The sequence below is a fragment of the Ornithodoros turicata genome, chromosome 9, assembly GCF_037126465.1.
Source record: "Ornithodoros turicata isolate Travis chromosome 9, ASM3712646v1, whole genome shotgun sequence".
Classification (NCBI taxonomy): domain Eukaryota; kingdom Metazoa; phylum Arthropoda; class Arachnida; order Ixodida; family Argasidae; genus Ornithodoros; species Ornithodoros turicata.
In genome coordinates, this window is record NC_088209.1 from 14,746,696 (window position 1) to 14,818,784 (window position 72,089).

The window sequence follows — 72,089 nt, forward strand, 5'->3', positions numbered from 1 at the left end:
CTTGTCTAACACGCGTCCACATCGCCGGGGCCTGCGAGGGCAGGGAGAACTGTGCAGGGACGCACTCTATTAAGCGAACGATAGCACGACCGAAATCAGAGGCCGGGTTGTCTTTGTTAACTTGGCGAAGGTAGTGAAGGGCTTGCTGAGAAAGGTACCGTGCGAGAACGCCGAGGGTTTCACCATCCCGCACGACGTCGAACCGAACGTTTCACCATCCCGCACGCGGTTCGCGTGTCTCGGTGGTCGAAGGGACTACCAAGCAGATGCGGAGGCTCGTGGCATGGCTGAAGACGACATCTGAACTTATGCTTCGGCTGAGGCCATGCTAGATGGGAAGGGCAATATTTTTTGGAACTCTATATAGCGTTCCACTGCAAGTTCTGGCAATTATATGTTTAATGGCCTGGAAGAAGGCAGTGCTTTGCATACAAATGACGTTCTTACGCGCGTCTCCATTCAATTTCGCTGGTATCCAGCGTAGCAGTAGCCACTCGAGCATCCGCCCTTGACTGCTGTCGCCGGGTCCTGAAACAGAACATGAAGAAGTGTTAAATAACGCAACTTATATCATGTAACTTCGTAGAGAGGTGTGCCAGTCGACACTGGTCTGCTGTGAAACAACTGGGATAAACACAGGAACAAAGGGAATAACTAGACAGTGCAGGACGCTATTCTCAATTCAGTGCTGTATGAGCTACACAACCAGAAAAAAATCTTCCCCTGACTTCCAGCACGAGCAAATCAGTCTGACGTCCTTTTCTACGTTTTGTATATATTGTCGACGACGGATTAGTGATGTATCCGTGTTCCTGATGTTCAAGGCAATGCTGCATCAATCTGCAGTGCATCTCGTGCACATTATTTGGCCTTGTTATTCAGCTGCTTCCTTCGAAACACATTAGAAGAACTTGCGGTTCCGTCCGCTGTTTTACAGCTACACTGTGGAGGCTAATCGAATAGCCTAGCATGTTGTTGTTAGTTGCTCCAGGAGGTCCTACGCCTAGAATGGAAGCTTATGTCATGATCGACAAACGTCGCCAGGTCTGCTCTCCGACTGATTCGGAACATCCCATCGTCCCAAGCTTTGTTCCCTTGCACTCATCAGTAAGGGCGCGGAAATCAGTAAAGGGCGGGAGTAGTGGTGGTGGTGGTGGTGGTGGTACTGCTTCCCGTGGTCGTCCATGCACAGCCGGGCAACGTGGCGACTATCTCAAGAAAGAATCATGCGTCCTGCCCCATCTTCACAGGGAACTGTGCTGGCATTTGTCTTAAAGGAAAACCCTGGGAAAACGCCAAGACAGCACAGCCGGTACCCGGATTCGTACCAACTGTAAGAAAAGCGAAGATGAAGATCCATCCCTCGACACTCGTGACATGTGCGCTTCAGCCGCAGTTGTTCTAGCCATCGTCATCCGCCATTAAAGGTTTCCTAATGTTAACTATGCAGCCTGGTTCGTGCTCCTTTCCAACACCAACTTCACGTCCCAGTCTCATGTTGGGAGGAGTAAGGACGGCCAGTCTCATTGCTAGCAGACGATTCTCGGCAGCCAATAAAACATGCTCGACTGAATGACGTCGCAAGCGAGGAGATCCCCGTGAGTATCGCCTTCGGTACGGGCACTCTTGTGAACTAATTTTCTCCAGAAATTCGTATGAGGGTATGCATGATAGCTAACTTCGTAGAGAGATGCACTGGCTCGCACTTGTCTATTGTAAAATGGCGATTGCAAACACGGGTTGAAATAGAAGGACTTGACTTGCAGGACGCTACTGTGATATTATTAAATGGAGTAGTCGATAAATGGGACCATAACCGAAGGTTGAGACGAGGCACTAGCATGACACCACTAAGAATTACGACACAGAAACAACTTCAAAGTGGGTGTGGCGCAAGTGAGTTGTGAAAGATGTTAATGGCGATAAACCTGGGCTAAGCGGACTCTGAGCCATGCGGGGATATACAGAAACCAAGATGGAAACGGCAAGCCTCGCAACAGTGATCCCAGGTATTTAAAGCGATGCCGAAACGTCTGCAGAAGGCGATGTTTGAAGCTGTACGTGGTGGTCACAGCCGGCGCGGTCCAAGATTCGTTATGCCTGCCGGAGAATGTCGTCAGGAGGATCTCGCACGTTCTCTGCCGCCTTGATGCAGATATCTATGCCGCTGACTCACGTACCCGCACTGTCTTTTGGTCCCAAACCCTGACAACTACGCTAAACCTCATTAAACAACCAAAATCTTTCCATAGCTTCCCCCCTGACCGAGTCACTTTTGTGTCGTCCTGTTCGTTTTGTATCTATCGTCGACCATATGAGAGCTGGCAGCCACATGTTTGTTACGTACCCGTGCTCCTAAGACACAAGGATACGTTGCATCACCCTGCCATTCAGGGCTAGGCTCGCCTCTGCCCTTTTAATTGGCTGTTCCCTTAAGATGATGCTCTGGGACAATTTCCTTCTGTATATTCGCAGGACTCAGCACCACGCGTCATATGTTGACAGCGACTTGGTCTCCAACTTCCACACCTATAGTGCGAAGGTTTGTTGAGGTTTTATGCCGTGGACAATCTGTGCGTGTGGCTTCAACACTACCGAGAGAGCATCAGTCAGACATCCAGTTCGGTCCAGTCAGCGAGAGAATGTGGTACACCACTTTGTCGTCACACACCTCGCGCTGCTCGGGCCTTATATTATTAAAAGGTAACTAATCCGAAACTAATCCGAAACGAAAAGGATTTGCGCTAGACGCAAAAGATACAGCCCAACAAATGCCCCCCTGCGTCCAGCAAATCCTACACATCAAGGAAAGTTTGTGAAGCCGAATCCTTTGCCGCACACGGTGTTATTTGCGTTCGACACTTGTTTCGTCAAAGCGTCGGCGATCATGTCCTCAGTACGTAAGAATGTGATCCTGAACCGTTTGTTTTCCACTTCATTTCTGGCGAATAGGTATTTGAGATCGATGTGCTTTGTTCGTTGATGATACATCGGGTTTTCAGTTATTCTGATGGCAGACTGGTTGTCACAACGGACTTCTAAGGTCTGAGTTCCATAGTTATTGAATCCAAGCTCTGCCATGAACGTTTTAATCCACTTTCCTTCTTTTAAGCCTTCCGTAAGCGCAATGTATTCCGCTTCGCATGTTGACAAAGCTATTAGTTGTTGTCTCGTCGATCTCCAACTGATCGCACCCTGAGACATTGTGAATACGTAACCACTCCTCGATCTGCCAGTGCCGCACTCGTTCCAGCTTGCATCGGTGTAACCTGTTATGGGCTCCTTGCATGCGCTGTACGTTATTCCAACGTTGCGGGTTCCTTTGAGGTAACGGAGCACTCTTTTCGCCATCCTCCAGTGACTTAGCGTGTGATTTAAGTTGAACTGGCTCAGGTAGTGAGTGACAAATGCAAGATCTGGACGTGTCCCTTGCACCAAATACATTAAATTTCCTATCAGGGACTGATATGGTACATTCGGATTCTTCTCTGCAGCAGTCGCAGTCGTCGTGTCATTCCTCTGTCCAACTTCCATTGGTGTTTTTATCGGTTTGCAATCCTCCATCTTGAAGCGACTTAAGATCTCGTCAATGTATTTTCTTTGACTGATCGTTAGGGTCCTGTTCTGTTTGTCGTGTCTGTCGTAACTGCTCAGAAAGGGATTCTACGCGGTGCATGTATTGTGCTGCATTTTCTTCTTTGGTCCACTTAATCCCGTTAAGCTCCCGTTTTAGAGCAATTTTCTTTTCGAGTACACGACCTCGGTTAACCTCTTCGAGTTTGTTCCAAATGTCCTTTGCAGACGTCTGGTTTACGACGTAACTCGTCTGTGCGCTTGACGGCGACTGGACCATGACGTTAGTAGCCTCGATCTCCTTCTTGTCCCATTCACGCCTGGCATCTTGGTCAATTGGGCGTTCGCCTTCCACGGCTGACCAAAGTCCCTTCGCCTTGAGGTATATGGTCATTTTAAAACGCCATGTGGGATAATTGCTGAAGTCAAGCTTCTCTAAGTGGACCGAGTGGGTAGTCGACGTTCCCTCCGCCATTTTGTTTTCTCAAAAGAATATGAACTTGCTCACCGCTTGAGGTTACTCGGTGTCTTGAAACCGATCTGGGCCCATAACCTTTGTTGAGGTTTTATGCCGTGGCCAATCTGTGCGTGTGGCTTCAACACTACCGAGAGAGCATCAGTCAGACATCCAGTTCGGTCCAGTCAGCGAGAGAATGTGGTACACCACTTTGTCGTCACACACCTCGCGCTGCTCGGGCCTTTTATTATTAAAAGATAACTAATCCGAAACTAATCCGAAACGAAAAGGATTTGCGCTAGACGCAAAAGATACAGCCCAACAAGGTTCACCTAGCCTTCTAGCGTACGAGTTACTTGCAAGATGAGGTCCTACATCTAGAGTGAAAGCTTCCATTGGGCTCCTCTGCAATGCGGATGCAATGCGGATGTGCAGTGTACATCCATAGATGATGCCCGAAAGAAGCCCACAAACATGGTGGACAAGAGAGTCCCGCATGTCAGAAGTACTGCTTCCCTTGTCTGACACTCAGTGATATGGCAGATATGGCAGATCGTCTGCCCAATAGCGAGATAGCCTGCCTTCTTTTCATTTCGTTCGTTTCGCAGCCGTCTTTGGGACTCCCCGTCACGCGTCTGAAGCAGTGAGGTTGACCGGTTGGATTGCTAGCAGACGATTTTCGGCAGCCTATAAAAAGTGCTCACTCAGCTGCCCTGACGTCACAGCACGCGGGCAGCCTACGAGGATCGCAGCCGTTCAACCGAGATATTCACATTCGTCTCCGTTCTTTCCCCGTAGCAGGAATTAGACGTACGCCGAAACGCCAAATGAAATGAAGCGAAATGAAAGTCAGGAACTCCAGCAGGAGAGCCAACGTGCGTCACTTCCGTGGTCTGCTGCGGCGGCGCGGCGACGCTCACCAGGGGCTCAGAGTGCTCCACGGCCGAATTTTATATCGCGATTGTGGCGGCATTTCAACTAATATACGCAAATCTAAGTCGAATTCCGGATTGTTTTGGTACACATCGCAATATGAGGCAAATAGCTTTGCAGCCTATTTTCGCTTCCGTGGTCCTTTAAGACTGAGGAGCTCTACGCTAACAACAGCAGTTTTATTTGATAATGATTTGGAGTTTCCTCGCCAGGGGAAATAAGCTATCTCATTGCTGGCTGTGATGTGGTGAAATGAAATAATGTGTCGCTTGACAGTTGACACAGAAGTTCAACTGTGCTCAAAAAAGATTAGAAGTTTTTTTTTTTTTTTGGGGGGGGGGGGGGGCACAGCGTTGGCGGGCTGGATTGGGTCACTGACCAGGCAACTGTGACATAGTGAGAGGTTGAGAGTCCAGCTGATTTAGCCAGATTGAAAGTGTGATTTAGAAAGGCCGATAGAGCGAGCAATGGAGAAAGATGGAGAATGATGTCACAGTATCTTGGGGGGTCAACTTCCCGCTAACGGTAACACCACTGAGCTGTGGTGGCGGTGGTGACGAAACCGGCCTCACTTATCTGGCCAGGGTCATGACTGTAGCCAGAATGAGATGAGATATGATAGCATATGTTGGAATGTTGACGGCCAAAAGTGGGCTGCCACTGCTAGGAATGGAGAAAATGCGACGAAGGCTACGAGCAAACAGACCCCGAAGGCTATTTAATGATGTTGTGGAAATCCTCCGCAGATCTGGAAGGCTGTAAGGAACACAGGTCTGTGCAAAGGCAGTTGAACTGCAAGAAGGGAGCACCCATCACTTCCCCACTCCGAGCCAGATCATGAAAGATCATGAACAGCAGGGGGCCATTTCTGCGATTAGGCTTCAAGCCAAGGTGCCGGATTCAACGTGAGTAATGTATCGAGACCAAGGTAGATTCGAATTCGTGACCACATCAAGCGAACAGTGAGACAGACCTACGAACAGAACTTTTGGGCCTTGGGCGTGAACTGGTGCTCGGCGTACTGTTCGTGCGTACTGTTCGTGCGTATGTCCATACCAAGTTGCGACGCGCTTGCGGATCTAATTGACAGCCGGCTGCAAGCGGTACTTAATGGCATATCGTGATTTTCCTATTGTCCTACCTGCAACATCACCTGCACATAGGGAGAACGCCACTTTCAGATGAATTATTCGTTTTTTTTTTTTTTACCTGCTATGGCCACATCAAGGAGTATCAGTCTCGATACTTGCTTGCGGACCTTCTTGACGAACATTATGTTTGGAGTTTGGCCTTCGGATGTATACGGACAACGCCAGTTCGGTGCGTTGGGAATTATTGGAGCCAGTTGTAGGGCCGACTCGATACATAAAAAAACGAGCAAGGCATGCAGCATACAAATGTGCAAAACGGTATCATAAGCACTCTTGATGTCCACGAAGGCTGATGTCCACGAAGGCTGATGTCCACGAAGGCTGATGTCACGTCGGTGAGCACGGTCCGCGCACCATCTACAGGCACGTCGATTCATCGATGAACACCAGCATGCTCCAGTGCGGAGACCAGGTCGAGAGTCAGATTCATGGAGCTTCGGTGGCAATGTAAATCCAGCGATTGCCTCGCAAGCACAACCTGTTTTTCGGGCCATCAGTCGAGACGACGCTGAAACCATTATTTCTGTCAGATCTCGCATACAGCTTGCCAGGCTTATAGGCCGAAAGGACGATACGGCATTCGGGAGTTTACTGGGTTCCAGGATAAGAACAGTTGGCCCCTTCCAGCCAGATGACAGATTTTTAATACCAAGATGCGTTAGATACATGAATTAGATCTTGTAGTGATCGTCCGTCAAGGTTTCACAGCGTGACACAGGTAATCTTATCGTATCCCGGGGACGGGCGCACGTCCACAAGTTTCAACGCTGTCTTTAGCTCGGTTGCGGTGAAGCCCTTGTGTTTGCTCCACCAGACCTGGTGAACCTCAGCTCTCAAACTCTGAACAAAAAAAAAACTAATGTACAATTCTATTCTCTGCTGTCGATCCTCAGTAAAGGCGACCTACGATCACTATGGGGACACTGCTTCTCTGGACGTGCAGTGCTTCGATGGCATAACCAAAACTGACCGTTCCCCGAAAGTTTCTACCTAGACATCTAATGTAACAATAGAGAATGTTCAACTTGTAGTTTGGAAGCCTTGCATGAAAAATGAAATGAATGAAATGAAAATGAGAAAAGAAAACGAAGAAAGTGAGAGAGAGACAGAGCTCAGTTTGTCGTCAGCTAGCATTCGCACAAACTCAACGAGATGGGCTGATTTTCTATTTTTGCTCGATTTTTGCTTCGTCAGATTCCTTGCCGAAGGCTTCAGGGATCTCGTAATTTTTGTGCAAATGTCGAAGCAGTGTGCGTCCAGAGAGTGTTGCGTTCCGTAGGCTCTTAAAGGATCCACCATGAAACCCCATTGGGTTCCTTTCCTTTCTTTTTCTTAATAAACGTACCCCCCCCCCCCCCCATTAGGTCTCAAAGACATAGGGCACAGTGAAGAGATCTGACGAACGTGCAAATGTTTGAAAAGGTTCGCTGCTATTTTCCTTACCAGACAGGCATTGCCGTCAGGACGCTTCTCAATTCTGTGGGGACGTTCGCGGCAGTAAAAGTGGCAGCCGAATGGTCCCCGGTAACTCTGCAAGCAAGTACATGGCGGTTACATGTGACGTGCTGTACTACGGCGATCTGTAGAAAGAAATGCTGCTATGTGACACATGAACGTGGGATAGCGGTTAGGAGAGAGCGGCGAACTATCCAGTGTACCATTTCGACCAGTCCTAGCTGCTCTTGGTGCCCCTATAGTTTCGGTGCGTCCTATTCCTGAGTGGCGAATGCCTCAGAAGGAATAAAGACTGAATGCAAAACCCATTACATGATCTCATTTTCTATAATTCCGTGGTATTCGAAGCAAACTTTCTTTTTTTTTTCGAAAGGCTTCCTACATACGGACGGTTAATGTGCAGTATCTCTCAATAGGTGTTCCAAGACACGAATAGCGGAACAAAATTGACAGTAACACATGCTTTGCTGCAAGTGGGAAAGATCGAATTCTGTGCTCTTTTTTTCAAATTCTTGCGTTCTTCGCATAAGAGATCGAAGTGCCCCCTGGTTCACTGTATGTGAGAGGTTGTGATGAATGACGACATATGGAATGACGAATGACGGCATATCCTTGCTCGGTGCGTTCTACGCATGCGCACAAGCGCCGTTCTTGGCTCTTTCGTTTGTTTTTTGGCTAGCTCGCAATATAATGTATTTGCTGCTGCAAAATTTCTTAAATTTATTGTGCTCACGTGTCTAAAGTTCTCTTTGGTGTTGTGCGTACAGGTTTTCTGTTTAGTAAGTAAACATTGTTTAACATCTTAATACTTACATATAAGTAGTCGTTTCCATGCCTGCACGGCATCTGAGTGTTGGGACCTGCAAAACAAGTTTGCTTTCGTTGAAATGACGCTACGACACCCCGGCTAGTGATGTTTTATGACACACAACGCGTAGACAAAGGTGGACAAAGACGATTTATGAGCAAACAAAGTGGGATGACACCAACGGATAAGCAAGCGAAGAGGAGAAACCACTTTGGGGGCGTGTCCAAGTTAACATTCGCCGGATGCAGTTCGTGAAGTTCGTTTTCATTTATATAATCAGAGGCCCCGTAGCGAAAGTTTGCGTTGCAAACTGTTGCCAGCAAGCACAATGCCTGCGAAAGTGTCCTACTTACTTATACCCCTGCACATATGACTACTTTCCTCCAGGAAAGCAGAGGGGAGACCAACATGCGGGATCTCGTCTCCGTGCAGGGGAAAAAATTAACCGCGAAGCGAAATTTGTTCCCTTTACCTCAACTTTTCGCACAGTCCGAATGGCTTGTGTGATGAATCTGATCTGCCTCTTGCTCTTAGAAATGGCAATAAGTTACTTCGTCTCAGATCTCATTCAAAATCAGTCCCTTCGTCAAAAGATGAGCTTTACTGTAGTCCTATACCTATAGCTTGTGGTTTTGTCTACATGCGTCAGGCTTGGCAGTACTTAAACCGGAGGCTTGACCGATGCCGTTTCTGTGACAGCTGCAGGAATGCTACAAGACGATGTACGGGATGCTGTAAGCCAGTATTTGTTTTATCACGGCTCGGTGAACAGTACGGACTGCTTCCCCGTTACCTCATTTCGCATTGGCCCCATTTCATATTGGCATCAGCCTTGTTTGTCTGCTTAAGCTTCTGGATCTGTTGCGCCCAGGACAAGTTCTGATTGGGAATTATTCCTAGGAATTTGCGGGTCTGTGTTCGTTTCGATATCATCCCCTTGCATTTTGAGGTTGAAATTGTTTAGCTTCTTTCTGGTGAATGGAATAGATACCGTTTTCCATGGGAAGAGGTTCATAGCGCGCTCTTCAAAGAAGCTGGCGGTTACTAAGGCATGTTCTAACGCCACACGGTGGCACGTAACGTAGCGAACGACACGATGGGCCACCGCAAGGGAGCTCGTGACGAATCAGAGCGAAGTAATACATTTATGCACAAATTCGGGCGCCGGCTGCGCTGTCTGGTGTTTTTCTTTGGTTTTCGTCAGACGCTGTCAGATATATGTCGGCACAGTTCCCTTTGAAGCCGGCACAGGACGCAAATCCCACTTAGAGCGTTGGTCGTGATGCTGCCCCCCATCTGTGAGGCCAAGAACGCTGAGCTCTTTCACCCTCACTACCACCCCCACCGCGGCACGGAATAACGAATAGTTCAGCAGCATCGAGCCTCCGGTCTGTTCTTCCCCTTTCGATGTCATCTGCCAATCGTTTGGTATGTCTCGAGAATATTTTTTTCTGGTATGTATTGTGGAACTTTGCACTCCGTCGTCTATTGATGCAAGGCACACGCTTCGTCCCCTTACACAGTCGGGTAATCGTCTTGATATTACACCAATTCGGGCCAGGAGTGTACACTTACGTCTTATCGCGGCCAATCTATTATACTCTGTGTGATTATAACATACACCTCCGTAGCACCTCCCAAGAGTGGCTGTGTGAAAAACCTGAAATAAAATTAGAAAGTTAACAATGTTACATGGATGAAGGCGATTATAGAAATACGTTGTACTTTGAAGACCAGTTAAGGCGAAACACACAGGCCAAGCATAGGCACCATACGGAGTGTTCCACCAAATGATGTACTCCAATTCCTACAAATAGGTTGTTACTTGATAAAAATATGAAACTACTTGGCATGCACACACACGCTTTTGCGACAGATTCAGTCCGTTTACATTCGTGTCATGATGAGGTAATCAAGCTCTAATTATTATATGTAGTTGGTAGGAAAGATAGAGTATCTCGGGGCAGGGGTGTTGCGTTGTTGTTAAAGAAAAACTCGGACTTTTCTGTCGTTCCTCATCCCAATTTGGAAAGTGCTTGGTGTAAACTAAATACAGTAGTTGGAAAAGTGATTGTTCGAGTTGTTTACAGGCCCCCAAATGCTGCTGTATCCGTGTTGGAATCATTAGATGACTATATGAGTACCATTTTCAAGGACAACCACAAAATCATTGTATGCGGTGACTTTAACCTAGCTGCTGTCGACTGGAATTCTCTTACTAAAGGCACTTGTAAGGATAACCGTAGTGCTGATGCGTTGTTTGACTTGGCTTACAAATTCAATTTACAACAAGTAGTGTCTCATCCAACTGGAGTTACATCAATGACATCTTCCATTCTTGACCTGTTTGTTGTCAATCGACCGTTGACTGATTTTTGTTTTGATATTGTGGACGGCATTTCTGACCGCAAAACTGTCTTGTTTAATTGCTGTCTGTCACCATCTAGAAAGGATTCAAACAAATATGTATCTTTTTATGATTTTGAAAGAGCCGATGACACTGCGATCATTGATCACCTCGCCTCAGAATTTGATAGGTTTTCTAGATGGTACCCGAGGTTGACAGCGATGGGGTTTGGTCGATGTTCATTGACATTGTAATGTCCTGTTTGCGATCCCATGTTCCTTTGCGGAAGAAACGAGCAGGAAGAAGGAGGCCATGGATTACGCGCGAAGTTAGCCACTTTAAGCGTCGCATAAATAGGTTAACTAAAAGGGGTCGCTCTGATACCGAAGGTATACGAGAACTGAGGAGAAAGCTTCGTGACACTATACGCAATAATAAACACGCATTCTATAGTAACACCCTGCGTGACTTCATGGTTAGTTCTCCACAAAAATTCTGGCGGCATATTCATCCTAATAGGCGAGGTACTGATTTAATGCCCTCGAGTGCGAGTCACACTGCAGATTAGTTTAATGATCATTTCGTCTCAGTTTACTCTGTTGATGAGCATACGAGCCTACCTTATAGTGTTGGCAAGGTAATTCCTCCAATCCCCGATGTGGTATTCAGCTCTCCTGGCATTTTATCTCTTTTACTTAGCTTAAACTTAAAAAAGAGTGAAAGACCTGATGGTTATTCCAAACGGTTTCTTGAGGCGCTACGCAGGGTGGATTTCACTCTACTTACAGTTGATATATCAGAAAGTATATGAATCAGGGCGGATTCCTCGTGCTTGGAAAATTGCAAAAGTTATTCCAATGCCGAAAAAAAAAAAAAACAGGCGTCATCCGTCAAAGATTATCGACCTATTTCATTGCTGTCAAGTTGTTCTTTGCTGTGCTTTGTACATTGCTGTCAAGATTTTCGAGAACATGGTTTACTGTCACCTGTCTAGTTTCCTTGAAGAACATTCTGTGATAAGTGGGCTCCAGTATGGCTTTCGAAAGCGTTCCTCTACCACATACCAACTTATTCAGTTTGTACATGATCTTGCGATATCCATTAATGCTGGCAAAGAGGTAGACGTGATTTTTCTTGATCTTGAAAAAGCTTTTGACAGGGTGTCTCACTCAAAGCTACTCTTAAAACTTCGTTCAATTTTTAATAATGACAAGCTTATATCTTATCTCGAATCCTACCTTACTGAAAGGCAACAGTTTGTGCACCTTGATGGCATAAACTCACGTATTTCGAATGTAAGCTCTGGAGTTCCACAAGGATCAGTCCTTGGCCCTTTGTTTTTCCTACTTTATATAAATGATATGCCAAATGTAGTTATCTCTAGTATCAAATTGTTTGCAGATGACTGCGTGTTGTACAGGGAAGTAGGGTCACGCCAAGACCAGGAATGTTTGCAAACATGCCTTGACTCCGTCAAAAGTTGGTGCGACTCTTGGCAGATGTCCATTAATACGCAAAAAAGTGTGCGCATGAAAATAACAACTAAACAGAAAAATGTTCTTCCTTTTGAGTACTCCGTCAATGGGCGACCACTTAAGCAAGTCAGTAAACATAAATAGCTAGGTCTTACATTGAGCGAGGATTTGAAGTGGGATCAACATATAAACGATGTTATCAGCAGGGCCAGTAGAAAGCTTTGTATGTTGAGGAGAAGTCTCTGCGATGCCGATAAACACGTGAATCTAATTGCTTATGAAGCCTTAGTACGTTCGCTAATTGATTATTGGGTCTCTCATTTGGTTTCCGGAAGCTACAACGAGAATAAAAGAGCTTGAAATGATTCAAAGACGAGCCATCCGTTTCGTGTACAACAAATTTTCCCGTTTTGACTCACCAACTCAAATGCTTCAGTCGGCCGGGCTTCTGAATCTTCATGTCAGAAACAAAATTATGTGCCTAAAAACTCTTTGGTCTATACTTGACGACGAAACTTGCATTCCCAAGCCCAAGGACTTGAAACTTTCCGACAGTGCTAGTCGTCGCAGAAAGCACACCAAACATTTAGTGCAATATCGCTTCAAAAGAAACTGCTTACGGTACTCCTTTCTCCCTAAAACCATTGAAGAATGGAATAAGTTACACCAGACGGCCATTGATTGCGACAGCCTACCTTCTTTTGTCTCCTGTATTACTGAACTTTATCGTGACTCATAACTGTGTTTCCTGTATATATGTGTATGTGTGTATATATGCATATGTATAGCTAATTGAGTACAGCTTCATGTTTGTTTGCATAGCGTTTTCCTTTTTTCATATTTTATTATGATTATCATTGTTGTTGCCGTTATATTGGTAGTGGAATATGCGCACTATGTGTGTCCCTCCTTCCATGACGAGTCAAACGCCAGAAGTATTTCGAATAAATAAATAATATATTAAGAAAAACGCTCTTCAGAGCTGAACGTCCAAAACCTCACTTGGGATAGCAATGTCCATTTCATTTGATGCATTCGATGCAGACAGCACATATACTATGCTTATAGCTTGTCTTCCATGATTTCGTGAGTCCAACAGCCCTGCTGATGCTAAACAGAAAGGGTGAGGTGTCTAAATTCATTTAATTTACACGCACACGCAACATTGAAGTGAGGAATGTGTTGGGGCTCAACACTACCACAGCGCCTGTGTTTCTTACTCATTTTGGTTTAGACATTCTGTAGATCCATCGAGAATCAATGTTCTGCTGTGCAATCGCGCGTTTTTTTTTTTTTTTCCACTCTCGCAGCAGTCCATTCCATCAGAGAATTCCCTCAAGACTAGGAAAATGTTTCAACCGATATACAGAGAGCGACGTCCACCTATGAAGTTCCCAGGCGTTTTATGAATGCTTATGGTACTCGCGCATTGCACTGGTATATTGCACTGGCATATGGTACTCGCGCATTGGTCTTTTATAGAAAAATGGTTAAAAAGCAAGCGAGCTGGTGGCTAAGATCCATGACGAAAACCCGAGACTGGGAAAAAGACGAAAAACAGACCACACAACACAAAGTCTCAATTCAATTTGAGACTTTGTGTTGTGTCGTCTGTTTTTCGTCTTTTTCCCAGTCTCGGGTTTTCGTCATGGATCTTTTATAGAAAATTGTTAAAAATTGGGTTGTTCGGTATTTCGTACTTGAAAAGAGATAAAAAAGCCCGTGCCGGTAAACAAACAAAAGGACGACACAACGCACAGCACAGACTGGAGAACAAGAATTTTATTGACCAGACCTGCCTCTTAAATAACCTGAGCCAGCAACGCTCTCTTCTAGAAGATTACCCTCTCACACCCTCAAGTCTGCGTAGTGCCTTTTATCTTTTCGAAAGTACAGGTCTTAGGAGTTGTGTCGCCCTTTTGTTTGTTTCCCGTCACGGGGTTTTTATCGTTTTTAATACCTTTTATAGGCTGCAAGCGTCGCGCGATGCTCAATTGTTTTTATACGCTGGGGCGTTCGCAGCTTGAGCCTGTGAGAGCTGACCAGTTTTAGGGAAGCTTTATGGGGGTCACATATCACGAACGACTGCATCTTGAATAAATATTAGAATATTCCGAGTCGTAATGAGCAAGACGGCATAAAATTAGTAACCTGTCGGTCGGAGGTCTATTGAACTGTCAGGACAATGCGAGCTGCCATATTGAATACTGCAAAAACGTCGGCTACAACGTTGCTCATTTTTTATAACAGCTAGAACTTTCTATACAATGAAACGCTAAAGGACAAGACTAGGGCAGGACAGGACGCAGGTCCATTCTTAGTTTTTGCAGTTGGGTCTTTTACGGCGTCCTACATGGAGTGTTTTGGCGATTATATGCTATTCCTTATCTCTGATGTCCCGTTAGGGACCCCTGATCTACATTGAGGCGTACCCGTTCGACCGCAAAGCCTCGTTGACGTACCATTAAGTTCTCGTGTGGGACCACTAAGCTCACCTGATGGGAAGTTAGATAGCCTTTGTTGGGCCATAAGGGGCCCTGTGGCACCACCAGGCCTTTTTCTGGAGCCATTTGGCCCACCTGACGGGCTCTGGGAAAGCATTTGTCGGACCACTAACAACACTACAAGCACCTAACACTGCAAGCTGTTTTGATGGAACATCAAAATATTCTAATGGATCATTAGAATTTCTGATGGAGTCTTGATGAATTTTCGATCGGGCGGCCATCTTGTCCAGCACGTGTCTTCTGTTGCACAAACTTTGGACCACCACGAAGAACGCGGAGATAGCGAGTGAAAATGACGGAAAAAAAAGTAGCGCGAGCCGTTTGTACACTCCGGAGACAGAAAGGCCCGGTTTGACTTGAACCCCCCCTCGTATACACCGACAGAACGGAACGTTTATGCACTGCAAGAATGCTTCAAAATACATACGAGGCATGGCTCCCGTGTCCACTCATTACGGTAGCACGAAAAGTCCAAGTCTGGTACGCACATGTGGCTGCAGGCAAGCAAGGATCCATTGTACTGTAAAAGAGAAAGACTGTGGCACAAGTCTTGCCCAATCCGGCTTTGTAATAAAGGGACTGCGGAGTCTGGAATACATCTGTGAAACAGATACCACTACTTTCAGCTTCGGTCGACAATCTACCTGGCTATATTTTTATTTATAATTTGCTATAATTAACCGTAGCGACTGAGAAAGCGCTTGAAATTTTTCACAAGCAGCAAATATCGCAGGCACGAGAGAAGTTCGACTTAATAAAGCTTGCGCAGCGTTCCTGTAGAATAAGCTAAAACACTAATTGCACTTTAAGGTAGCGACAGATAGTTGATGTAGGCGGCGTAGTTTGACAATGTCTTGTCAACCCAGCACAAAAGGTCATACATGTACCACAGTACTCTTATATTTTTGCTCTCAAAATTGCATTTAACGGGCCAGGGGCGACCTCTAGTGAAACTAGCGAAATTCGTGGAATGTCGTAAACTGTCTTGCGGGAACACCGTTGCCCTTCTACCTCAGTTTTGTCGCAAAGGCCTTATTGCTGATCGTCTGGCAGGAAGCTAATGACAGTACGGATTTACCGCCGTGACCGTTAAGGCCGTATATGTGCCCGTCTGACAGGGGTATAAGCTCGGAGAAGCGCACAAATACGCATGGGACAACTATAGTAAGTCGGCAGGTCGACCTTCCTTCCTTGTCACCAGTTATTATTACTCCAGTACACTGACACGGCACCGAATGGCTGTTTGTTGGCCGAAACACCCGTCTCCTCCTAGAGCGCGGAATTGGGATAGCAAGAGGAATTGTGCCTGTAAAAGACGGGAAAATAAGTAGGGACGCAGCTTCGTGATGCCGTCTTACGTCTGCCGTCTTAAGGCTGGTTCACACTGCCACGTTCGCGCTTACGGGCTACGGGTTGCGCTTACGTAGTACCCATCTCGTTGCCAGCTACGTTCCTCCATCGTTCACATTACTACGTTTCGGCGCTCCGTTCCTCCAATGAGGAACGGCCTCCTAGAGCGCCATCCTTCCGAAGAATAGGGAAATAGAGCCACAGAGTAGCATGGCGTCCAGCGTCGCGCACCCCGGTGCCAGCTGCTTTGGAAGACAATCAGATATTCCTTGACGATGTTCTTAACTGTTAATGTTCTTAACTTAACGCCATCGTCGGCAGTGCAACGTACAACTCGCTACTTCGGACAGATTCATTGAATAAAGATATCACCTGACAGACCCACTGCTATGCTAATTGTCATCCATGAGTTTTCTTTTTTCGTGGCATCCCTGTAGTCGCTTCTTTTGCTACTGCATAGCCGGGAAACTTCTCAACTAGGAGAATATGAGCTTCTAAGACATCGAAGGTTTTCGCCATCTTTGCAAGGAGACGCGCGAGACCAAACGCTTGCGCGGCATCCGAACTTTTACGGAACTTTTACTGTTACGGAGCTTGCGGGAGAAAAGTTGAAGTTGCTTCAACTCCTTGCGGAAACGATCTTGCGGGCGCCGTCTCTTCGTCGTCATGGCAACCCCCACCGTAAGCGCACGTAACCCGTAGACGCAAGCGTAAACGTGACAGTGTGAACCAGCCTTTACGCAGCATTTCTGGACACCATCGGACTTCGATCGTTATTGTGAAGGGGCTCGTTATTTTATTCCCCCCATTCCAACCAGCAATGGGGTAGAGTATTGCCTGTGGCGATGAAACTCCCCACTCTCCAAGGTCAAAACTAAAGTTGTTGTTGATGCCGTCTTGTAGTTGTACCAGCACTGCGCAGAGACCTTCATTGCTTGCGCCGGTGTGTATTTCGGTTTCGGCGTTGAGATCGAAGTGTGCCAACACAGGTGCAGTCTGGAGGCGTGTCATTAATTCCTCGAAGGCCCGTTGTTCTAATTCGTGCGACTAAAAAGAAGCTCCATCCTTCGTCAGGGCGCTGAGCGGTGACGCGGTTTTCAAGAAATTTAGGATGAAGCGGCAGCAGTAGACGCAGAGACAAAGGAAGCTTCGAATGTCTTTAACGTTAGAAGAAACAGTGTAGTTGGCGATAGTTGCTGTTCTCTCGGGATCTGTGCGTATGCCGTCACCGCTCACGAGATGGCCGAGAAACATCCGTTCTTGGTAAGCGAACCGACATTTTTCAGGTTTCAGCTACAGTCCCGTAGCTCTGATGGCCTCGAAAGCTTGTTTCAGCCATTCTACGTGTTCGAAGGGTCTTCCGAAGACGACAACGTCGTCGAGGTTCACAGTCAGGTTTGCCATTTTAACCCAGCCAGCACAGTGTCCATGACTCGCTGAAACGTATCTGGAGGTGTGCACATGACAAAGGGCATAACCCTGAATTCGTAAAGCCCATCCGGAGTAACGAAGGCCGTTCTCTCACGATCCCGTTCGTCGACTTCCACTTGCCAGTACCCCGTCTTGAGGTCCATGGGAAGAGAAACTTTGCATTTTGGAGACGATCGAGTGTGTCGTCGATGCCTGGTAACGGGTAGCCGTCCTTCTTTGTGATTTCGTGGAGTTTTTGGTAGTTGACGCAGAACCTGGGTATTCCGTCCTTTTTCTTCACGAGTACTACCGGCGACGCCCACGGACTGGTCGACGGCTGAATAATGTCGTTGTCCAGCATTTCTTGTACTTGTGCTCGGATTGCTTGTCGCTCATTAGGTGACACCCGAAACGGCATACGATGAATCGGCTGGACGTTTTCATCGACGATATGATACTTTCCGACCGACGTCTGTTTCACTTTGGACGAAGGGGCGAAACAGTCACTGAAAGCATGTAGTACTTGCAGAAGAGTCTGCTTCTGTAACGCAGTTAGTTGATGGTATAGGTCGAACGCGCGGTCGTGATGTTCTGTGGCGCAGTCGATGTGTGACCTGTGGTGACATAATCGTCTGCAAGGACAGCTATTTTGGTGCCCTTCGTGATATGGTGCTGTTTCTGGCCAAAGTTCGTAATTAGTAGCTGAATTTTCCCGTCTCTGACATTCCTCGTGCTATCCCGATTACCGCGTCCTAAGAGGAGATGAGTGTTTCCTTCGGCCAACAGACAGCCATTCGACGCCGTGTCACTCACACTAGTAATGATAATTGATGACAAGGGAGGAAGGTCGACCCGTTGACTTGCTATAGTTGCCACATGTGTATTTGTGCGCTTCTCCGGGCTTACAGGTGTCAGCCACGCATTATCGTCGTCTTCTCCTTCTGGCGTCTTTACGGGAATCACTCCGTTGGTGAAGTCGATGATGACCGCTTTGCTTTCCAGCAGAAAGTCCATCCCGAGGATGGCGTCATGTGGGCAATTAGAGAGGACGACGAAGCTGACGACGTACTGGATGTCACGTACTTGTACGGTTCCCGAGCATCGACCAGTCGGGGTTACGACGTGTCCACCAGAAGTCCTGATGTTCGGCTCATCCCACTTCGTTTGCACTTTGCGAAGCTTCGCACCCAACGTAGCACTTATAACAGAGTCTTCGGCGCTGGTATCGATTAACTCAGCTGTCTCGTGGCAGTCGATGAGTATTTGCAGGTCACTAGTAAGGTTTCGAGCGTCGTGGCAGTGCTGTGTTGCTGTTCGTCGAGTTGGAGGAATTGTAACTTTTCGTTGGTACGCAGCTTCACCTAGGTCGTCTTGCCGAGGATGGTGAACGTGCTCTTCGTGGCGGCCTGCTGCGATGGGGGTCGCTCGGGGACTGGTCGCGTCGTGTGCCAGCAGAAGCATTCTGCTGCCGTAGGTAGTCTTCAGTTGCGCCGGGGCGACTAGCGCGTTGAGGGCGGGGAGCGTAGGGTGAAAATCCGGATAGACCCGGACGTCCGTACGGGCAACGGCGGTAGACATGATTGGCTTCTCCACAGTGGTGGCAAAGCGGCCTCAAGTCTGATGTTCGCCATACGTCTGTCATGTGAGTTCCTTGTGCGCGTGGCGGGTAGCTAAGTGGTGCGGGCTGGGCGGCTCGCGAAAGCGCCCAGCTGTTGCCGTACAGCGCTGCCGGTGATGGCTGTCACAGTGCGGCTGTGTTGGTTGGCTTCGGTACCTCGACTACAGGTGGCGGCGCTTGGAGTGCCTGCTGTACCTCCTCCTTGATAATCGGCCCGACGGAGGCCAAAGAAGCTCTATTTTTTTCTGGGCGGAGGAGAGCTCGTACTTGCCTGAGGGAGTGTATCAATTGTCTGAGGGAGTGTACGTCGAAGTCTGCAGGCGCGGCGAAGGCTTGGTAGTCCTGACGTCGCTGGCCGATGGTGGACCGAGAGAGCAAAGCCCTCTCAATCCTGGCGGCTTCGTCCAGGAAAGCTTGTGTCGTCGTGGGGGTGGGTTACGAGATAGGGCGTGCAAAACGTTCACACTTCTCCTGAGCCGGTGAACCTTCTTTTCTTCGGAGGCTTTGGGGCCAGCTCGTTTGAGGAGCCGCAGGACGTCTTCAACGAAGCCGGTGACACTTTCATTTGGTAGCTGTACCCCACTCAGGAGTAGTTGTTCGGTGAGTACCGTTGCTCGAAAGTGAACCCCTCGCGGAGCTTGTCTTAAATACATTCCAGGATGTAAGGGACGTCTCTCTGTTCTCGAACCAGGTCCGCGCCGTCCCGTCAAGAAAGAAGTACGTGTTGACGAGCTTCTGGTCGTCGTTCCACTCGTTGAACCTAGCGATCCGCTCGAAATGGTCAAGCCAGTCGTCAACGTGGTCGTACAGTTCCCCGGTAAATGTTTTCGGCGATCGTGCAGAGGAGACAGGCGCGATGACCGCTGCGCCGTTTGGGTGGTGCTATCCGCAGTCATCTTCTTGCGGGATGGGGGTCCCAATGCAGATAACCCACGCTTTTTTCGACTCAGTCGTTGCTGTTCTTCCAGGCTGTTGAGCGGGGATTGCCCCGCACCTCCACCAGAAATGTCACGGATTAAAACAGATGAGCGAGGCGGCGAATAATCGGCGAGCGCTTTATTCAGCTGCTTAGCTTGCTAACGCAAGAGCGATAGCTCTCAAACAAAACTAAGGTAAAGAATGCTCCAGCTGGGAGCTCACGAGATTTTATACACAGCGGCGAACATTGTAGAAAACACGCGTCCGTGAAGAAGAGGAAATACAGAAGCTTCTCCAAAGTCGTCGGCACGTCCCTGAGATCGGTGCGGAGTGAAGGCACAGATGCTTCTCGAAGGATCGCTCGCTAATCAGCGCGGCGTGTCGTGGATTTCAGCCTGTCGTTTGACGTCTCGTTGCCTGTTGTTGCTGTTCCGTGTTGTCGCTTCAAAGATGATACGTGGCATTATGTTGCGTCCCTGTAGCCAATCAATTTCTACAACCATCATGCCTGGCAGAGGACCGGCAATGGTCAGTGGTTTCTCCAAACTCGTTTCGTCAAGATGATACCAAGCAGCACAATGTACTTAAAAAAGTCGAGTGCAATAGCGGTGGACGGGTAGGTGGAAGGCCTTGAACAGGCTGGTGAAGCTAAAGAACATTGGTAAGACACATACCGTCCACCCCTATCGCACTCGACTTTCAGTACATTGTGCTGTTTGGGATATCCCTGATTTTCCAATAAAATGATTATCCTTGCCCACTCTCCTTCCGTTTACTTGCTTTCCTATGACTCCCAGTTATGTCGAAGCAGACGTACACCGGTTCGGCACTGACTCAGATAGTGCGATGCTTTAAATGGAGGAATTTCAATTGAACATGCGCTGAACCATGCTCATTTGCTTGTGATGTACTGGGTGCAAGCACTTACTACATACAACACCTGGGGCGTCGTTGACGGGGGAACAGGAACTTCTTCCTAATTTGCCACCATTAATTACTCTAATGGCAGAGAGTAGGTGTGGAAGCTATACTTACTCTAATGTGTTCGTAGTCCGTGCATCCTCCAGCTCCAGGCAAGTCCACAAGGATACACATCGGGTTACCGTCAACTGGAGGAACCGGTGCTGCAGAGAATGACGTCTCACTCTGTCAAAACCGATAGGCTTCCTTCGCTGTTTAGCGTACGAATGCTCAAAGGAAAAATATGCAACTGGTAATGGCGTGACAACGCTCCTTTTTCGTTGCCGGCGTGACAGTTGCGTTAAGAAGTTTTAGTACATCGGAAGGTGTTCACGATAACAGTTCCGAAAACGTGATAAACCAATCAGTTTCAGTGTTCAGTAGAGGCAAGGGTAACAGTAATGGTAACGGAAACATAAACGGTTTATTTCCGAAATTTGAGATGGCAACGATAACAGAAACGGAAAGCCTACCACGGTCTCCATTACCGGAAACAGAGATGGAAACGGAAATTACCGTCCGGTGTCGAATTCGGGTAATGGCAATAGCTGTTCTTGTTGTGCGACGACATTTCAGCAGGGTTGGTTACCGAAAATATTATTGTTTCCGGTTCCCTTTCCCGTAACTGAACAACTCGGATTTTCGTTTCTGCTTCTGGACGATTTTCGGTAGCGGTGCCTGTTTCCGTTTCCTTTTAAGAATTTCATTTCAGTTTCGGTTTCCGAGGTATTTCCCCGGTACTGGTTTCAGTTTCTCATCCGGAACTGGTACTGTTTGATTTTGGCTTTTTCATGTCAGATATTCTAGCTACGTAATGGATGCAAAAGGACAAACCACACCAAGCATAAACACTAAAGACTTTAATGCGAAGTTCGTGACGAATCCCATACACCCAAGTAGATGCTTCCCCAGTTCGCGGAAATACATGCCTTTTGGTTTCCGCCCGTGTCCATAGTTCTGGCGCTCTTTGGCCTTTGCCGCCTTTGTGCCATTAAACGCACAGTCTCTCTCGATCTGGCTCTTGCGCAAAAATAACGTATAATCCAAAACTCTTGCTGCGCAGTGGGCTCAACACGAAAGAAAGTCTCGAAAAGAAACGCTCCACTGACACCTGCGTGATTGTCAGAGAGAGCACAGAGAAGGCAGCTTCTGTCAGGCGCTTTGCAAAAGGTTCATCGCGGGAAAGCCACCATTTCAATATATCCGTCTCTTTAGGCACCCTTGATATTCGTCTCGTATTCTTGTAATGAGGTTTTGATGTCCTGCTTATGGAAGGTCGGAGGCGCTCTGTAGGAGCTATGACTTGTTTCGCGAGACCTCGTAAGACTTTCAGTGTGATCATCGAGACAAGCTTCGTTGTCATCAGCGTTACAGGGCACCTCAACAAAATGTGCTTCAGTGTCGTGCTCTCTTTCGGTCATTTCAGCTCTTTGTTATATCAATTAAGCACAGTTTAGATGCGTCCGTAGCGTATTCGCTGAGCAATGGACGGTACTTGGGGTCAGAGTACACAGCTGGCTAGAAATATGTTGTTGTTGAGCAGCAAGCTTTCTGGCCTTTTTGTGCTGGACAAAAGCTACCGAGCCTGAATTCACTTTCGTTGGCGTGAAGGTTAAGTTTCATTCGCTCCCATTCAGCCAAGAAGTCACCGGCAAGTAGTGACTCTGCTTGCAGCCGGACCGTTTCCACTTTAGCTGGTTCTAAGGCGCCCATATCTAATATAATATCTCTCATAATATAATAATCTATAACTTGTCCCAAGGAGCAACCTCCAAGCTCAAATCCGGAATTGCGAAGGAAAGTTCTTCCACAACAGTGCGCATGCCCATGAGAGATTTCGGCATGTGCTAGGTAGACATCGACCTTGTAGGGAGATCTAAGACTGGCCTCTTCTCGCAGCGTTTTCAGACCAACTCTCGCAGTGAAAGACCCGCAATTCTTTTACACTTCTCGTGCTTTTCAGAAAGATTGTGAAAGATCCTGCAACTGTGACTGAAATGGGGTGTTGTGGTCATGGGCTTTCAAATTAGCGCAGAAAAAAAAAAAAAAAACGTTGCCTTTCCTTGGGTATTTTTTGAGTTCAATTAAGCTAATTAGACAAATTAATGAGGTACACTGACGGAAACCACCTGTTTGGGCGGCAAAAGCCTTCGCAAGTATGACGCAGAAGGTTCCTAGTTTTAATCTCAAGTAATTTTCTTCAATAATTAGGTACAGTCGACCCGCGTTTATCCGGACTTCATTTATCCGGATCCTGCGCTATCCGGACAAAAAAACATGGGTACGGATTTCGCCCCATGTATTTCGCCCTCGTTTATCCGGACTTCAGCTTCCGGACTCGGACGAGAATTCCAGGGAACAGAAGTGACTAATACCCAACAATCGGCTTCAGTTATCCGGTCATTGTCCAGGAATGACACTTGGCCCACACCTAGTCAAGTGAGGTCGAGAACCCTGGTCGTGACTTTTACTGACACAAATACAGTGTTGCTAGGAAGAATTTTCTCCCTTTCCGACTTTGCACGTTACACAAAAGTAATCCACTGAGCAGTCTGGTCATTTCAGACTGAGAAGGTCCGCAACGAGGACCCCTGCGCTGCAATCATAGATGACGACATCGTCAGTGTCGTCGCTTCCGATAGTGTTCAAAAATAATCTGATGATGAAAGCCTGGATGAGGCACCAGCTGTGACGGTAGAAAATGCGCGGGCGGCACTGAGAACAGCGCTGTTATTTTTCGAGCAACCGAACAATATTTCGCAAGTCAATGCCATTTGCAAAGGTTTAGAAGAACTGGATGCGTGTATTAGAATGAAACAGATGACAATGGATAGTTTTCTGTGTAATGATCAATAAAGATGTCCTTTTGGGGTCACTCTGAATTTTCGTGTTTCACTTATCCGCTTCCTTCGCTATCCGGACATTTTCACAGGAAACGAAGCCGTCCGGATAAACGCGGGTCGACTGTATCACTCTTAAGTGAAACACTTTGTACAATTTTCATGTTAACGCGAAAAGACTGAGGAAACGTCCTGCGAATTTGGCTTCCGTTAACGTTACCACTCTTGAATTTCGTTTCCCTTTCGGTTTCTGGTAATGAAACCTAAAAAACAATTTTCTTTTTCGTTTTCATTTTCGTTTCCTGCTAAATTTCGGTAATTACCGTTACTCGTTTCCGTTTCCGGTAGCCAACCCTACATTTGAGTGACTTTTCATTTCATTTTTGTACTTTGATGACTCCATTCCGCGCAATGTTCTAGATACTACACGAGAGCATGGGAAGAAAGCGCGATGTTGGACCTCGAGGGTACATCTCTCCCTTACCTCGTCCCAGTCCTCATAACTCCATGACATCTACAGATCACTGTACTGCACCACAGCACAAGGATTACACCCCACGATTTTTCTTGTATGGAAACAACCCCCTGAGTCTGAGGAGCAATGAAGGGAGGACTAGATAGGACGGACACAGGACAAGAACCGACAACGACGACTCATTATCGATTCCTCCACTCGCTCTACGTTGAATAAACGTTCATTTACTGGCTTTGAGTAGTCGTTGTCGGTTCTTGTCCTGTGTCCGTCCTGTCTAGTCCTCCCCTTCGTTGCTCCTCAGACTCAAGGAAGTTTTTCCGTTCAATCGTTTACACCAACTCGCTTGCCTCATCTACTTGTGTTCTACGATTTTTAGTTATTCCTTTTTTTTTTTCATTTCACCGTGGCCATGGCAGTTTATTACTTAGAGCATCCACTTGTGAATGCGACATTAGATGAAGGCCACGCCCATCTTGAATTGCAGTGGGCTCCGAGTGACTGAAGGCATGTTTGAACGTCTTTCTAAAAGTCTACCGCTGCATCTCTTCTTCCTCTGACCAAAAATTGCTCAAGCGTGAACTCCAGTTCACACAATACCCGTGACGCTTTACCTCGGTTGTGCTCACTCAGCATGTTTAAGTATCCATCCGTATCGTTCTCGCGTTCTAGGCAACCTTACCTATACGCTTCTACAAGATAGGGACTACTCTTGTTTTGAAATCGAATTTCTACGAGCATCTGGGCCTGTATCTTACTCACAACCTTAGTTGCACGAACCACATCAGCACCATAGTTAATGATAACAAAAAACAACAACAAAAAAAAACTCGAGTTTCTTTCTTCGTATTGTATAAAGAACCCTTCAGAAACAAGCCTACCCTACAGCCGTCCACCGTACCTCCACTCTGGCAGGAAATTAAACCGAAGGACTAGGAGCATTACCGGGAACCAATAGTATACTACTGGTTACCTTGTAGTGGGTTACCTAAACTCTGTATATACCATATTTGAGAGTAAGCACTGACTAGGGCTGTGTAAAGATGTGATCAGTTGTGTAGCCGATCTGTAACAGATTTTACACATAACGTGGTCAGTTGCCTTGGCGCCAGAGAAGTAAGAAACTTGCTCATTACGAGCGAAGTCTTAAAAATGCGAAAGGAACACCGGCGACAGTGTGAGAGGTTATATGCTTACCGAACCAGAAGCATGTGAGAAAGGCCTGCCAACCTTTGACGAACATGGGATCCGTTTTTCCTGCTTCTACTACGAGAGTAACGTGGAAAATTGCGTTAATAATGGGGTTACCGGTTATATTATCAAGCGTTCCACCCCGGGAACACCTGCGCAAACAAGTAAACCAGAAAATGCATAGTCTGACATTATGTCGGGTTCGTTATGTACATTGTGAGTGGGTCATCGCTCACGCAGTTTTCTGTTGGTGTCTTTGTAATGACTACACCTGTTTCTGGGAAACATAGCAACATCTGGGATGGGCTACGTGTTCTTTTAATTACTGCAGGATTAATTATCAAATTCTGAGAATCTGTTGCTCAAATTCTTCCTGCGTCTTGTTAGATCATGACTCACGGACATTATGTGAATCTGACTTGTGATATTCTACTTGAAGCGGAAGACGGCATCTATAATAAAAAGCAGAATATGCAGATAAATGCGCACCATATTCTTCCATGTTTTTTTTTTCTTTTGATATGGGTTAAGAGAGGTCAGCCTAGCAAAGCTGGCTTGCTACTCAATGTTAGTGAGGCCATCGGTGAACCAACGTGTTACGACTCTGTCCCGTGCATTATAATTGGTGGTGCACTCTTAAAAACGAACTTCACCGCATAGCACGCTCCTAGCCAACCATCATCTCGAACGATATCGTTACCTGCCCTGATTTGTTGAAAACGGGAGGTGTACGCCTTTTTGTGACACTTATGCTGTTCATAATTGTCACAAAAAAGGCGTACCCCTCTCGTTTCCAAGAAATCAGGGAAGATAACAATATCATTCGTGATGTTGATTGGCTAGGAGCGTTCTATGCGGCGAAGTTCATTTTTAAGAGTGCACAATGATGGTATGGAAGATTGAAAGTTGTTCCCCACAGTAATTGCATTCGGGAAGGTCTTCTTCCCGTAAGAGATATCCATGTTTTAAGTAGGTGTGCCCCAAGCGGAGTCGACAAGATAACACCTCATACAGTCGATTGGATGCAGATGGAGGAGGGCCTATTTTAGGTTTTATAGTGTGTAATTGCTTGTCTGTTGATCCCGAAAGCTTCGCAGGTGTATCTTAATGCTGCTTTTTAAACATAGCCTGAGATCTTTTGATGGAATGTCGAAGGGCGTTATGTTGTTTGTTATGGCAGCAGCTGCTGCTCGGCCGGCCTTTTCGTTTCCCGGTATCTCAACAAGGCCGGGCACCCAGCAGAATAGTAGCCCGTATGCCCTGTTAGCTATAGCCCTAGAGACTTAATGGTTTTTGCCTTGAGGTGTTTGAGATGAAGAAGGAAAGTCAGTTTCCGGTCAAATAGAAGCCCAATGAATTTATGTTCAGGCTTTACATTAATGTTGCGGCTGCCTATTTTAAGTGCTGGTTCGGGAAACAGTCCCCGTACTCTAGACAGAGAGACACAAACTGTCGTCCTCCGGGGAAAACTTAAAACCATTTTCATGTGACCATTTCACCAACTTGTTTATTCTGAGCTGGAGCTGACGTTCGCACATATAGCTATGCTGGAATAAGAAAAAGAAACTTGAACCTCACCTGCATACAGTGAATACCTGACTGAAGGAGGACCGGCACTTGCTATGGAGTTCATCTTCACAATGAACATAGTCGCACTTACACTCTTAAAAATGAACTTTACCGCATAGCACTCTCGTAGCCAACCATCATCTCGAATGATATCGTTATCTGCCCTGATTCGTTGAAAATGGGAGGCGTACGCCTTTTGTTGTGACAATTATGAACAGCACAAGTGTCACAAAAATGGCGTACGCCTCTCGTTTTCAACAAATCAGGGCAGACAACAATATCAATTGAGACGATGGTTGGCTAGGAGAGTGCTATGCGGTGAAGTTCATTTCTAAGGGTCATAGAACAGACACTTGCGGAACACCAATCTCTTGTACGAATGGACGAGAAAGTGTCGACCCAACCTGGGGGGGGGGGGGGGGGACCCGAAATCATCGTCCTTGAAGGGAGTTTGCAATACAGAGAAACATGCGGCCGCTTATTACGAGAGCGTGCAGATCCTGCAGAATACCATACCGCCAGGCGGTATCCTACACTCTTAAAAATGAACTTCACCGCATAGCACGCTCCTATAGCCAACAATAAACTCGAATGATATCACTATGCGCCCTGATTTGTTCAAAACGGTAGGCGTACGCCTTTTTTGTGACACTTACGCTGTTCATAATTGTCACAAAAATGGCGTACGCCTCCCGTTTTCAGCAAATCAGGACGGATAACGATATCATTCGAGATTAGGGTTGGCTAGGAGCGTGCTATGCGGTGAAGTTCATTTCTAAGAGTGTAGGCCTGTTCAGTGTCGAAAAATACGGACACACAATGCTGCCTTCGGACAAATGCTTCCATGTTGCACGTGGCCATAGCTCACAGTGTCATATTCTTGTTTAATGTCAAGGAAGGCTGCCAGAGCAGTTTGGTTCTGGGCGCGTTCGTGCTCAACAAATGTGACGAGGTTCAAAACACCATTCATAGTAGACCTGCCCTGTCGGAAACTAGACATTACATTCCGGAAGCATCTTCTGGCTTTTTAGGACCCACTCTATTCAGCCTAGGATCATTTTTTTCCCCGTGACCTTACACAGGCAGCTTGATAAGCTTATTGGTCTCAAAGACGCTACATTCCTGGGAGATTTTCCTGGTGTCAACAAAGGTTCCACTGTAGAGAATTTCCAGCCAATTGGGAGCTTGCCGTCGTTCCAACTCTTATTAATGATACCTAACAATGTCTTCAGAGCGGAGGGTCCTAGGCCAGCGATATGTTTGAATGTGATATCGTCCGGACCTGGGGAAGTCTTGCTTCGCCTTGTTTGTATGGCTGCCTCCAGCTCTGTTAGGCTGAAACCATTGTCGAGGGCCGTACACGGGGCGCTATCGGTTAGCACAGTGCTCCTTGTTGCATTTTCCACAGATGACGCGTCAGAGAGGAGGTAAGAGGCTTCGTCAGTAGGCTATACAAACGTGCCTATACGCCTGATGTTGTATTTGCCCTATGCCTGATATTGCATTTGCTGGAGGAGGGCATGATTGCGTGTATCCGTATGTGTTGATGTCTCTGTAGTTTCAGACAGGCAAGGGAAATCTGATATTACATCCCGCTGTTCACTTGCTGTCGCCATTGCTGGCAATGCTGCGGGTTGTGTGGGCTGTCTGTGTGACTTGTGCGACATTCGGGTCCGATGGTGTGTTGCGTTCCCTGATCTATTTTTATCCATATCTTTTCCGTTCACCGTTTGCTTCGCCTGCCTGTATCTGCTATTTAAACGGGACCTCGCCCTTGCGGTGCGCCGCAGCATCCTGAGCTTAGGACATTCGCAGTAGCAGGGTGGTCCCCTCCACACTTTACACAAATTGGTTCTTTAGTCTTACATTCCTCATCTCCGTGGTTGGTGGCGCAATTGGCGCAAAGTTGTCTGTTGCTGCAGCACGTCGCGATATGTTCATAGCGGTAACATTTATCACACCGTAGCGCTCGTGGCTGGTAGCGGTAGACATGCATGCTGGCCAGCTGGAAGGTGATTTGGTGCGCACTGTTGTCGCCAAGACAAGCAATCGTTACGGCTCATGTGCCTCTTTTGATACGGCGTGCTGCAAGGACTGGGGTATCACTTTTGATGCTTTTTAAAATTTGGGAATCATGGTGAGAGATGTCGATATCTTTGAGTACACCGAAAGAAGAGTTTTGTGGCCGTGGCTCGTAGGCACGTACAGGTATTGTGCATGTGCTTGTCAGCTTCGTCAGGCTGATCTTTGCAGCTGGATTGACGACATCCACTGATATGATGTTCTTTGATGGGTTCCGATGGATTTCTATTATTCTTCCTGGAAGTTCTGCGCTGAGATACTCCGACAATTTCAACTTAGATAGTTGTGCATCCCGTTGAATAGGTGCAAAATGAAAGTTGTTCCTTCTACTCAGAGTGTCCTTTTGTCATTCCCCAGTGATTTTTTGCGTGGACGTTTCCTCTTAATTTCGGTGAACCCAACTTCTTCTTCGGAAGTGGAGTTGACGGTTCTTGACGGATCGAAGCCTGTCGCTGGCCTCTTCATGTTGCACTTTTGTATGTTCTCATCAATGGTGTTATTGCTGCCCGCGGAATATGAATTACTTACCGTTTCTGTGTTCGACATGTCTTCATCGTTTCCAGATTCCATACTGTAGAGTGCGCAGGCGTACAGGTGCGCGTGGAGCGCACCTTTGCACGATAGCCATGCAGCATACCGGGAGGTAATAGGAGTTAGCCGCAAAGAACACAGACCCTGTCAAAGTGTTCCTGTGGCTGGAAAGGAGTTAGGAATACTTTAGGCTTAGAAATGAAGAGCTGTCAAAGCCTACTGATATATCGTCTACGGCGCAGGAGGGGCAATGGGTCATGGGACACGGCTATTTTGAACAGGGTGAGGGCAAGGATCAACCGAAAACGATGAAGAAGGCACAGGCTATATATTTAACGGCTCTGCGCGATAGCACGGTCGAAGTCAGAGGCCCGGTAGTCTACGTCGACGTGGCGAAGGTAGTGAAAGAGTTGCTGAGAAAGGTACCGTGCGAGAACGCCGGGAGTTTCGATTCCCGCAGGACGTCGACCGGCGGTTCGCGTGTCTCGGTGGTCGAAGGGACTACCAAGCAGATGCGGAGTCTCGTGCCATGGCTGAAGAGGAGATCTCGTCTTGTGCTTCGGCTAAGGCCATGCAAGATGGCAAGGCTATACCAGACCGGATGGATTCGAGCACAAGGTATAGGTGGACACGGCGGCAGTCGGTAGAGGACGGGCCCCATCACGAACCAGCAAGGATAACCGCCACGTAGTTGTTGATCATCGTGGTTAGGGTCTTAATGTTGCGAGACCAGGGAGGGTCACAGTCGAGTACCACGCCCAGATACTTGCAGCGCGAGACAAATGGCAGGGGTGAGCCTTCAATGATGAGCGGGTACCTCTTGAATGATCGACGAGTGAATGCCATGGCGACAGTCTTGTTGGGTGAAACAGAGAAGCCGCGGCCCGCGAGGTACTCGACAATGATAATGTAACGGACGGTAGTTGAAGATGACGTGCATGTCACGCGCAACCATTCTCATGCATTAAATCATTACCAAACTGACGCTGTGCCTCTCGCAACATTTGGTGGAGGTGCTGGCACGACACCCCGACGGAAGCGATCACGACATCTTTCCTCCTACACCTGTGTTCACCTGCCCGTACTAGTGAGCCGCTAGCCCCAGCACTGCTGCTACGGCCATCGACGGAATGGATGGTAGATGAAGATGAAGTGCATGTCACGCGCAACCATTCTCATGCATTAAATCATTACCATCCTGACGCTGTGCCTCTCGCAACATTTGGTGGAGGTGCTGGCACGACACCCCGACGGAAGCGATCACGACATCTTTCCTCCTACACCTGTGTTCACCTGCCCGTACTAGTGAGCCACTAGCCCCAGCACTGCTGCTACGGCCATCGACGGAATGGATGGTAGATGAAGATGAAGTGCATGTCACGCGCAACCATTCTCATGCATTAAATCATTACCAAACTGACGCTGTGCCTCTCGCAACATTTGGTGGAGGTGCTGGCACGACACCCCGACGGAAGCGATCACGACATCTTTCCTCCTACACCTGTGTTCACCTGCCCGTACTTGTGAGCCGCTAGCCCCAGCACTGCTGCTACGGCCATCGACGGAATGGATGGTAGATGAAGATGAAGTGCATGTCACGCGCAACCATTCTCATGCATTAAATCATTACCAAACTGACGCTGTGCCTCTCGCAACATTTGGTGGAGGTGCTGGCACGACGCCCCGACGGAAGCGATCACGACATCTTTCCTCCTACACCTGTGTTCACCTGCCCGTACTAGTGAGCCACTAGCCCCAGCGCTGCTGCTACGGCCATCGACGTAACGCACGGTAGATGAAGATGACGTGCATGTCACGCGCAACCATTCTCATGCATTAAATCATTACCATCCTGACGCTGTGCCTCTAGCAACATTTGGTGGAGGTGCTGGCACGACGCCCCGACGGAAGCGATCACGACATCTTTCCTCCTACACCTGTGTTCACCTGCCCGTACTAGTGAGCCACTAGCCCCAGCGCTGCTGCTACGGCCATCGACGTAACGCACGGTAGATGAAGATGACGTGCATGTCACGCGCAACCATTCTCATGCATTAAATCATTACCATCCTGACGCTGTGCCTCTAGCAACATTTGGTGGAGGTGCTGGCACGACGCCCCGACGGAGGCGATCACGACATCTTTCCTCCTACACCTGTGTTCACCTGCCCGTACTAGTGAGCCACTAGCCCCAGCACTGCTGCTACGGCCATCGACGGAATGGATGGTAGATGAAGATGAAGTGCATGTCACGCGCAACCATTCTCATGCATTAAATCATTACCAAACTGACGCTGTGCCTCTCGCAACATTTGGTGGAGGTGCTGGCACGACACCCCGACGGAAGCGATCACGACATCTTTCCTCCTACACCTGTGTTCACCTGCCCGTACTAGTGAGCCACTAGCCCCAGCACTGCTGCTACGGCCATCGACGGAATGGACGGTAGATGAAGATGAAGCGCATGTCACGCGCAACCATTCTCATGCATTAAATCATTACCATCCTGACGCTGTGCCTCTCGCAACATTTGGTGGAGGTGCTGGCACGACGCCCCGACGGAAGCGATCACGACATCTTTCCTCCTACACCTGTGTTCACCTGCCCGTACTAGTGAGCCGCTAGCCCCAGCACTGCTGCTACGGCCATCGACGGAATGGATGGTAGATGAGAATGAGGTGCATGTCACGCGCAACCATTCTCATGCATTAAATCATTACCAAACTGACGCTGTGCCTCTCGCAACATTTGGTGGAGGTGCTGGCACGACACCCCGACGGAAGCGATCACGACATCTTTCCTCCTACACCTGTGTTCACCTGCCCGTACTAGTAAGCCGCTAGCCCCAGCACTGCTGCTACGGCCATCGACGGAATGGATGGTAGATGAAGATGAAGTGCATGTCACGCGCAACCATTCTCATGCATTAAATCATTACCAAACTGACGCTGTGCCTCTCGCAACATTTGGTGGAGGTGCTGGCACGACACCCCGACGGAAGCGATCACGACATCTTTCCTCCTACACCTGTGTTCACCTGCCCGTACTAGTGAGCCGCTAGCCCCAGCACTGCTGCTACGGCCATCGACGGAATGGATGGTAGATGAAGATGAAGTGCATGTCACGCGCAACCATTCTCATGCATTAAATCATTACCATCCTGACGCTGTGCCTCTCGCAACATTTGGTGGAGGTGCTGGCACGACACCCCGACGGAAGCGATCACGACATCTTTCCTCCTACACCTGTGTTCACCTGCCCGTACTAGTGAGCCACTAGCCCCAGCACTGCTGCTACGGCCATCGACGGAATGGATGGTAGATGAAGATGAAGTGCATGTCACGCGCAACCATTCTCATGCATTAAATCATTACCAAACTGACGCTGTGCCTCTCGCAACATTTGGTGGAGGTGCTGGCACGACACCCCGACGGAAGCGATCACGACATCTTTCCTCCTACACCTGTGTTCACCTGCCCGTACTAGTGAGCCGCTAGCCCCAGCACTGCTGCTACGGCCATCGACGGAATGGATGGTAGATGAAGATGAAGTGCATGTCACGCGCAACCATTCTCATGCATTAAATCATTACCAAACTGACGCTGTGCCTCTCGCAACATTTGGTGGAGGTGCTGGCACGACGCCCCGACGGAAGCGATCACGACATCTTTCCTCCTACACCTGTGTTCACCTGCCCGTACTAGTGAGCCACTAGCCCCAGCGCTGCTGCTACGGCCATCGACGTAACGCACGGTAGATGAAGATGACGTGCATGTCACGCGCAACCATTCTCATGCATTAAATCATTACCATCCTGACGCTGTGCCCCTAGCAACATTTGGTGGAGGTGCTGGCACGACGCCCCGACGGAAGCGATCACGACATCTTTCCTCCTACACCTGTGTTCACCTGCCCGTACTAGTGAGCCACTAGCCCCAGCACTGCTGCTACGGCCATCGACGGAATGGATGGTAGATGAAGATGAAGTGCATGTCACGCGCAACCATTCTCATGCATTAAATCATTACCAAACTGACGCTGTGCCTCTCGCAACATTTGGTGGAGGTGCTGGCACGACACCCCGACGGAAGCGATCACGACATCTTTCCTCCTACACCTGTGTTCACCTGCCCGTACTAGTGAGCCACTAGCCCCAGCACTGCTGCTACGGCCATCGACGGAATGGACGGTAGATGAAGATGAAGCGCATGTCACGCGCAACCATTCTCATGCATTAAATCATTACCATCCTGACGCTGTGCCTCTCGCAACATTTGGTGGAGGTGCTGGCACGACGCCCCGACGGAAGCGATCACGACATCTTTCCTCCTACACCTGTGTTCACCTGCCCGTACTAGTGAGCCGCTAGCCCCAGCACTGCTGCTACGGCCATCGACGGAATGGATGGTAGATGAAGATGAAGTGCATGTCACGCGCAACCATTCTCATGCATTAAATCATTACCAAACTGACGCTGTGCCTCTCGCAACATTTGGTGGAGGTGCTGGCACGACACCCCGACGGAAGCGATCACGACATCTTTCCTCCTACACCTGTGTTCACCTGCCCGTACTAGTGAGCCGCTAGCCCCAGCACTGCTGCTACGGCCATCGACGGAATGGATGGTAGATGAAGATGAAGTGCATGTCACGCGCAACCATTCTCATGCATTAAATCATTACCAAACTGACGCTGTGCCTCTCGCAACATTTGGTGGAGGTGCTGGCACGACACCCCGACGGAAGCGATCACGACATCTTTCCTCCTACACCTGTGTTCACCTGCCCGTACTAGTGAGCCACTAGCCCCAGCACTGCTGCTACGGCCATCGACGGAATGGATGGTAGATGAAGATGAAGTGCATGTCACGCGCAACCATTCTCATGCATTAAATCATTACCAAACTGACGCTGTGCCTCTCGCAACATTTGGTGGAGGTGCTGGCACGACGCCCCGACGGAAGCGATCACGACATCTTTCCTCCTACACCTGTGTTCACCTGCCCGTACTAGTGAGCCACTAGCCCCAGCGCTGCTGCTACGGCCATCGACGTAACGCACGGTAGATGAAGATGACGTGCATGTCACGCGCAACCATTCTCATGCATTAAATCATTACCAAACTGACGCTGTGCCTCTCGCAACATTTGGTGGAGGTGCTGGCACGACGCCCCGACGGAAGCGATCACGACATCTTTCCTCCTACACCTGTGTTCACCTGCCCGTACTAGTGAGCCACTAGCCCCAGCGCTGCTGCTACGGCCATCGACGTAACGCACGGTAGATGAAGATGACGTGCATGTCACGCGCAACCATTCTCATGCATTAAATCATTACCATCCTGACGCTGTGCCTCTAGCAACATTTGGTGGAGGTGCTGGCACGACGCCCCGACGGAAGCGATCACGACATCTTTCCTCCTACACCTGTGTTCACCTGCCCGTACTAGTGAGCCACTAGCCCCAGCACTGCTGCTACGGCCATCGACGGAATGGATGGTAGATGAAGATGAAGTGCATGTCACGCGCAACCATTCTCATGCATTAAATCATTACCAAACTGACGCTGTGCCTCTCGCAACATTTGGTGGAGGTGCTGGCACGACACCCCGACGGAAGCGATCACGACATCTTTCCTCCTACACCTGTGTTCACCTGCCCGTACTAGTGAGCCACTAGCCCCAGCACTGCTGCTACGGCCATCGACGGAATGGACGGTAGATGAAGATGAAGCGCATGTCACGCGCAACCATTCTCATGCATTAAATCATTACCATCCTGACGCTGTGCCTCTCGCAACATTTGGTGGAGGTGCTGGCACGACGCCCCGACGGAAGCGATCACGACATCTTTCCTCCTACACCTGTGTTCACCTGCCCGTACTAGTGAGCCACTAGCCCCAGCACTGCTGCTACGGCCATCGACGGAATGGACGGTAGATGAAGATGAAGCGCATGTCACGCGCAACCATTCTCATGCATTAAATCATTACCATCCTGACGCTGTGCCTCTCGCAACATTTGGTGGAGGTGCTGGCACGACGCCCCGACGGAAGCGATCACGACATCTTTCCTCCTACACCTGTGTTCACCTGCCCGTACTAGTGAGCCACTAGCCCCAGCACTGCTGCTACGGCCATCGACGGAATGGACGGTAGATGAAGATGAAGCGCATGTCACGCGCAACCATTCTCATGCATTAAATCATTACCATCCTGACGCTGTGCCTCTCGCAACATTTGGTGGAGGTGCTGGCACGACGCCCCGACGGAAGCGATCACGACATCTTTCCTCCTACACCTGTGTTCACCTGCCCGTACTAGTGAGCCACTAGCCCCAGCACTGCTGCTACGGCCATCGACGGAATGGACGGTAGATGAAGATGAAGCGCATGTCACGCGCAACCATTCTCATGCATTAAATCATTACCATCCTGACGCTGTGCCTCTCGCAACATTTGGTGGAGGTGCTGGCACGACGCCCCGACGGAAGCGATCACGACATCTTTCCTCCTACACCTGTGTTCACCTGCCCGTACTAGTGAGCCGCTAGCCCCAGCACTGCTGCTACGGCCATCGACGGAATGGACGGTAGATGAAGATGAAGCGCATGTCACGCGCAACCATTCTCATGCATTAAATCATTACCATCCTGACGCTGTGCCTCTCGCAACATTTGGTGGAGGTGCTGGCACGACGCCCCGACGGAAGCGATCACGACATCTTTCCTCCTACACCTGTGTTCACCTGCCCGTACTAGTGAGCCACTATCCCCAGCACTGCTGCTACGGCCATCGACGGAATGGACGGTAGATGAAGATGAAGCGCATGTCACGCGCAACCATTCTCATGCATTAAATCATTACCATCCTGACGCTGTGCCTCTCGCAACATTTGGTGGAGGTGCTGGCACGACGCCCCGACGGAAGCGATCACGACATCTTTCCTCCTACACCTGTGTTCACCTGCCCGTACTAGTGAGCCACTAGCCCCAGCGCTGCTGCTACGGCCATCGACGTTACGGACGGTAGATGAAGATGAAGCGCATGTCACGCGCAACCATTCTCATGCATTAAATCATTACCATCCTGACGCTGTGCCTCTCGCAACATTTGGTGGAGGTGCTGGCACGACGCCCCGACGGAAGCGATCACGACATCTTTCCTCCTACACCTGTGTTCACCTGCCCGTACTAGTGAGCCACTAGCCCCAGCGCTGCTGCTACGGCCATCGACGTTACGGACGGTAGATGAAGATGAAGCGCATGTCACGCGCAACCATTCTCATGCATTAAATCATTACCATCCTGACGCTGTGCCTCTCGCAACATTTGGTGGAGGTGCTGGCACGACGCCCCGACGGAAGCGATCACGACATCTTTCCTCCTACACCTGTGTTCACCTGCCCGTACTAGTGAGCCACTAGCCCCAGCGCTGCTGCTACGGCCATCGACGTTACGGACGGTAGATGAAGATGAAGCGCATGTCACGCGCAACCATTCTCATGCATTAAATCATTACCATCCTGACGCTGTGCCTCTCGCAACATTTGGTGGAGGTGCTGGCACGACGCCCCGACGGAAGCGATCACGACATCTTTCCTCCTACACCTGTGTTCACCTGCCCGTGCTAGTGATCCACTAACCCCAGCGCTGCTGCTACGACGATCGGCGTTACGGACGGTAGATGAAGATGAAGCGCATGTCACGCGCAACCATTCTCATGCCATCCATCCTTATCATTACCATCCTGACGCTGTGCCTCTCGCAACAATATCTAGAGCTCCCTGCAGCCGAGACTGAATGGCGTCGTGGCGAGTGGCAGATGTCCATAAGCAGATGCCGTCGGTATATAGCGTGAGACGCGTGTGATGGGGCAGCAGTGCAAGAGGGTAGGCCATTATGACATTGAAGAGTAGGGGGCTGACCACACTTCCCCGAGGAAGGCCGCAGCTAACAGCGTGGGGACGGAGTGTATGCAGTGGGCTTCAGGTTCTTAATTCTCCTAAATCGCACAATTGTCAGCGTATTTGATGGAGGAAAAGTGTGATTGCCTCTCCTTCAATGTCAAGTTCACATAAAACTCCCCCCTTAACATTTTTTGGTACTCTATATAATGTTTCACGGCACGTTCTGGCAATTATATATTTAATAGCCTGGAGGAAGGCAGTGCTTTGCATACAGATGTCGTTATTACGCGCGTCTCCACTCAAGTTCGCCGGTGTCCAATATAGCAGCCGCCATTCCAACATCCGCCCTGAGTTGCTGTCGCTGGGTCCTGAAACACAGGAATATGAAGATGTGTTTTATAACGCTATTTATATCATGTAACTTCGTAGAGAGGTGTGCCAGTCGACACTAGTCTACTGCGAAACAACGGGGATAAACATAGGAACAAAGGGAATAACTGGACAGTGCATGCTATTCTCAATTGAGTGTTGTATGAGCTAGGAGTAAAAACCGGGGTGGTGTACTGAAAAAGGAGAAAAAAGAGGGAAAACTATAGTTGATGTTTCGAGCGGACGCTCTTCATCAGAAGAAAGCCCCCCCCCCCCCCCCTTTTTTTTTTAAACATTTGCAACGTTGTTGCACGCCTTTGCGATTCTTTTGGCCCTTTCGGATATAAAGGTAAATCTTGGTTTGGTTATGAGTGTTTCTTCTCCTTCAACCGGGATACCTCGCCTTCTTGGCACGACATGACAGATCGGATGTGGTAAATCGGTTGATTTCTACTACAGGTAGTATGTTGATATCACACGTATGTTCATATCAAGTATACGCCACCTTGTAAATTTTGTTCAAAGTGCACTGTTATAAGTGCAAGAAACAAGAAATGGCCGCTCCGATGAAGAAATACGCCAGTGCCGTGTTCCGTAAACTTTTGCCCCAAGCCGTATGTACGTACCAAGCTCTGACATCATAGGAACTAGCGCTACGGTCATTCCCGTTGGCAGTCAAACACATGTGGTCTCTCCTGCGCTGCCTTACTGGCTGAAGTTCCTGCAGTGATGTCTCACAGTCCAATGAGTCACCATGTTAATGGTGCCAATTTTCTACACATCTATTACCCGGTCTTGCCGCTAAGGAACACACGGACAGAACACTTACGTGTGTTCTGTATGTGTGTTTTTTGGCGTTTGTTCATTATGTTTACTTTTAACCAGCACACTCTTTTTTGTCTTGTTTCTCTTGCTGTGAGCCTTGGAATACGGGTTCACATAGATTAACAAATAATTGTCTCGCATTTACTTGGCATAATAGGGGTCATACTGTTTGGAGCTCCCATAGCGTTTGTTATGATAGCAAGTGTAAAAAGCGACACAAAACACCACGAACACAAAACATAATAGGAACAGGACAGTGCACTTTCTTCATTCCTGCATGTTTGTTGTCGCTTTTCATACTTTCGTACCATCATGAATTGTGACGTACTCTCCGCACTTTTGCCTTTCTGTACTTACTCAAGAAGTAGCAGCTGTTACAGCATGCCTTTTACAGTAGTATAGCTATTCACGGGAAGGTCTCGGGGGAAATCGCTGTGGCTGTATCACAAAACCAGGGAAGGGTAACGGTAATGGTACTGGAAATAGAAACGGTATATTACCAAAATTGGAGATGGTAACGATAACGGAAACGCATACCACTGTCCCCCATTACCGGAAGCAGAAACGGAAACGAAAATTATCGTCCGGTATTGAAATCTATTACTGTTGTGCGATGACATTTCAGTGACTTTTCATTTTATTTTTGTATTTCGATGACTCCATTCCCTGTAATGCTCTAAATACTACACGAGAGCATGGAAACAAAGCGCAATATTGGATATCGAGGGTGCATCACTCGCTTACCTACTTGTGACATTACCTACCTACGTGACATCAAGACATGAGACTTACACAACATATAAGACTCCACACACTCTACTCCATCATAGCACGAGAATGACAGCCTACAATTTTTCATTTGAATTTTTTTTTACTTTCTTCATTTCACTGTGGCCGTGGCAGCATTGTTTACTTCTGAGACCGTTCGCCTATGAATGCGACATTGGATGAAGGTTAACGCCCATCTTGGTTTGCTGCACTCAGAGTGACTGAAGACAGAAGACCGATTGAATACATGTTCCTAGATTTCTTTAAAAATCTTGCAAGATGTGCGCATCCCAACGATTAAAAATTAATTGTGTGGTGTGTACGCGTGACACCGAAGCAGTACTTGGGCAGAATAGGGTGCTGACAGAGCCGGATGGGCTGTGAGTGCACTCATGAAGTCTGAGGAGCGCCAGGTCTCTGTGAGTGAAGTCACTGGTGGGGCCTGAGGTATGTGAGGTCAGTATGAGGGCATTCAGAAATGAGGTCAAATGACGCATGATGTGGTTCCAGCGACACAACCACTGGCTGTGTACACTTTAAAGGGCTGGTGTGCACGTATTTAGCAATTTCGTCTACGTCGCGCTGGGAACACAGCAAAGCGTCCTGAGCTGACTGATTACTTTGCGATATGGTTCCAGCGACCTAACTACAGGCAGGGTGCACTTTAAAGGGCTGGTATGCACGTTTTTACAAATTCAGTCTATGTCGCGCTGGGAACACAGCAAAGCGTCCTGAGCTGACTGATTACTTGGCGATATGGTTCCAGCGACCCAACTACAGGCAGAGTGCACTTTAAAGGGCTGGTGTGCACGTTTTTACCAATTTCGTCTATGTTGCGCTGGGAACACAGCAAAGCGTCCTGAGCTGACTGATTACTTGGTGATATGGTTCCAGTGACCGAACTACCGGCAGGGTGCACTTTAAAGGGCTGGTGTGCTCGTTTTTAGCAATTTCGTCTACGTCGCGCTGGGAACACAGCGAAGCGTCCTGAGCTGACTTATTACTTGGTGATATGGTTCCAGTGACCAAACTACCGGCAGAGTGCACTTTAAAGGGCTGGTGTGCTCGTTTTTAGCAATCGTCTACGTCGCGCTGGGAACACAGCGAAGCGTCCTGAGCTGACTTATTACTTGGTGATATGGTTCCAGTGACCAAACTACCGGCAGGGTGCACTTTAAAGGGCTGGTGTGCCCGTTTTGAGCAATTTCGTCTACGTCGCGCTGGGAACACAGCAAATCGTCCTCAGCTGACTGATTAGTTGGCGATATGGTTCCATCGACCCATATGCAGGCAGGGTGCACTTTAAAGGGCTGGTGTGCCCGTTTTGAGCAATTTCGTCTACGTCGCGCTGGGAACACAGCAAAGCCTCCTGAGCTGACTGATTACTTCGTGATATGGTTTCAGCGACCCAACTACCGAGAGCGTGCGCTTTAAAGGGCAGGTGCGCCGGTTTTTAGCAATTTCGTCTATGTCGCGCTGGGAACACAACAAAGCCCAGTACACTTGGCTGTGTTCCCAGCGCGACGTAGACGAAATTGCTAAAAACGTGCACATCAGCCCTTTAAAATGCACCCTGTAGGTAATTGGATCGCTGGAACCATGTCACCAAGTAATCAGTCAGCCAAGACGCTTTGCTCTTTCCCAGCGCGACATATACGAAACTGCTAAAAACGGGCACACCAGCCCTTTAAAGTGCACCCTGCCTGTAGTCGAGTCGCTGGAACCATATCACCAAGTAATTAGTCAGCTCAGGACGCGTGGCTGTGTTCCCAGAGCGACGTAGACGAAATTGCTAAAAACGGGCACACCAGCCCTTTAAAGTGCACCCTGCCGGTAGGTGGATCGCTGGAACCATATCATGAAGTAATCAGTCAGCTCAGGAGGCTTTGTTGTGTTCCAAGCGCGACGTAGACGAAATGGCTAAAAACGTGCACTCGGGCCCTTTAAAGTGCACCATGCCTGTATTTGGGTCGCTGGAACCATATCACCAAGTAATCAGTCAACTCAGGACACGTGGGTGTGTTCCCAGCGCGACGTAGACGACATCGCTAAAAACGGGCACACCAGCCCTTTAAAGTGCACCCTGCCGGTAGTTGGGTGGCTGGTACCATGTCCCCAAGTAATCAGTCAGCCAAGACGCTTTGCTCTGTTCTCAGCGCGACATATACGAAACTGCTAAAAACGGGCACACCAGCCCTTTAAAGTGCACACTGCGTGTAGGTGGGTCGATGGAACCATATCACCAACTAATCCGTCAGCTCCGGACGCTTTGCTGTGTTGCCAGCGCGAAGTAGACGAAATTGCTAAAAACGGTCACATCGGCCCTTTAAAGTGCACACTGCGTGTAGTTAGGTCGCTGGAACCATATCACCTATTAATCCGTCAGTTCAGGGCGCTTGGCTGTGTTCCCAGCGCGACGTAGACGAAATTGCTAAAAACGGGAACTCCAGCCCTTTAAAGTGCACTCTGCCGGTAGCTGGATCGCTGGAACCATATCATTAGTGCCTTCATAATTTGCCCACGTCTCGTAAGCGTCATTTAACCTCATTTCTGAATGCACTCATACTGACCTCACACCCCTCAGGCCTCACCAGTGACTTCACTCACACAGACCTGGCGCCCCTCAGACCTCATGAGTGGACTCACAGGAGGTCTCATGAGGGGCAAAACCTCATGAGTGCACTCACAGGAGGTCTCATGAGGGGCAAAACCTCATGAGTGCACTCACAGGAGGGGGCAAAACCTCATGAGTGCACTCACAGGAGACCTCATGAGGGTAAGAACCTCATGAGTGCACTCACGGATGGCCTGATCACGGGCTTGCCCTCACTCACCCTCACCTTAAAGGCGTGAGGTGAGGGTGAGGGGCACTCAGGAGGGCCCTCATGAGTGAGTTCGCCCAGCTATGCTACAAGAACACTGCTTCTCACCCTCATGCCTACTCACTACTTCTCTGGACGCGCAGAGCTTTCATGTCGTAACCAAAAGTGACCGTTTCCCGAAAGTTCCAGCCCAGACATCTAATATAATAATAGGAAACGTTCAAGTTCCTGTAGTGTGGAAGCCTTGTACTATTGAAAAAAAAAGAAAACAAAGAGAGAGAGAGAGAGAGCTCAGTTTGTCGTCAGGAAGCATTCGCACAAAACTCACAAACTCAACGATGGGCCGATTTTTTTTTTTTGCTTCGTTAGATTCCTTGCCGAAGACTTCAGGGATCTCGTATTTTTCGCGCAAATGTCGAAACAGTGTACGTCCAGAGAATGTTGCTATCGCGGCTGTAGACGGCAATGGTCTATGGCTAGCCGCTGTCCTTCAACGACAGGGCCATTCCATAGGCAATACAAATGGAGCACGCCTGTATCTGCACTGCAAAGATGCCTGGTTAGCGCGTGGTGCACAGATGAAAATTTCCCGTAGGCTTCTCAAGGGTTCATCTTGAAACTCCGTTGGATCTCACATAGACAGGGCACTGTGAATGGATTTGACGAACGTGCAATTCCCTCTTGATTGAAGAGGTTCGCTGTTATTTTCCTTACCAGACAGGCATTGCCGTCAGGACGTGCGGCAATACCGTGGGGACGTTCGCGGCAGTAAAAATGGCAGCCAAATGGTCCCCGGTCACTCTGCAAGCAAGTAAATGACGGTTACTTGTGACGTACTACACTACGGTGATCTGTAGAAAGAAATGCTGATGTGTGACACATGAGCGTGGGACAGCGGGTAGAAGAGAGCGGCGAACTATCCAATGTACCATTTCGACCTGCCGTGCGCTTGGTTCCCCTATAGCTTCTGTGTGTCCTATTCCTCAGTGGCGAATGCCTCACAAAGACTAAAGACTGAACGCAGCTAAAGCCATGACATGATCATGTTCTATCAATTTCGTGGTATTCGAAGCCCACGAATTCGAATTAAGAATTCGAAGCACATAGTTCCCGAGGTGATGTACAAATCAAATTTTTCGCGAAAGGCTTCCTACATACAGACGGTTAATATGTAGTATCTCTCAATAGTTGTTCCCAGACATGAATAAGGGAACAAAGTTGACGGTAACACATACTTTGCTTCAAGTGGGAAAGGTCGTATTCTATGCTTATTTTTTTCATATCCCTGCGCTCTTGGCATAAGACTTCGAAGGGCCACCTAGTCCACTGTAAGTGCGAGGTTGTCATGAATCACGACATATGAAATGACGAATGACGACATATTTCCTTGCTCAGTGCGTTCTACGCAAGCGCACACGTTCCGTTCTTGACCCCTCTTTTTTTTTCTGGCTAGCTCACAATATAAGGGATTTGCAGTTGCGAAATTTCTTAAATTTTTTGTGCTCACGGGCAAAGTTCTCTTCGGTGTTGTGCGTTTCGGTTTGGTCGTTAGAAAATAAACAGCATTTAACATCTCAATACTTACATATAAGTAATCGTTTCCATGATTGCACGGCATCTTAGTGTTGAGTTCTGCAAAACAATTTGGCGCTCGTAAAAATGACGCTACGGCACCTTGGCTGGTGGTGTTTTATGATACAGAGCGGGTAGATAGAGGCAGACAAAGACATTTTATGGACAGACAGAGTGGGACGACACCAACGGATAAGCAAGTGAAGAGGAGAAACCGCATACTGACACTGACATAGTCCCAATGCTTGTGGTTTCGTCCACATGCGTCAGACTTCGCAGTACTTAAACCGGAGGCTTGACTAACTCTCGTCTCTGTGAAAGCTACAGGAATGCTAGCAGACGTTAAGGCTGCCAGAGCACAACTGTTTAATCTCAGGTAGCCAAGATGGCAAGCGAACTACGTTCGTGCGCCAAACCGTGTCGCTCGCACCCACGCTCCAGGTATCATCTTCATCGTTGAGCACGTGTCCTTCAGCTACTACACTCCTTCCCCTCACGTTGTGGATACCGTACGGGAGGCCACCTACGTCATTGAGGGTTCCGCGATGGCTTGGAGGTGGAAACTGGTAGCGACGGTTCCTATGACATGCATGACGTATGATCACAGAGACCTTGTGGCATGGTCGCGCCTGTACTGGGTAACTGCTGTCTGGTAAAATTGTGAACAGGTAGTGAGGACACTCTAGCCTTCAAGTGGTCTACGTGAACGCGACGATGTTTCCCATCTTGCAACTCCACGTCGTAGATAACTCGATCAATCCTTCCCCGAACACCTTTTACCCAGTGTTGCTTTCGTGTAGGACCCTTAGCCCACACATTGTCGTCAGCAGCAAAAGTTCGTGAGGCTTTCGTACAATCACCCTCATTTACCGGCGTTTGTATAGGTTGGGACGTACAAAATCCAGTTCTATTCGAACCCCCCGGTTACTTAGCAACTTCGAAGGTGAACATCCAGTTGCGATATGGGGAGATGTTCGATACTTAGGAAGAAGCTTTCGTGCCCCTGCTTCCTCTCCTGTAACTGGATTGAAACGCTTCAGTGCATTCCGCTTGCCCATTAGACTTGGGGTGGTTAGACGAAATTCTGGTTGTCCTCGGTACTCCCAGGCAGATTCTGAGTTTCATTCCCAAGATGGAATTTAACTTGGGTTCTTGATGGGGAGTAATGTTGTGCACGTACGGGATGCTGTAAACCAGTGTTTCTTTTACCATGGCTTTGTGAACAGTCTCTTGGTGAACAGTGAATCTTGATAATTTGTATAAACCTTGATTGTCTGCTGAGGCTTCTTGATCTGTTGCGCCCAGGAGAAGTTCTGATTGAAAACTATTCCTAGGAATTTGCGTCTCTGTGTCCGTTTGATTTCATACCCTCGAACCTTGAAGTTCAAATTCTTCAGCTTCTTTCTGGTGAATGGAATATATACCGTTTTCTCCGGGGGGAGGTTTATAGCGCGCTTTTCAAAGAAGCTGGTGGTTACTTATAAGGCATGTTCTAACGCCACACGGCGGCATGTTAAAACCATTTCCGTAGGCCGGGACTTAAGGAAACTACACGACTGGTCATCGCACGGGAGCTCGTGACGATTCAGAGCGAAGTAATACATTTATTCATGAATTCCGCTGCCGGCTGTGCTGTCTGGAGTTTTCCCTTGGTTTTCATCAGACGCTATCAAACATATGTTGGTACAGTTCACTGTGAAGTTGGCACAGGACACAAATTCTACTCAGAGCGTTGGTCGTGGTGCTTCCCACCTCTGTGAGGCCAACAACGCTGAGCTCTTTCATCCTCACTACCACCTCCACTACGGCACGGAGTAACGAATAGTTGAGCAGAATCGAGCCCATGGTCCGTTCTTCCTTCTTCGATGTCATCTTCACAGCCTTTCATATGTCTGGAGAATATTTTTCTGGCATGCATTGTGGAATTTTGCACTCCGTCGTCCATTGATACTGTAGCGGTGACGACGACTACCGTCGTGCGCTCTGCCTTTCGCGCGCCGATATTCTTGGCGCCCTGTCTTGTCAACAGCAGGCCGTTTTCCCCGCAGCGATCCAGAACAAAGTACGATGTCGCTGCCACAAACTGGTGACCCGGACTTGAACCGTGCTTCTGAGCCTTCCGCCGGCGATCACGTTTCTCCGCCGCCCGGCCCACAGCCCTCTACTTCCTACGATTCCACTATCTCAGCGGCATCGCAGGCACACGTTCGCCTCCCACCTTTCTGGCCCCATGACCCCGTCCCCTGGTTTGTCCAGGTCGACAACTACTTTTCCTTGCGCCGAATTACGTCCGATACAAGCAGGTATCAGTATGTAGTGGAAAGCTTACCCTCGTCGGCCGACGCCGAAGTTCGCGATATCTTGCTCGCCCCCACTCCCCTCAAGCGATGCTTATACAGCACTCAAGGATGCCCTCATTACGCGGCTCATGACGCCGGAGCAGCGCCGCATTCAGCAACTCCTTTCTTGCTGCAATACCTTCTTGGTGATAAGGCTGCCACCATCGACTCTGAGAGAAATTTTTCTACAGCGTCTCTCCAGCAATGTCCGCGTCGCGCTTGCTGCTGCCCGTTCCCTACCCCTCAACGGCTTCTCCGAACTAGCAGACAGCGTGCTCGACATAGCACCTCCCCTGGTGGCTGCTTTACCCGCCCCAATAGACACGGTCACCACGGACGTTGGCTTGCTCCGCCAAGAAGTTTCAAAACTTACGGAGCTCGTTGCCCACCTCATGGACCAACCCCGGCCAGCACGTAGCTCACCAAGCCCTAGTTCTTCGGTCTGGCGCCCACAGCGTTCTCCATCTCCCCCTCGCCGCGACTCTTCACCAGTGAACCCCGCTCTCTGCTGGTACCACCAGAGGTTCGGACACAGGGCCCGCCGTTGTGAGCATCCTTGCACCTGGACCTCGGCAAACGAAATGACTAATCACTGACGACCGCGAGTGGCTCGGTTTCCCCTGACGGCAGCCTATTCTTCGTCACCGACAAGCTTTCCGGGACCCTCTTCTTAGTTGACACAGGAGCGGAAGTCAGCATCCTACCGGCTAAGCTCCATGACAAGAGAGACCTGTATGGCGCTACACAGCCGTCCACACCCCTCAGAGCTGTCAGTAGTATATTATCAGCTCAAGTATCCGGAAACTCACACAGTCGCCTGGACGCCATTAATTAGCAATTAGAGCAATTTGGGACCCCCCACAGTAATTAGGATCATTCAGAGAGTCATTACACTAATTGGGGAACATCTAAGACGTGTCCAGACGACTGTGTGAGTTTCCGGCTACTTGAGCTGATAAAAAATAAAAAAATAGGTAGAAAATAAAATGAAAAGATAGAAATATAGTGGAGAGAAGGAGTTTAGTTGAAGACAGATGTCGCCATCTTGAAGAAAGCGGTCCCGAACGGCCGCTGACCAACGCCGGGCGACAGAGCACAGAGGCAGACTGCAAAGTCTCACAGCTGTGGCTCCAGTTCCGGACATCCTGTGACGTCAGCTGTGACGTCATCATGACATGTCTGGGCAGGTTACGACAGCTCTGGACATGCGAGGAGAAAAACACTCGTAATACAGAGGCTGGGAAATCAAGGGTATCCTAGTCATCAATAGCAATCAACAAAAAGAATTAGTTACGCAACAAATGATCCCACCACAACAGGAGCGCAGAACCATGCGACTGCTCTATCCGACAGCCAGGCAGAGAACTGACTCGTAATGGTTTTTTGTCCTGTATAAAGCCCGCAGCTGCACCCCCTAGCGGTTACTCTCTCAACTAATCTCACAACAAAATTATTAAGAATCACGCCAGCGCTACTGCCGTTCCCAAGGCAGAAGAAGATAGAAAATGGCGGGGATGCCCGGACAACAGCAACCAGCACCCGACGTGCACTGGCACGAAAATCGCAAACAAAGCGGGAACAAAGTTGGCGAAAGCATTAGTTACACAACAAGTCACCTCACCACAGCAGGAGCGCAGACCGATGCGACTGCTCTCCGTGACAGCCAGCCACAAACTGAGCGAGCGCAAGGAGTGCACGTCTGCTTTCCGCGACAGCCGGAGAGAAACTGACTGGGGTGCCGCTCCGCATACGCGCTGCTAGCGCCCTCTGGGGCGACCACCTGCGAGACCACCACCTTTATTCTACTATAATGATTGCATAGGGAACTATTGCAGAAGAGCACCATAGACAAGAGGAGATTGCAGCATTTCATTCCCAAAGTCTTACTGTACCGGAAAAAAAAAAAGGTTCAGCAAGACATGTCCATCCCAGCCGAGAGCCATGCAGCTAAGTGAATAATGACGCTTTGTTCCTCCTGAATAAAGTCACACACCTGTCCCCCTCACGGTTACTCTCTGAACTAAATGAATCGCAAAATTATTAAGAATAGCTCTACTCCCATTCAAGGCAGCACTATCGTCATCGTCAAGAATATTCCTTGTACAAAAAGCAAAAAACTACATGTAGAAGGAAAGCATGTCAGAACAGGCACAGGCATGTCAGCGCATGTTTGTCAGACAACAAGGGGGAAAAAAGCGAAAAGAAACAAAGAGGAAAACCAGTATCAAACTATTTCTAAGCACATGCACTCCTCTTATTCAAAAACAGTGCTCATCATAAATCCGTCCAGGGCAATACACACCATTTTTCTATTGCTAGACTTTTTTCCAGTAACGGTCAATGCATTGCTACAGACTGCGTGACGTCATCACATCCTGTCTGAAGAAGAAGAAGACAGCGGCAAAGACTCCTATTCTTTATTGAATCGAAGATTATTTCCTTTGTCCTACTCTTAATGACATTCATTCTCTCATTAAAATTCAACAAAAAAGCACCCCACATATTAACGATTTTCACCCCAAAGGCTCATCATGGTCATTAAAATTACAGTAAACTACCACTGCTCTTTTAAAATAATAGTGAGACCACTCCACATCACCTCCAGGCTTATGTAATACATGACCCTTTCTATGTTCATACATTCGTTCTCTGAGGCTACACCTGCGAGCAAAAAGGCGCGAAAGCCGGGTGGGCAAAGTTCCATTCGCACACGCCAAAGCACAAGACACAGAACGCCTTTACGGGAACACGATGGCATTCCTATACTATATTAATGTTTATTGCATTGCAGTTTAGAAAAACTACAACTAAACTATAATTTTAGGAGCCCATTCAAATTCTACTTTCTATGGAAACTATAATTGCCCTATTACTTGGATCGCTATTAATGAAGCGCTCCATTTTTTTTCTCTCTTCCCATTTCAGCCTTGTCATGCAGTGAAGCAGACTCACATCCAAAATAATTAATTTACACTGAGGGTGCCGTGCTTCAGGAATTCCTATCCTGCGCTCAGATGCAAGCATTTCTTCACGGATACCTTTAACAGCTGACTTCCTCAATATACCGAGCTCCTAACAGCATCTAACAAACAACCAGAGAAACCCTCTTCTCAGCTGCACCATTCGACTTTCTTCTGCGTAAAATTGGTGATTTGAGGAAGAGAGCAGCGAAAAATTGGGCGTACTTGTGCTCGACTTAAAAAACCTGAAGCATATGCTAATAAACTAAGAAAAAGACACTCATGTCTGGTATCTGATAGTGCCACATGCCACGATAGTGCCACGCTGACATGCCTGGGCCTGTTCTGACATGCTTTCCTTCTACATGTAGTTTTTTTCTTTTTGTACAAGGAATATTCTTGACGATGACGATAGTGCTGCCTTGAATGGGAGTAGAGCTATTCTTAATAATTTTGTGATTCATTTAGTTCAGAGAGTAACCGTGAGGGGGACAGGTGTGTGACTTTATTCAAGAGGAACAAAGCGTCATTATTCACTTAGCTGCATGGCTCTCGGCTGGGATGGACATGTCTTTCTGAACCTTTTTTTTTTTTTCCTGTACAGTAAGACTTTGGGAATGAAATGCTACAATCTCCTCTTGTCTATGGTGCTCTTCTGCAATAGTTCCCTATGCAATCATTATAGTAGAATAAAGGAAATAATCTAGGGATAGTGATTCAATAAATAACAGGTCCCCTGTCTAGAGCGTAAGCGTCCTTGAGCCACGCACCTGCATGATGACGTCATACCGTGGCTTCACTGCAGATTGACCTTGTCTAGAGGAGCATTAGTGGAAAAAACAGTGTAGCCCTGAGACAATACGGTGACGTCACGACCAATGACAACGGCCTGCAGGGGGCGCAAGGATTCACTTCTCTCTTGGACACTGACGGGTCTGGACACGCAAATTCTGCTCCTGGTGATTGCGTTGGCCGTCAGTGGAAGAGCGTAGCTTCGGTGGGGTTCTGTCTGCCTCTGATGGGATGCGGATGTGTGGTTCGTCACTGGTGAATGGTGTTCGACGATGCAGGTGGATTTTGTGACGAGCGGATTTACAATGAGGGAATGCTGCGAACGGGAAAAATGATGGTGAGTGTCTTTTCACTCTGTTCAAGTGTTTGTTTTCCTCTGTTGCCCAGCAGTCGTGGAATTTGTCCTGACGTGTTCTGACATGACCCGATATGCATGCTTTCCTTTGTTGACACTTTGTATTTTTTCTCTTTTGACAAGGAACATTGTTGTCTTGACGATAGTGCTGCCCTGAGTTCTGCGCTCCTTGTTACCCGTACTCTGTGTTGATTTGTTGAGTGCCTAGTCCTCTTATTAGCCGTTGATGGAGTTACATGTTAGGATATTTTGTTCTTTTGCAAGTCTCATTTAGTAAGACTTTGGAATTCCTACGATCAGCTTTCATGCATGGTGCTCTTCTGCAATAGTTTCCTATTCAATCGTTATAGAAGAATAAAGGAAATAATCTTGGGATAGAGATTCAATAAATAATAGGTCCCCTGTCTAGAGCGTACGCGTCCTTGAGCCACGCAGGTGCATGATGACGTCATACTGTGGCTTCATTGCAGATTGACCAAAGGAGCATTAGTGGAAAAAACAGGGTAGCCCTGAGACAATAGGATGACGTCACGACCAATGAGAATGGCCAGCAGGGGGCGCAGGAATGCTCTTCTCTCTTAGCCTCACGACCAATGAGAACGGCCAGCAGGGGGCGTAGGAATGCTCTTCACTCTTAGCCTCTCGGAGGTGGTCGCCCCAGAGGGCGCTAGGAGCGCGTATGCGTAGCGGCCGCGGAGCGGCGCCCCAGTCAGTTTCTCTCCGGCTGTCGCGGAAAGCAGACGTGCGCTCCTCGCGCTCGCTCAGTTTCTGGCTGGCTGTCACGGAGAGCAGTCGCGTCGGTCTGCGCTCCTGCTGTGGTGAGGTGATTTGTTGTGTAACTAATGCTTTCGCCAACTTTGTTCCCGCTTTGTTTGCGATTTTCGTGCCAGTGCACGTCGGGTGCTGGTTGCTGTTGTCCGGGCATCCCCGCCATTTTCTATCTTCTTCTGCCTTGGGAACGGCAGTAGCACTGGCGTGATTCTTAATAATTTTGTTGTGAGATTAGTTGTGAAAGTAACCGCTACGGGGTGCAGCTGCGGGGCTTTATACAGGACAAAAAACCATTACGAGTCAGTTCTCTGCCTGGCTGTCGGATAGAGCAGTCGCATGGTTCTGCGCTCCTGTTGTGGTGGGATCATTTGTTGCGTAACTAATTCTTTTTGTTGATTGCTATTGATGACTAGCATACCCTTGATTTCCCAGCCTCTGTATTACGAGTGTTTTTCTCCTCGCATGTCCAGAGCTGTCCTAACCTGCCCAGACATGTCATGATGACGTCACAGCTGACGTCACAGGATGTCCAGAACTGGAGCCACAGCTGTGAGACTTTGCAGTCTGCCTCTGTGCTCCGTCGCCCGGCGATGGTCAGCGGCCGTTCGGGACCGCTTTCTTCAAGATGGCGACATCTGTCTTTAACTAAACTCGTTCTCTCCACTGTTCCACAGATGTTCCCCAATAGACGATTTTAAAAAGATGCGCGCGCCATCAAGTGCGTGGCGCAAGGCAGCATGAGAACTTTGAGGGACACTGCTCCGTGGTCTGCTTCGGATATGGTTTATATCGGCTGACGCTGTGGCTGCGCACACCGGGAATGTTGTTGTTCTTCTTCTGCCTCCGCCTCTGGCCGTATCGTAATGCTTGAAGGCGCTCTAAGTTCCCATGAGCCCTTGCGTACCACAGGTGGCGCTTGCATTTCTAAAATGGTCTATTAGTGTAATGACTCTCTGAATGATCCTAATTACTGTGGGAGGTCCCAAATTGCTCTAATTGCTAATTAATGGCGTCCAGGCGACTGTGTGAGTTTCCGGATACTTGAGCTGATAATATACTACTGCTGTCCACTCCTCCCCAATTGCAGCGTACGGCCAGAGCTCTTGAACGTTTGATTTTGGCCTTCGTCGACGTTTCCAGTGGCTCTTTTGGGTTGCGTCCGTGCGACATGCTATTATCGGCGCCGATTTCCTGCAACGCTTTGGAGTACTAGTCGACGTCGGCCGGAGGCGCCTGATTGACGCGGTTACGCTCCTCAGCGTCCACGGCGTGGCGTCGTTTTTATCACCTTTGCATCCCACATTTTCCCCTCCACCGCCGAAAACAGTGTTCGAGGAGCTTCCGCACGAGTTTCCGGACGTTATATCCGACCCCCGCACGTCGACCAACTGGTGAAACATCATGTTACCCACTTCATTCAGACCACAGGACCGCCTATCCACTGTCGACCACGGCGCCTTGCCCCCGAGCACCTGAAGGTAGCTCGTGCTGAGTTCGAGCACCTGCTTCAGCTCGGTTTGGTCCGGCCATCTTCAAGCCTGTGGTCGTCAGCCCTACACATGGTGCCCAAGCAGTCCGGGGATTGGCGGCCATGCGGTGATTAAAGGGCGCTCAACAACATCACTGTTGCCGACCGCTACCCGCTCCCGAACATCCAGGACTTTATTACCCACCTTCATGGCTGCAAAACCTTCAGCAAAATGGACCTGATTAAAGCATGCCACCAGATCCCTGTTGAACCGGCTGACATTCCCAGGACCGCTATTACTACGCCGTTTGGGCTTTTTGAATACGTGCGTATACCCTTCGGGCTACGGGATGCCGCCCAGTCTTTCCAGCGGTTTATAGATGTAGCGCTCCGTGGTCTTCCGTTTTGCTTCGCCTGTCTTGACTATCTCTTCATAGCGAGTGCGGACACGGAGATACACAAGACCCATCTTCGTCGGCTTTTTGAACTTTTGAACAACTATGGCATTGTGATCAACCCCGCCAAGTGAGAGTTCGGCGTTTCGGAACTTAACTTCCTCGGCCACCGCGTCACTTCCGATGGTATTCGGCCTCTGCCATGCAAGGTGGACGCCATCCACAAGTTTCCTCCGCCCACTACGAAACGGAAGCTGCGCAAGTTTCTTGGGCTTGTGAACTTTTATCGAAGATTTATCCCCCACTGCTCAACTGTCATCCAGCCCATTTCGTTCTTTTCCCGGAAGCTGAAACCGCTCGATGCACGTTATAGCACCTTTGGCTGGGAGCTCTTGGCTATCTACAGCTCCGCGCGTTATTTCCAACACTTCTTGGAGGGCCGCAAGTTCTTCATCTGCACTGTCCACCAACCCCTAACCTTTGCCACCACCTCCACCTGCACCAACCATTCACCACGTGAACTCCGGCAGATGTCATTCATCTCTGAATTCACTTCCGACATCCGTCACGTTAGCGCCAAGAACACGCTGCAGCCGACGCACTTTCTCGCATTGCCATTGACGCCCTTTCGTTGCCGCGCCTGCCCTTACCCTCGCATGTCGACATCGCCACCGCCCAAGCGGAGGACTCCGAGTTGCGGGACTTGCGCTCATCCTCTTCCTCTCTCCGTTTTGAGGACGTTCTTCTACCTCACTGCCAAAAACCTGTCCCCTGTGAGATGTCGACCAGGTCCCCACGTCCATACCTACCACTACTTTTCCGTAAGCCCATCTTCGCCGCTCTGCATGGCCTTGCACACCCCAGCATTCGCGCCACCCAACACCTGGTCACTTCTCGTTACCTTTGGCCCCACATGAATGCCGACGTGCGAGGCTGGACCCGTTCCTGTGTGCCATGTCAGTGGGCCAAGGTAGTCCGCCATACTATTCCCCCGCTCGGCCGTTTCCTTCCACCCGACGCCCGTTTCAGCCACGTGCATCCTGATATCGTCGGGCCGCTGCCTCCTAGTTAGGGCCACTCGTACTTGCTCACTTGTGTCGACAGGTTCACGCACTGGCTTGAAGCTACTGAAGCTCCCATGCCCAACATGACGGCGGCGACCGTAGCAGAAGCTTTCGTCTCCGGCTGGGTCAGCCAGAGCCGTATATTAAAAGGGAGTCTGGTCATTAATGGGTCATGCCTATATCTGAAGCTCCACCCACTTTTTCAGCTTTCTGACCAATAGAGGCTTGAAATATAGGGCGCTATCCATCAACCTATCCCCACTATTTGTCCCCCTATCGAACATGGGCAGCGCCATTTTGGGTGGCAAGTGGATTGGATGGGATTGAAATGGATACCTCTCGCTTTCTGCAAAAGTAGTGTTTTCTTGGAGCAAATTTGACAAACGCCACCTAGAGTGCGTGGGGCTCGTCGGGAATTGTCGTCTGCTTCCGTCGTTGTACCGCTGCCGGCAGAACCACCTGCTGGGGGCACATTCTGTCGTCGGCAAGATTTTGAAACATATCTACATGAATTGTTGGAATATAAAAGGCAAGAATGATTATATCCACGAAATCCAGCAATTAAATATAAGATTGTGCAGCACAGTGCCGTTTTTTGTTATGATTTCGTTGTGATCGCGGTGTTCACTAGGCCTAACACCGACGACAAAACGCATTTTCGATGAGATATCGATGGGTGAGCATCAGTTGAAACTGATTTCCAAGAAACATATATGAGGATGTACATTTGCAGCGTAAAATCAGAGTAGTCTGTGAAAATTTTTTGTCACGAAATCCCCGCTTCACTGTGTTTGTTTTCGTCGCCATTTTGGGTGGCAGTGAAGTGTCATGGCGACCCCTTTGATAAAAAGCAAACCAGTCAGTGGAGCGAAACTGTGATTGACAGGTCGAGCCTCTTTTTGTGACTCCTCCCAATGGCCAGACTCCCTTTTAATATACGACTCCGGGGTCAGCCGTTTAGGAGTGCCCTCTACTTTAACTACAGATCGCGGCCGACAGTTCGAGTCGGCGCTTTTCACTAACTTCCTTCACCTCCTCGTCTAAGACGGATTCGTACGACTGCCTACCACCCTATGGCCAATGGTTTAGTCGAGAGGTTTCATCGCCAGCTCAAGGCCGCCTTCCGAGCCTACCCATTCGGTGAGCCATGGACTGAGATGCTCCCTCTCGTCCTACTGGGTATACGCTCGGCGCTCAAGGAGTACCTCGCGTGTACGGTTTCCGAACTGGTTTACGGCATCACCCTGCGTCTCCCCGGCGATTTCTTTCCACCGACCGATCGAGATCCGCCAGAATACACAACCTACGCCCCTTGCCTCAGGACGCTGATGATCAGTCTCTCTCCTACTCCGACCCGCGCTGCTCAACCTAAGTCTCTGTTCGTGCCTCCCGGCCTCGATACTGCCACACATGTATTCCTGCGGCACGACGCAGTGCATAAGTCATTGCAGCCCCCCTCCCCACGACGGCCCCTTCAGAGTTTTGTCACGCTCCGACAGCCACTTCACTGTGCAGCTTCCCAATCGGCAAGAGCTTGCCCCCAAAGCCCGCCTGAAACCCGCTTATCTGGAGTCCCTGGAGTTAGTGGAGCGCCCTGTCTTGTCAACAGTGGGCCGTTTTCCCCGCAGCGCTCCAGAATGAAGTACGATGTCGCTGCCACAATACAAAGCACATGCTTGGACCCCATACCCAGTGGGGTAGTTGTCTTGATATTACAACAATTCGAGCCAGGAGTGTGCACTTACTTGCATTCGCGGTCAATCTATTATACTCTGCGTGATTATAACATACACCTCTGTAGCACTTCCCATGAACGGCATTGCTAAAAACCTGAAATAAAATTAGAAAGTCAACAATGTTATATTGATCATGACGATTGTACAGTCGACCCGCGTTTATCCGGACGGCTCCGTGTCCTGTGAAAACGTCTGGATAGCGGGGAAACCGGATAAGTGAAACACAAAACTTCAGAGTGATCCTAAAATTACATCATTGCTGACCATTACACAGAAAACTATCCATTGACATCTGTTTCATTCAAATACACGCATTCACTTCTTGCAAAACTTTGCAAATGGCATTAGCTTGCCAAATATTGTTCTGTTTCTCGAAAGATACTAGCGGCGTTCTCAGTGCCGCCCGCGCATTTTCTACAGTCATAACTGGTGCCCCCAACCCCACTTTCATCATCAGATTCTTCTTGAACATTATCGGAAGCCCGACACTCGCGATGTCATCATCAGTGATTGCAGGGCAGGGGTTCTTGTTGTGGACCTTCTCGGTCTGAAATAACCAGACTGCTTAGTGGATTACTTTTGTGTAACATGCAAAGTCGGAAAGGGAGAAAATTCTTCCTAGAATCACCCTCTTTGTGTCAGTAAAAAGGAGGCCACGAACAGGGCTCTCGACCCCGCTTGACTAGGTGCAGGCCAAGTGTCCTTCCTGGACAATGAGCGGATAACGGAAGCCTATTGTTGGGTTTTAGTCACTTCTGTTCCCTGGAATTCGCGTCCGAGTCAGGCAGCGGATAAATGAAGTCCGGATAAACACGGGTCGACTGCACAAATACATTGTACTTAGGAGAACTGTTAAGGCGAAACACACAGGCCAAACATAGGCACTATACAGGGTGTTCCACGGAAAGATGTCATTTAATTCTTACAAATAGGTTTTACTCCAGGAAAATATGAAACTACTTGGCATGCACTCATGCATGCTTCTGCCGCAGATTGAGACCGTTCCCATTCGTGTTACTTATAGGTTATTAAGCGCTAATCATTAAGCTAAGTTTCTTAGTTGAGCTCACGCGAATTAGTCAAGCAAAGGTAGGATTCTTCTGCAGGAATTCGCAAGCCAAATCACGACATTTTTCCCAAGATTTCTACAAAAAGCAACCCACTGGACCTCCGGAAGAGCTCTAAACAAAACTCTGACCTGTCGTCGCTTTGCGTTGATCATGCTTCACTCTCTCATATTAAGCGCTGTGTATTGGGGTAGGGTCCTGTGGCTACATCCTGTGGTCCTTAACCGAGGGCGTGAAAGAAAGAGGTCCGGAGCCGCCAGCTGATCAGAGCAAAGTGAATGGTTTTTTTTCGCGCGCCCTGTGCACCTAAACTATAGCCGGCACGGCACCAGAGCGTCGTCGTCCGTGGCACCACGGGTACTCCCTCCTCGGAGACCGGAGGTCACAAAGAGAAGCCAAAGCGCATGGACGATGCGAGAGTGACGGCCCACGTCACAGACTCGCTGGGAGCGTTAGAGGCTCTGTCTGGTGTCGATGAGCGGACGGGGGCCATGACGCGTGAAGGTGGTCGTCCAGGAACGCGGGCTTAAGACACTCCATGGAAACCGACTGGGGTGTCCCGCAACGTCGATGGTGAAGGTCTTGGGTACACGTCGGAACACCTTATACGGCCCAGAATAGGGACGCTCTAGGGAGCGGCGGATACGATCCCTTTGCAGAAAAGAGACGAAGGAGGCCCATGAGGTGAAGGCGAGGGTCGAGGTGAAGCGGACGGTCGCAAAAGCTCGGCGAAGGCGGGCGATAAAAGAAGAAGGATCTTCGGCAGAGACGGCTGCGTGGCAAAAACTTCGGCAGGGAGTCTGTGAGGAGAGCCTCACACCAACTCAGCCGCAGAGCGGGTGAGGCTGGGCTTCACTGCGGAACGTATGCCGAGGAGGACGAGGGGGAGCAGATCGGGCCATCGGGTGCGGTTGAAGGGCTCGGAGAAGGCGGAAGGAACTCTGAGCGGCCTCAGGTTGTCTCACTGTGGCAATGGTTGGCACAGCGACTTCCATAATTTTGTCCTCATGAGCAGCAAGTTCGGCAATCGACAGGTTGGTAGCAGTGGCGAGCAGCATCTGAACAGTTGTAGGAAGGCGCTGAAGAAGGAGTTCCTTGAGAAGTGGTTCGTCGCCGAACGCAGCGCGGGCTCCGAAAAGGTTCTGCATGTGCTGAAGAAACTGCGACGGCCTCCTGTCACCAAGGTCTTCAGCAGAAACAAGCTGTTGGAGGCGCCTACGTTCCGAAGCCGTTGTGTGTTCAATAATGGTCGCTTTGAGCTGGTCGTATGGCGCAGAACGAGGCGGAGCACAGACGATGTCGGCGAGCTCAGCGGCAAGCTCGCGTGGTAAAACGGACACGGCATGGTAGTAGCTTCTGAGCTGCGACGTAATTCCGTCGAGGTGGAATTGGCAGTCCACCTGAGAGTACCGCACTTTCGGGTTGGCGTGCCAGAACGGCGGAAGCTTCGCGGACCCAACGCCAACTGAAAACCCAACGCCAACGTGAAGACGCGACTCGGGGTTGCTTCCCTCCGAGGCGCTGGCGCCATCCATTGTCGGACAGCAACAACCGCTCACATGGTCAAGACAGCAGACGATGGCGCTGGGGCCCTACTAGCGTGAGTCACCGAGCCCGTCTCTCCACAGGGGCTCGTAATAGGTGGCAACGGTCGCTTATTTCTGACCCGGCACCCTTCGGTTTCAACGCCCCTTACTGGTCACCGTACGCCGTAGACGGGCAATCTTCTCAGACCTCCACGCACTTTAGCGACGGCACCCCCGGGCATCGACCCTTCAATGAGCAACACGCTCCACTACCGGTATCGGTACGCCAAGCTCTCCCCCATCCACGTGCCGTCGTCATTCCTACTGTCTTAGTATCGACGCGAAACTCTACCACTGAACCGCAAGCGCAGCTCCGCGTCTGAGGGGGGAGTGGTGTGGCGGCCCGTGGACGACGATGAAGACGTGCCTCTGCTGCCGCGCGCCACTGCGCCTGGCAGCCAGTTCTACCGGCACCGTCCTACCCACGATCATCTGCCCGCTAGGACATTCCCTCATCGCCAGTCAGGACTCGTGTAGAGGAAGACCATCGTCCTCTACAATCCCATGTCATCATCACTTCTCCTTGATTTATTGTTGTTGTTCTACAAAATAATATGACATTCATAAGTTCGTCACTGAACGAAGCCCATTCGCTGATGTTTACGCTTACCGCACTGTTGGCCCCATTCAAATACTTGTGCTAAAAAAGAAAAACACGACGCCGTAGTCATACCATTCGCCCTTATCAAAGTGTCTGTAGTCATTCGCATTCCATTGATAATGATGGGTTGTTCGACAAATGCGTCTATCGAAATAAAATCATGTCACTGGGTGTAGCCTATTTGAAATAGTTTAAACTTAAATGCTCATATACGCGGAAAGCACGGCCCAAACGGCTTAAACGGCTATCAGTGTTACGCCGGGCACTGCCCAAAGCAAGGTGAACTACCGGCATTCTCGCCCATTAAATTCATTGCTCAATCAATTTCATTCGAGCGCTACCCAATTTAATCCAGTCGTCAACCAAAGTAATCGAAGCGCTGTATGCATCCCCATCACAGAAAAGTAGAAACCGTTAAAACACCCTCCTGAAAAATGTTGCTGAAAGTAACGGCACCCAGTAGTATGTTCAAGCTCATTGCTGTGCTTCGCAAGAACCAATGCCCAGCGCGTTAAGCGAGCACTGTACGAGTGGACGGATGCTATAGGCCTGTTGCACGACGTTTGAGGGCGCTCCGAACCATGTCCTTGAACGCCACATATGACCGAAAGCGCGCAACTCGGTCGCGTACCCGTGCAAACCGATCAGTTTCGGAATTATGTTGCGTCTGTACTACAGGTTTCTTGAAATACAATTCCTGAGTAAACCTTTACGAACTCAAACTTACGAAAATGAGAGACACTAGTTAAGCACCTCTACGGATTAGAAGAAACTGACGGCGACGTGACGGTAATCAATGGGAAATGCCACTCGCAAGTGAAAGACAGCGGCAACTACAACGTTTCTTTGAACGTTAGCACCATTTTCTCAAATCGCTTACATAAAAGTGGGCGTGATTAGTAAGAAAAAACCTATCACAAGTCGTAAATCTATATTCCGTTAGAGTGTAGCGCACCTCTCTGCGTACTGCACGTGTATTGACGCCCACATGCAAACGCCTCCGGTGCTTGTTACTTTCGACTCAGTCCACAGCATGGGCGATCCCATGATTTTTTCCAAAGGAAGCAAAGTGTGTGCCCCTCTTTTCCTGGAAATGGGCGCTGCGGACTGTGCGGGTGTTCGGAGGCTCATATTATGACATCAGAGAATAAACATGACGACCAATGCCTAAAGAACCACCACTTTCAAAAATGACGTTGAAGCTCCAGAGGGGGGAACGCCTTTTACCCCTCTCGGTACGCCGATGTCTCATAGCGTCAAGCGTCACAGAGAAGCTAAATTTAGGAAGTTCCAGTGCTAACAGCATACAGATAAGTAGTAGCGTGAGTGAATGAATCAAGCAATAACGTAGAGTTTCAATTTCTAGGGTCATACCCATGATTCCTGAATCGTTACCTTACAGCAACACAAATAACGTGTCGGACTACTTGTCTGTTCCCTTCCACTTAATGACTTAACATTTGGTATTGGCTTCACAAGCCCCTCGTACAGTGCGTCCCGCCAGTTGCACCCCTTACGCTGTCACAACTGAAAAATGCCAGCATGCTGCAGCTGTTTGCTACTACGTGAACAAAAGTGACGACTGTTCGTACACCAGCAAACCACAGCAGTGGGAAAAACCAACGGGAAAACCCAAGCGGAATACCAACCCACCCGCCTGCCTTTTTCGTGCGATTTGCCAGGGAAACGGTATGACTTTACTGCGGGAACCCGGCCCCTCGTGTTCTTCAACCTGTTAGAACTATTTAGAATACAATAGTATTGAGTACCCGACTCTCTTTTCTTTCGTAGAGATGCCATCGCAGTACAGCGGAACGGCGCGAAATGCGACGCACACGATCCTCTAGTACAGCAGCTGCACAGCAGGGACCTGCTCGGCGCTGCGGTCGCCGAGCGAAACTTTAGTGGAACATGCCGATAGTAACGTTGCTGCGCACTTTAGCGACCATTATCATTCTTTAAGTTTGGAACCACGCATCTCTGTTCAGGCAGAACTGGAACAGAATGCAATTCTCCAAACTCTTCGTCTTGGAACACGGTAACCTGTGACGCAAGTTCTTTGAGAGGCAACCCGTGGCCGCTTAGCGTGCACAAGCGCAAGTTGCTCGATGCTGCGCTGAACGAAATGATCCAGATGGGTGCTATGAGGCCGCCGCGCAGCCCCTGACCCTTTCCCGTGGTGTTCGCTCCCAAGAATGGCGGAACAGCAAGCATGTGCGTGGACTACCGCCGGCAGAACGACGTGACGGTGAGATATTCCTATCCATTTCCCTCTATAGACTCACGTTGGGATCAGCTCGTATGTTTACAATCCTCGACTGCAGTCGAGGATCCCTGCAGATACCGACTGCATCTGATGACACGCGCAACGCCAAGGATAGGAAGACACGCACTGAGTCGACAGTCCACTTCCAAAAGAAAGCTATTGCTCAACGCTGAAGCGGCACAGGAGCCGATGCAAATGCTTTTTTTGTACATAAAGAAGCACTCTGGAACCTTCTTGTCCTCACCGCATCAAACAGATGTACGTGAAGAATGGAATAATAAAGATCCTCGACGTATACGGATGTCAGCCAACTCACTGCACTGTCTTCAGAGTCCAACAGCTCGATGACTTTCCCCGATTTTCGGATCAGATAAGGGTCCGGCAAGGACAGCTCAGACAGATGTCTCTGTGAAAACACGACGACCTCCTGCCATGGCTAATTTATAAGATACCACTATCGTGTGGAAGATGCTATATTGGCCAGAGGGGAAGGTGCGTGAATTCTCAGCGTAAAACATTGCGCCACGCGTAGAATGACGCGCTTCTCGTGCTGAGACGTGCGCCAAGCGGTTCCAGCTTCAGCTAGTACACATTTCACGTGGCCTTGATTGATGGGCACTGTTGTAGGAGGGCCCTGTGCGGCATTGATCTAAAGGCCCTAATTGATAAAAAATGTTTGTCAGCCAGTGCTATGTGTTCGTTGAGTCTTTTACTTTCTGCAGCACTGGGGTTATTTATTGATAATTCGTTGCATGAGAACATTGTGTTTAATGTAACCAATGGCAGTTAAGCTAGTGCAGCATTCTACATGAAGCCGCGTAAGCGTACAAAAACCTCAGAGGGCTATGTATGAAGCGCACGGATACACGACAGGACCCATGAACAGGATTTTTTTTTGGTCGACTGTCTGCCGCCGTTCATGCGCGTCTTGAGGATCTGACTACGCTCCGCCAACGTGGAAATTTTTGAGGATGTTTCGAAAATGTTTTCATGACAAACGGTAGCGTAAGGAAAATCATTTCGGTGGCATACTGACTGCATTGTAGTGTCCTTTTAACAGATAAACAGTGGGATCTTGCTAAGTTAAAGTCGTCGGAACCGAACTATTTATCGACTGGACTTAACGTTTATGCACTGCAAGAATGTTTCAAAATACGTACAAGGCATGGCTCAGAGTCCCACTCAGGACGGTAGCACGACATGTCAACGCTTGGAATGCAGAAGTGGCTGCAGGCAAGCAAGGATCCATTGTACTGTGAAAGAGAAAAAACTGTGACACAAGTCTTGCCCAATCCGGCTTTGTAATAAAGGGACTGCCTAGTCCGGAATACATCTGTGGAACCGATACCACTATGTTCAGCGTCAGAGAGACAATCTACCTGGCTATTTTTTTAAATTATATTTGGATAATTATATTGAACCGTAGCGACTGACAACATGCTTGAAATTTTTCACAAGAAGCAAATATCACAGGCACGAAAGAAGCTCTACTTAATGAAGTTTGCGCAGCGTTCCTGCGGAATAACCTAAAATGTTACTTCTCCGTTGAGGAAGCGGACAGAGAGTTGATGTTGGCGGCGTAGCTTGACAATGTTTTCCTCGTAAACCCAGCACAAAAGGTCATACCTGTACTACAGTACTCTTAATATTTTCACTCTTAAAATTGCATTTAACGGGCAAGGGTGACCTCTAGTGAAACAAGCCAAATTCGTCAGCAACAGTGACATATTATACATTCATTCTTGCTACATTGCTACATAGCCAACACATCGAGTGGATTAGCTACTAACACCTACAACATGGTACATGTTCTCACGTCGTAACAGGAAGTATAGCCAAGGTATATCTAAACTGGTAGCGAAAACAAGCGAAAATACTAAATCAGACCCATAGGCAAGGCTACCATCATGAGGCGCGAGCGATCCTGGGTGTTGACAGTAGAGGCACGATCGTAAACACAAAAACTTTAGGTTATTCATAATGTCAATGTAGAAAAAACTTTGTTACCCCACTCGTGCACATATACGAAATCATCTACCACACGAGTACGTTTCCGTATCCTGCTCCTTTGCGCATGTGTCACAGTGGGCGTGTTTATCCGTGCATCTGTGTGTCCGTGCATTGTAATGCGGAGTTCGTATACTTTTTGGGTTAAACAGGTAGCGACGTTGACATCTCGGAGCTGTAGGCCAAGATGAACACGTGTGAACTATGAACACAATGCATCCCCTGTTGCTGGCCCCGCGAAAAAAAAAATCTCATGGGACCAGCGGCCATGATAGCGTGAGTGTTAGCAGGAATCAGCTGTGCACCAACGATGTCATGTTTTGTTGCAATGGCTACTCATTGAATAAATGCAAACGTCTAATCACTGCGTGTGCGTATTGCTCCAAGTAAGAAATGGAGCTTAACTGAACCTTCCTCGTTTCTGTGTAATATCACGGTGCCCTTCTGTTTGCAGTTGTCAAGATATGTGATAGCTATATGCATTCCGTAATGATATGTTTCATTAAACCTGATACCATTTATTTTTTCTGCGTTCTCGTCTGGTACTGTTGCATGGGTGAGGAAAACGGAATACAACGCAAAAGAAGTGCACGAACGAAAACGTGGCATAGCGAATTATGCACTACTTATTATTCATACTGCTGACGTCACCTCTGACGCCATTTATTTACATTCGTAGGAGTCCGCGCAACGGATGAATGGCGCTGACCGTCTCTATCATGGCGTCATTCTGAAGATACAGGGGCCTATGGGAGTTGCGTACCTGTTTAGATATACCTTGGTATACCCCCGCCGCGTGTAAACGAAGCGGTAGTACGCTATTTGATAGCCTGCGGCACAGGGAGATATACCCGCGCCGCCGATACAAGGAGCCAACGTTGCCGATATGCAACGAAGGCTGACGGTGACAAGCAACGGCGGTATCCTTGTATTACACGAAGCCGTAGTATGCTCTCGTACATATTCGCGCCCACACCATTACAAAACCGATTTGTAAGCGGTGCGATGGAGTAGTGTTAACGTCACTATGATTGCGTCGTAAACCGTTTATAAAATCATGAGGCACTCGTTGTGTCCGATGAGACGGGGCATCGCGAGGGGCCACCGCCCGCAAAAGAGGAGCTCCTCGACCGAAAACGGCGTTGTGCGGCAGCCGAACGTCGTCGATATGCAACGAAGGCCGATGGTGAGAAGCAACGGCGCCTGCAACGGGGCAATTGGATCGTTGTGTTCATAGTGAACTGCGTCGTGAGTTGCAATGTAACGAGTTGCATCGTAACGAAATCTGGACCCGTCTTGTACGTTTTAAGAACTCTTTCACGATGACAAAGAATTTAATCGAGTGCATTGACATTTTCTATATACTCTATAACGTAATGTGAATTCTCCATGATGCGGATAGTAAAAGTTACGAATATTTTTCGAACGAAATTTACTTAAAACTCGAAGAAATGGTCATCTGCGTCGTCGAACCCGTTTCCGGAAGAAAGCAACACGCTCGCTTGCGGTACAGCGTTAACGCGTCGGGTGCAGAATCGCGTTCGGTTTCGGATACGGCATTAGGGAAAGGCGGCCCGGCGTGTTGCCGAAACGCATTCGACGACGCAGATGACCATTTCTTCGAGTTTTAAGTAAATTTCGTTCGAAAAATATTCGTAACTTTTACTATCCGCATCATGGAGAATTCACATTACGTTATAGAGTATGTAGAAAATGTCAATGCACTCGATTTAATTCTTTGTCATCGTGAAAGAGTTCTTAAAACATTCGCGTATCAAAGTGAGCCAGCTAAAGCTGTGAAATTACCCTTTCTACAACTGAGTTCGTAAATTGCAGCTGCAGTTCAAATTTTAATTAAACACTTATCGATAGTCACCATTGCTCCGGAATGTGAACTGATAAATTTTATCAATTAATGTACAAACAAATATATTGTATACAATGTGTGACTATATAGACAGCTTTTTAATCTATATATTAAAAAATTGTAAGAAAATAGTATACAGTTTTGACTTTGAAGATTTAAACAAGAACCTTTGGTGTTGGAGTTTGCGTTTTTGTTTCATTATGAGCTAAAATCTTCTAAAATTAAAGTATGCCCTTCCCATTTGTAGTGCCTCATATGCCGTGACATAATGAACAGACTCATAGTTTTTCAGTATGGCTAATGAATAACCACAGGTACATTCTGTGAATTGGAGCTCCGTTTATGGGTGCTGCTTTGGTTAAGTTTGCAAAAAGAATATTTACTTATTATAATTATGTATCCTATGGATAGTGCTCATCTTCATTGTATAGTGGTTAAACATCCCTGATGACAGTTGCGTGATTCGATTCTCCCCAAATCTTATTGGAATTGTGTGCCGCATGTTATGATGATTAGAATTGTAGACTCCGCTAGCGCATCATGCATGTCCATCACTTGCATCGCGTCATTTGATAATAGATTCCTTTCAATATAGTATTGTCAACTGTCCAATCGTTTGAGAAAATATATACACTGTGCAATTTAATTCATAAAATAAGCTTTCGCTAAATATTAGTGATCCTCTTTGTAAACAAAGATTGATGTAACATGCCTCTAAATTTCTATTATCGATTCTTCTACAATTCTTTCCTTCGAGTGTCGGTGTTGTATAGAGTGTGGTCGTGTAAAAATCTCTTTGATTGCCAGCACTGATTCCATGCGAAGATCCTTGTACGTAGTGTCTCCTTAGCAATCTAATCAAAAACTGTTTTCGTTTCGATGTGTAGAATACATTACAATGATGACAAAGAATACAATTATTATTTCAATTATACACTTGTTTATTTCGATAAATTACAATTCTATTCCAAACTTCGAAGTTTTCGTTTGTTGTCTTGATTGATGAACTCCGAAGACATCAAGTAATTTATTCTGATTATTGGGCGCTTAAATCCAGCATTGATTAACGCAGGTGATATGTTGTCGCCGTGTTTGTATTGCTTTAACAACTTGCACTTTGTTGCGATGAACTTGCACAGTCTCTTATTGATGTTCCCTTTCTTTGTATGAAGATTCTTGAATGGCGTACAAGAGAGTATTAGATGAAAAATCGTCTGGTGGTCCACCACAATTGATATGTTTGTTGAGTTTCAATAAGTGATGATACATCAGACCTTGCACGACAATATTGAACTTCTGTTCATTCGATATCCTTGACTGGTAGAATAAAATAAATGTGTGGAGGTTCTAGAGTGGAATATATCACGTGATAATATTTTTTATGTACTTTACATTTCAACCGTTAGGTGTAATTTCAACAAATCTGTAATGAATCGTGCGATATCGACTGCTTGTATATGATAATTTGATCTGATCGCTTTCTTGATTAATGCAATACCCATTGCAATGATTACAATTATGTTTGGTCTAGTGTATTTCAATTCTTCGTTAGCAAACCTCAAAAACTCCACCATCAATCCAAGTGGTCCTTCCGATGTTGACGTGCAAATATTCTTATAACTATTGTAGATTCGGCATACAAGTTCTCGCATCTTGAATTCCATAATTTGCACCATATCTCCGAATACGACCATGTCTAGGACGTATTGAAATGCAGCGATAAATGAATCGTTTCGCGGCTCCTCCTTTTGGAAGCAACTTTTTATCAGGTCCTCCCATGATGTATGGTAACGAGTACAAAATCCGTCCATCTCTTCAATGTATAGCAATTGTCTGTTCTGTTTTGTAGTGTGCCTCGACATATAATTAAATCATATCGGTGCTAATTTGATTTATTAAAATTTTATTATCAGGTTTATAATGTTCCACCTGACATTAGAATTATGAAAGTCAATTTACAAAAAGATGTGATGTGTAACGAAAAAAATGTGTGCTTTCAGTGATTCTACGTACAAGACAGCGCTAGAGCCCCTCCTTCCCTAACTTGACTTATAGGAGCGAGTTTATGGCTTTGTATACCAAGACCATTGTTGGATTCCCCTACTCCCTGCGGGTGTAACCTTAACGAAAGTTTGCGGGAACTCAGCTTCCCTCTCTCACATCGTTTCCACTAGTGGGTCCTGAATGAAAAAAGACATGTTTCTGTGATGTATATTTGCACTGTGTGATTACGAAAAATGTTTGCCTAAATTAATTACTGCTTTTGACTTTGTTTCAGATGATCACTCGATTGATATTAATAAAAATATTCTACTAGTTGGGAATGTATTTTTAAGTTGTGTGCGTTGATTTGCGCTATAGCAAACACAATAATTTGCATTTCAGATGAGTTGTTTGCGACTTCTGTGTGTAGAAATTACTATTGCAAAGTTGTCATAAAATGATGTAATTAAATTTGATTCTCGTTTTCGAATGAGTATTGTTTCTATCATTGAATAAATTTGACTTTCTCTCTTTGCTTCAGATATTCAATCGATTGATATTTTGTGAGTTGAAAATAATGTATGCCTAACAGTTTTGTCTGATATGAAATACAATAAAATTCATCGTTTCTCATTTGGTATTGTTTGCGCCGATAATATTTCTCATTTGCTTAGAAAGTCTATTCTTAGTTTTTTTTGCTAGCTATTGTTTGTTGATAGAATTCTTATTGTGTTCTTTAGAATCAAATAATTCCAATGTCTATTTGCAATCAATAAAAAATTTCGCCTCTGTACACCAGTCCTAAGAATATTTCGTTTTGAAGGAAAGAATTTGAAAAAGAGAGAGGGTTTCCCCACCCCACAGATTGACAAAGGACGTTCGGTTTGGGCTGTATAGATAGAGAGAGTGACCCCGCCGTTTCCCCCTATCACTTCGAATCCACTAGTGGGTCCTGAATGAAAAAGACATGTTTCTGTGTTGTATTTGGGCGTGTGGTTAGGAAAATGTTTGCCTAAATTAATTACTGCTTTGACTTTGTTTCAGATGATCACTCGATTGATATTAATAAAAAAATATTCTACTAGTTGGGAATGTATTTTTAAGTTGTGTGCATTGATTTTCGCTATAGCAAACATCATAATTTGCATTTCAGATGAGTTGTTTGTGGCTTCTGCATGTATTGCAAAGTTAACATAAAACGACGTAATTAAATTTGATTCTCGTTTTCGAGTGAGTATTGTTTCTATCATTGAATAAATTTGACTTTCACTCAATTGATATTTTGTGAGTTGAGAATAATGTATCCATAATAGTTGTGTCAGATTTGAAATACATTAAATAAATTAAAATGCATCGTTTCTCGTTTGATATTGTTTGCGTCGATAATATTTCTCGTTTGCTTAGAAAGTCTATTCATAGATTTTTTTTGCGTGCTATTGTTTTTTTTTGTTTGTTTTTTGATAGAATTCTGATTGTACTCTTGAGAATCGAATAATTCCAATGTCTGTTTGCGATCAATAAAAATTTCGCCTCTGTACACTGGTCCTAAGAATATTTCCTTTTGGAGGAAAGAAGAAAAAGAGAGATGGTTTCCCCACCCACAGATTGGCAAGCGGTTCCTTGCTTTGGGCTGTATAGATGGAGAGAGTGACCCCACCAGGCTGCATAGATGGAGAGAGTGACCCCACCGAGTCTCGAGTCTGTTTGTACTGTGTAAAGCATAGCTGTGTTGCGTGTTTGGATAGCTCTGTCAAGGTAATGTTTATAGTGCCTGAGTAGGATGAAAATTCGATATTGTTAGCTCACAGGGTTGATTTTATGATAGTTCAAAAGATAGATTATTTCAATTTCAAATTGTAATGTTTGATAGTTTGTTTCACTATTATTTTCCTGGGTGTTGTTTACATGTTGGCAGATGCATCGTTCAAAGCGTTTCTCTGCTATTCATCCGTGCATGTTTATCGTTTTGATTGATTCTTTTTTCAATTATTTTCCTGCATGTGTCTGTTGTTTACCGTTGGTAGATGCACCGTTTAGAGTGTTTCTCTGCTATTCATCCGTGCATGTTTCTTGTTTTGTTAGATTGTTCTTCAACTATTTATCCTTTGTGTACCTCTTGTTTACTTGTTGGATTTTGGCTCTCTATTAGCTGTTGATCTTGTTTCAGTAATATTTTCCTGTCTGTTGTTTACTCATTGGTAGATGCGCCGTTTAGAGTGTTTCTGAGCGTTAGCTCTGTGCTCTATTAAATTTTTCATGTGCCGTTCAAAGTGTTTCTCTGCTATTCGTCCGTGCATGTTTATCGTTTTGATAGATTCTTTTTTCATTTATTTTCCTCCATCTGTCTGTTGTTTATGTGATAGGTTTTGGTTCTCTATTAGCTGTTGATTGTGCTTCTCACTATTTCCGTATGCCTATGCTGTTTACTTAATAAGAAAGTGATTAATTGTGTAATGTTGGAATAATCTTCCCTATTGCGCTCGAAAATGTTCATAACTGTCAGGTGTACGCCTCCCGTCTTCAACAAATCAGGGCAGATATTATTAGAGCTGGTTGTTGACTAGGAGCGCGCTATGCGGTGAAGTTCATTTTTAACATATTTTCTGTGTCGGATTCATAAAACAAAGTAAGGTTTGTAGTGTCTCCTAGAATGAAAATTGTATGGGGAAGTCACGAGGATGATTTTATGATAGTTAAAATGATAGATTATTCTCCTCCTCTGTTGTTTTGATTAATCAATGTTGTGTTATAGATTTTATTTCCTCTTGTGTTCATGTCCCATGGTCTTCCAGGTTGTCTGCTGTTCATATACATCTATCGGCACTTGTAATTAAAGCTCCACTATGGTGTCTTGTTAGACTTTTTATAATAAAACTTTTAATTTTGATTGTAATCGTATTGATTAAAAATATCTTCTTTTATTAAAAATGTGCTACTCCTTCTGCTTAATTGAAAACTTGCGTGATTATCATTAATAAAATACCCATTCAATGCTATTGCATCAGATTTTTTGGCTAAGTTTTTCTCCTTCACACTGAGTCATAACATAATTCCTGACACTAATGACTTTAATAAATATATTTTCACTTGTACTTTTGTGTATGGCTATCCTTTGCATGTCTCTGCATGTAAACCGCTCCCCTGTTGTATCGGAAAAATATGTGAAGTCGGCCCAGGCTGAAAAACGTGAGCAAGTAAGCGCTCAAGCAACCCTCCGGCCGCGCTCCGCCCACCACAGCAGCCCTCCACCAGAGCGCCGCCTGTCGCGCACGGGAAAAAGTCGCGAGAAAATTCGGCGCAGATAGAAAAATGACGAAAGAAGTTGGCCCAGGCTGAAAAATACGCTACGATGAGCGCGCGCGCAGCCCTCCCCCGCCGATAAGCGCGCGGACAACCCTCCGCACTGGCGCCGCGCAGAGAAAATACGCGACTGTGTCCCAGACGCTGTGGGGTTCGAACCAGACACCCATAGAGCTAACTGGACACCAGTTTCCCTGGACACCACCTCCTACTACTCACGTCATTACGGGTTCAAGTTTTCGGTAGTGTTGCCGAGACCTCAAAATTGTTCACGTCAAGAATGCGACTGTGACTCCTCATGCCAATGGCCAGGTAGTGCGATAAAACAGGGAATGGCACTGCGATCACGTCACCACTATTCTTTAAAACCTTTCCAAAGCCGAATAATTATTTTTAAGCACTCGTATTTTGTTCGTGCTCCAGAAGATTGGAATAGGCATTCACGAAATGTAGTAGCACATCTACACAATGTACCAGTTTTTATTAGGGCATTAGAGGGCTTTATGTAAACGTACATTCACGAGCTTCATGTTTTGTTTTTATTTATTTATTTATTCTCGCTATTTTGTTTGTTCTTTTCGTTGTTGTTTCTCCTTTTCTATATTGCATGGGTGAGTGTTTTTTGGGTGCATGTAGGAACTGCAGGTTTAGTTTTGACTTTCAGTAGTTACTGTACATAATATTTGTTCTGTGAATTGTATCTCTCCTGTTACGGCTCGTCAAGGGCCAACAGTATTTATAAATAAATAACAGAATGATCACCCGAACAATTGCCAGCTTGTGTGAAGAGCCCTAGGAAAAAGGCTGGGATGACAAGCTCCCTCAGATACAGTAGGGGATTAACAATACGTATCACAAAGCACCACGCGCCACGACGTTTGGTTTGCTTTTGAACTACAGACCGCGCTCAGCATTGAGAGATGATGCGTTGGATGCGATGCACGAGATGTTCGACGCGGATCTGTTGAACAAACGCTAGAAAGGAATTCACTACATAGGGAGATTTTCTTCATTTTTTTTTCTTTTTCACTCACTCACTCACATCAGAGAGGATCAGCTGCAACCGTAGGACAGCTGAAGCCCCGCACTACGCTCCTGGTGATCTTGTTCTCTTATTACATAATCCAGAGTCGACGGGAGAATCTCGAAAGTTGAAGGGGTGTTACAAAGGCTCATATGTCATAACTGACACTTTGCCTTATGATTGCTACCGCATAGAGGACATCCCCGAGATACAGCGGACGACCCGCTGTTACAGCAACGTGGCGCCCGTGGGCAAACTCCGGCGGCATCATGTTGCTCAGGCCAGTGACAATGAACTTGTTCCGTCCAAGGACTCTGAATCGGAACATGACGACGTTGCTGTGCCTCACCGTTCTTCGCGCTGCGAGAGAAAGCCTGAGCGGTATGATGTGCCTCCGGGGACGGTCGACAGTTAGGATGGCCGAGTATCACAGGCCGGTTACTGACGCCACTACAGCACGGCGGCGGCTGCAGAGCACTGCTTAGAAGAGCAAAAGAAGGAGAACGAAATGAGACGGGTGTGGCAGCGGGCGCATTATGTACAGTACTTGCATGAATGTGCGCTATGATTAAATCCAGTTATACTTTTTAGGTTGTCTTGA

The 72,089-nt window shown here is 47.7% G+C and overlaps 1 protein-coding gene and 1 long non-coding RNA gene across 2 annotated transcripts; both read right to left on the minus strand.

Moving 5' to 3' along the window:
• Nucleotides 1–381: 381 nt before the first annotated feature.
• Nucleotides 382–25,570, minus strand: LOC135369350 (uncharacterized). The gene is made up of 7 exons (XM_064602944.1): nucleotides 25,472–25,570; nucleotides 21,038–21,126; nucleotides 15,134–15,226; nucleotides 9,953–10,037; nucleotides 8,383–8,429; nucleotides 7,558–7,644; nucleotides 382–528 (listed from the first exon to the last, which is right to left on the minus strand). The coding sequence occupies exons 1-7, from the start codon at nucleotides 25,515–25,517 to the stop codon at nucleotides 460–462; spliced, it is 516 nt and encodes a 171-aa protein (XP_064459014.1). The 5' UTR covers nucleotides 25,518–25,570; the 3' UTR covers nucleotides 382–459.
• A 12,212-nt stretch (nucleotides 25,571–37,782) lies between these two features.
• LOC135369351 (uncharacterized) lies at nucleotides 37,783–43,968 on the minus strand. The gene is made up of 3 exons (XR_010415088.1): nucleotides 43,921–43,968; nucleotides 43,050–43,136; nucleotides 37,783–37,919 (listed from the first exon to the last, which is right to left on the minus strand). It is a non-coding gene; the product is annotated as an uncharacterized LOC135369351 (long non-coding RNA).
• Nucleotides 43,969–72,089: the final 28,121 nt, after the last annotated feature.

What these genes read in the sequence shown, in the direction of transcription:
- LOC135369350 (XM_064602944.1), bottom strand. Translation starts at nt 25,517, where the DNA reads ATGTTCGTCAAAGGTTGGCAGGCCTTTCTCACATGCTTCTGGTTCG. An exon ending in TCTCACATGCTTCTGGTTCG is followed by an intron (nt 21,127 to 25,471) that starts GTAAGCATATAA and finishes CATTCTCTGCAG; the next exon opens with CACCGGTTCCTCCAGTTGAC. An exon ending in CTGACGGCAATGCCTGTCTG is followed by an intron (nt 529 to 7,557) that starts GTAAGGAAAATA and finishes GTTCTGTTTCAG; the next exon opens with GACCCGGCGACAGCAGTCAA.